The sequence below is a fragment of the Periplaneta americana genome, chromosome 13 (assembly GCF_040183065.1).
Source record: "Periplaneta americana isolate PAMFEO1 chromosome 13, P.americana_PAMFEO1_priV1, whole genome shotgun sequence".
NCBI classification, from domain to species: domain Eukaryota; kingdom Metazoa; phylum Arthropoda; class Insecta; order Blattodea; family Blattidae; genus Periplaneta; species Periplaneta americana.
This window is the reverse complement of record NC_091129.1, coordinates 84982510-85054598: the sequence shown is the minus strand read 5'-3', so window position 1 is coordinate 85054598 and position 72089 is coordinate 84982510. Positions and strand designations below refer to the sequence as shown.

General features: G+C 34.2%; 1 long non-coding RNA gene across 2 annotated transcripts; it reads right to left on the bottom strand.

Moving 5' to 3' along the window:
- Nucleotides 1-22242: 22242 nt before the first annotated feature.
- On the bottom strand, nucleotides 22243-70219 carry LOC138712070 (uncharacterized). Of its 2 annotated transcripts, XR_011335629.1 has the most exons (6): nucleotides 69518-70219; nucleotides 63924-63999; nucleotides 61079-61109; nucleotides 28349-28427; nucleotides 25547-25577; nucleotides 22243-22361 (listed from the first exon to the last, which is right to left on the bottom strand). It is a non-coding gene; the product is annotated as an uncharacterized lncRNA (long non-coding RNA). The 2 variants fall into 2 exon arrangements; XR_011335628.1 differs by lacking the exon at nucleotides 69518-70219 and having other exon boundaries at nucleotides 63924-65059.
- Between the last annotated feature and the right edge of the window lie 1870 nt (nucleotides 70220-72089).

Below are 72089 nucleotides of genomic sequence, written 5' to 3'. Positions count from 1 at the left end.
TGTGAAATACTGCTGAGAATATATAAGGAGAATAGTTTTTCACCTTCCAGATATTTAAAACTTCAATAAAAAACGAAACAGACAATAACACTTGCTCCAACTGAAAGCATGCTTGGTACTGCATAAAGAGGGATAGTCTCTACTGGCCATCACCAGGATGCGACATATTATGGATGAAATACTGTGGAGGACGAATTTAGGCAAGGGGACGAATATTGGGCACTACACCTTATTTTCTGTCTGTAGAACATATCCTACCTAATATGACATGGAAAAGTATCAGCCTTATGATATCACTATGCTAATATGATAGTGTATTACGTTTTTGTTTTACATAATTTTTCACTTCATAATTATTATATTGTTGCTGTGAATAACAAACAATATTTTCAAAATAGAATGGTTGCCTGTTGCTAGAAAACACAGCCTTGTATTTAGAGAAACTTCGTTCCACTTCTGCAGAAACAATGGGAGCATATTTGAAATATCTTACACAAGCATTGTTTATCTTAAAATCTATATCATTATTATTTATTTTTATTTATTTATTTATTTAACCTGGTAGAGATAAGGCCATCAGGCCTTCTCATCTCCTCTACCAGGGAATTACAACTACAATATTAAGAATACAATTAAAATTATAATTACAATTAATATTGAATTTACAAATACAATAAAAATCAAAGTACTAAAATAATTAACAGACTAATACACATTTCCTCATTCGAAATTAAGTAATAAATTTCTTCCCCGGCATCTCGCTATTATTCTTCTTTACAAGACGTTGAATGATGTCTCTTAGCTTACGAATAGCAGTATTCGGTCGTAATGTAATCAATCAACTAAAGTTAATTGCTGAAATCCCCCACCCCAACGCAATTACGTACCGGTACCTAAAGTCAGAGTTGCATGAAGCGCAATGTAACGGCATACAATTCTTAGCCCTCCTAAAGTCCGTACAAAACAATTGTGAGGTAAAAATAACTATCTTCTGATATAATACACTTTAAAACACATTACGGATGTGACAGTATTTGGACGACAGGTGGTATGTTAATGTACTGAAATGAGATTTCTGTGAGTCAGAATAGGACATAGTAATCTCAGATTCGTATCGATCCCCATTACTAGTAACGCTACTTAATACTTATTAGATCCCCTACTTTTTATAGTGTTCATAAATGTTCTTAACCCCCTAATAAAAGATGTAGGTCATCCCATATTATTTGCAGATGACAATTACAGCCAATAACTCCAACAAATTCCAATCTTAAACAGAGGAAATTCTCTTCAAAATATGTGACTGGTTCTCAGTCAATAAATTAGTATTAAATTGTAACAAAACTAAAATAATGCACTTTAAATCCTGTCCAAATTCAACGTCGCAAATTTCTAGCGCAATAATTTACAATAGATCCCTATTAGAAACAACAACAACGAATTTCTTGCATTAAAATTCGATAATGTGTTAAATTGGAAAAATCATATCAAAGAAATTACCCCCAAACTGAATTCAGCATGTTTTTCTATTAGATCTATGCAAAAGATAGTAAATATCAATACCTTAAAAACAATATACTTTACAAACTTTCACTGGGTAATGAGTTTTGGAATAATATTCTGGGGAAATTCCACAGATAGTAACAGTATATTCCTATTACAAGAAAGAGTAATTAGAATAATAGTAGGTGTCAAATCTAAGGAATCGTGTAGGACTATTTAAAAAAACTACAAATAATGCTCAGGGTTTGTCAGTATATCTTTTCATTAATAATCTTCCTCTTAAGTAATCGCGAAAACTTTGTAACTAATTCAACAGTTCATTTCATAAATACACATAAAAATGACTTTCATACTCCATCGGAAGGTCTATGATGCTATCAAAATGAATGCGTTATATGGCAGTAAACATTTTTAATAGCCTCCCTAGCGATATAAAAAATGAAACTCAGAACATCAGATTATTTAGGGCCAAATTAAAGAAGTACATAATTTCTCACGCCTTCTATTCTGTAGGTGAATTCATGACATTCAATAACGCTTCATGAATTTGATACTAAAACTTTGTGTTGCACTAGAGCCATTCCACGTCAAATCGCAAAACAATAAAACACAACCTTCTCGAAAATGGTCAAAGTTTTTTTTCATGAATTCCAGACATCAAGTAAGGAGACCCGTATTGTATTATTTTCACAATTATTAACTATTTGTGTAGTTATGACTATTTGAAATTACGCAAATTATGCACACACTATTACATAAACTCACTTGGAATTCTGTGTCTACATATAACTGAGATTTGCGGTTTGGCGCATTTGAAAGACTAAATACAACATTTTTATTACTTTAGGCCTGTCACAAATAAATTTAAAATTTGGCCTATTTTTTTAAACATTTCTTTTTCAAAGCAAAATTACTATATTAAATAGCCAAGTTAAAAATCTGAAAAAAAAAAAATGTACTTGTTCGCTGATGAATTATCTGTAAACTACTGCATTTATAAATATGGGATCGGCACCCATACATTTGTAACAATTTATTTTCCGGAGGCATGCACGCGCTCGCGATGCCCAGCTAATGAACTGCTTGCAGCCATAGGCTGGAAGGCTGCCCTTGGAAAGTTTTACGAAATCCCCCGTTGCATCTGATGTCACCATACTAATCATCAAATGATTAATTCCTTAAGGAACAGTAAACATCTTATCTAAAATTATTTTATTATTATCAGCTCAGCTAAGAGGGGAAGCCCTTCACAGTGCTATATGTTTATACTGTAATATAGCCAAGTGTTCGATGATAGCAAGACTAGGTAAGGCAGTAAACTTTATGGCAGTAAACAGATGGCAGGAGACAAAACATAGAAGAGAAAAATAATTAGTTTGGGTTTGAATTTCACGCAGTGACGTGACTTCTATACAACATGAGTGATGGTAAAGATCGCGTAATATATAACAAGTGTTTAAATCCATTTACCATCCTAATCACGCTTTTAAAAAGAAAAGTACACTAATACGCGTAAGTCGGGACTTATTGACAAAGCTCAATTTAAATGAGTCTGTGAATGTGGAATTATGTGATTTGTTCCGTAAAAATCAATCAATTTTCGGATAGGTCAGGTGAAATTATATGTGAGGCCGGTAGTTCTTGTGATATTAATAAAAATGAATCAAATGAAAGTGCGGACAGAGAAAGTGATTATCCCAGTTCTTCTAGCAGTTCTATGGATACAGTGCTAGAAATCACTAATATTGAGGAATTAAACAAGAGTTTGATGTCAATAGAATCCCCTATCAAGAAAAGAAAGCTACAACAAAAACGATATCCCGGTGAAAAGTTTGAAAAAGTAAAAGGCTCCCTAGCATGTAAAGTTTTTCATGTAGAAGATGCATCGTCATCCCTTCAAAAGTCAGTCATATTTTATTTTTGACGGAATGCAAAGAAATGTACACCTGAAAATTACAAAGTTATTGCAGACTTTACTGAAAATCACTCTTTTGTAATACAAGATTCAATACAAGGTGTGCATTGGAACATATGCCAAGCCACAATACAATACAATTTTAATTTTACTTCCTACATTATTTTATTTTATATTCACTTATAGGCCTATTAATATTATATCTGAACTGCGACCGAACACGAGCGCTGCTCATTCGGTCTCAAATGTTGTTAATACTACTGTATCTCCTTTTTTATATTGATTGTATTATTTTATTTATATTTCTCTTGTTTGTAATTATTTTCTTTATTATATATATTGAAATAAAATAAATAAATAAACAAATAAATAAATAAATAAATAAATAAATAAATAAATAAATAAATAAATAAATAAATAAATAAATAAATATATCCTTTCGTAGTATATTTCAGAAATTCGTTACAAAAGTATTGTCATCTCAGAAACCATGAAACATGACACCGATCCCTTTCACTTTTTTCAATCCGAAACAAACAATTTCTTAAATCAAGAATTCAACGATATGAAAAAGATCATCTACTTTTCCAGTGGATCAAGTTCACAATACAAAAAAATAAAAATAAAATAATTGCTTACATGAAGACGATTATGGAATTAGTGCTGAATGACACTTCTTTGCAACGTCGCATGGCAAAGGTCCATGTGATGGCATTGGAGATACTGTTAAAAGACTTGCCACGAGAGTTAGCCTATACAAGATCCTATAACAACACCAAAAAAAAAAAAAAAAAAAAAAACTGTTTGATTGGTCACAAAAAACATTTCTAAAGTGTCATTTATATTTTGTCCATTCAATGAGCACCAAAATCACACTGAAAATTTGCAGGCCAGATACCATAATTTAAAACTAATAACTGGTACATTAAAATTACATTCTTTCATTCCGTTGTCAAAAACTGAAGATTTAGTAAAACAATTTTTTTTTCAAGAAAGAAGGTAGGCGAATGAAAATTTAAAGTATGAATGAAAAGAAACATTTAAAAATCATAATGTACAATTATTTGAATATATCATAACAAGTAAATTAGCAGTGTTTCCTCGAGTGACTTGATCCGTACTGGGTGTAATGTTGCAACGTTCAGTCAACCATCCAGCGCCGATAAACCTCCCAGCGCGCTTTAACGCTTGCCGTCCACTGCTGCTGCGCCGACCGCTACACATTCTGTCATAAGTAATTAAATTTCCATTAAACTATTGTAGATCCCATTCTGATATTTTCTGGAATTATTAAGAATACTTCCATGCACCTAGTAGGCATTTTTTTAGATTTTTAATAGGGCTATTTCACATTGATATACAGGTTGTTTAAAAAATACAGGGCATGATTTCAGGTATGTATTTCTCACATGTAGACAATCAAAATAGTTCATTACAACATGTGTCCGGAATTGCTTTATTTCCGAGTTATGGCCTTCACAACATTGAAATTCACCGGAACGTTTTTCTTTCCGCAGGTCGTTGCCGTCAAAGGAGACATTAAGAGGGCACTCTGTCAGTTCATTCCGAGGCGAAGGTTACATTCAGTGTTGATAGATAGATAGATTTGTTGATATAGTTCACAAAAGTACAAAACTTAATAATTTAACAAAAGATCTATATATACAAATGTAGTTCTACATAATAAATATACAATTTTCTAAACTAATTAATCTATCGCAAATCTCAATAATTTATTGGTTCAAACTTGCACTTACGTCTTGGTTTAGTGCATGTTTAAACCAATCGTGATAACCCTTAAGACTTTAAACCTTATTTATTTGCTCCTTTTCAAAATCTAATTGTAATATTTAGGTCTTATTTTACATAATAATTTATTATTCCAATTAGGTGATCAGATGTCGACATACTGTAAGTCATGAACCTGAAATAGCTGAATCGGTACATTCCATATGTAGGTTAATTTTTCTTTCTTGCAATATTTTCACGTCAGCAGAAACGTTTACGTAACTTCTATGAAGTCTATCGCATACCTGCTTAAAAACAAACTTGACAAGTTGCTTACATAATCAACCTCAATTTAGTTTCATCATTGTGTCGCATGTACTCATTATCGATTCATTGCTATTATGATGACTAATAAATTTATTATAATTGCATTCTTATTGAAATTAAAATATATTAGTTAACCAATTTATAAAGTCAAATTTTCTTCTGAACTTTTACTAATTAATATAGCTTTCGGAATACATTAATAACTACCTTAATTCTCTATTTTCAATTTTTTTATTATTATTTTAAAAACCTTGACGTAATTCTATCTTATTTTCAAACCCTGTCTTCTTATCTTATTTAATTAATAATAAGTTTTTCTGATTTTAGGAAAATTTAATCTTTGTTGATGCCTATCTCTTAGTAGGTAGTTTCATTCAATATCTATAGTTTTGATTGAATCTACTTTATTTCTGTTAGAGTTTCTATTTGTCATGTTACCTCTTATTAACTGTTCGTCACCTGCTTCTACTTCATCGGTCGGTATCGCACAGCTCCTCCAAATTGTAGCACCTCTCGCGCACCCCGGACTACCATTCTTATTAATTGATCTTCACTTGCGCTGACTTTGCCGGTTGATCCACAATCTCATCTCCTTGTTGTATTTTCACTTGCGCGACTCAGACTACCCTAACTGGTCATTCTCTCAGTCTGTGCCCAAGCTCCCCAAACAGCATCTTCACTGGTTCCAGCCTCTTCTTCCATATTAGGTTTTCCTTCTTCACTCTTCTTTCTTCTAAAGGGATCTGTGAAAACAGTGCTGTCTAGTTTATTTAAGTATGCTCTAATATCATTCACTCCCGTAAGCTCATCAATTCTTCTATTTGTTATATCTGATTCCTTCTGCCCACTTGATGAGTCACTTTTCTTATCAGTCCTCTCTACGCTTCTAGACTTCCTGTTTCGTGATGCACTTCTGTTTACGTGTGGTGTCGATGATGCTCTATTTCCACAAGTCTCTATTTCGTTATTTCTGTTGTTGCAGCAACTGAATAAATCCTCAGTGAATTGATTATTTAAGGACTCTACATTAACTATGTTTCCGTTTATCTTTATTTTATCTTCTACTAAAGTTGCGCTCAATCCTTTACCTCCAGCTTCTTTTAATATTGGAATTAGTTTCTTTCTTTTCTCTCTAATTTCTTTTGCAAAGTCATTTTCTATGAATATATTTGTGCCTTTGAGTTGACGCGTATTGGCAATGATGTGCTCTTTGATAAAGTAACTGTTCAGTTTCACAATAGTTGGTCTTTTTTTTCGTTACCGACTCTATACGCGTTATTACTCGCACTTATGTCCAAGTTTAGACTGAAATACTTAGTTAATAATTCTAACACTACGAAATCAGTATCAATACCTTTTTCAGGATTGCGCTCTTCAACGTCATAAATTACAATGTTATTAATTCTACTATCATTTTTCCATTTTTTAACTATGGAATTTAACACCACCTGCTCTTGGATAACCTCCTTTAACTTCTTTTCCACTTCAGTGTATCTGTTTACAAATGTATCTATATCACTTGCTACTTTGTTTAGTAGAACAATTGCCTTTAGTCTGTCTTCTCTCGTTTCTTTCATATAGTTTATCCATTCTCTTTGAAACACTTCATCACTGTAGACTCTTCCTTCTGTATCTCCAGGACCAGGGTTTAACGCCACATTTCCAATAATCAGTAGAACTGATAAAACAGCTGCGGCCACAAATATGTTGAGTCTATCCGACATTATAGCATTTTCACCTTTTGAACATCTGCAACACTGCCCTGCATTGAAGCACCCGATTCGCGCCCTGTAAGAATTTAGGTCGTCGCCCATACTTTCTTCACACGCTAACCTACTTGTATATGCTGCTTACTACACAACCGTTCTCTACGACTGCACTTTGTGAACTCGACATTCAGTGTTGTGTAGGCGTTAGACTGTGCGACATGTATTCAAATCAAGAGCTGGCAGAGATACACTTCATGTACGGTAAGGCGGACGGCAATGCTGCGCTGGCTCGTCGTTTGTACCAGGAGAGGAACCCACAACGACAATGTCAAGATCGGAAGACATTTGTACGTCTCCATTACCGTCTGTGCTAGTATGGAAAATTTACTCTCCTGGTTTGGGAAGGGGACGACCAAGACCTACAACTTCAGAAGTACAGGAGATTCTGGAGGCTGTGAACATGACTCCTTCTATCAGCACACGAAGGGTAGCGTTGCAAGTCAATGTTCCTCACACGACTGTCTGGAGACTGTTGAAAGAGTACGTATCAATTGCATCCTTATCATTTGCAACGCGTACAGGCCCTGTCACCAGCAGATTACCCTGCACGACTTAGGATCTGTCAGTGGTTCTTGCAGCAGTGTGGTGTAAATCCGAACTTTCCTGCCTTAATATTATTTACAGATGAAGCACATTTCACACGAGATTGCATAACACATTTCCACAATCAGCATGTATGGGCGTATGAAAACCCACGTGCAACTGTTCCGTCTCATCACCAGGTGCGGTTCTCCCTCAACATGTGGGCCGGTATCATGGTGATCGATTAGTTGGACCCCATGTAATTCTAAACAGACTTACGGGGCAGGCGTACACAAACTTCCTGGAAAACACCATACCTCATGTTTTAGAAGACACTCCACTGATCAATCGTCAACACATTCACTTCTTGCATGATGGCGCTCCTGCACACTTCAGTCGTACGGCTCGCCGGTACTTGGATTATCGAAGGTTTCCTGATCGATGAATAGGTAGAGGTGGCCCAATTGCTTGGAACCCACGCTCAACTGATCTGAACCCTCTCGATTTCTACTTGTGGGGCCATTTAAAATCATTGGTTTATTCGTCTCCGGTGCCTGATTTTGAATCCCTTCGGAATCGAATTGTGACATGTTCTGAGGACATACGCAATAATCCTGGAGTTTGGGATCGTGTTCGGAGGTCAATGAGACATCGATGTGAGGTCTGTATTCAAGCAGGAGGTGGATATTTTGAACATCTTCTGTAATGATAACGACCTGCGGAAAGAAAAACGTTCCGGTGAATTTCAATGTTGTGAAGGCCATAACTCGGAAATTAAGCATTTCTGGACACGTGTTGTAATGAACTATTTTGATTGTCTACTTGTGGGATAAACATACCTGAAATTATGCCCCGTATTTTTGAAACACCCTGTATATGTTTTAAAAATTGAATTATAAAAAATATTTGTAGTAATTATATTAAAATTAGTTAATAAATATTTAATAAAAGACAGTACTTTAAGATTTTAAATGCATTTTTCAAAACATTTTAACATCAATATCGTCAGAAATATGACGCTTTGTGTGTTGCATTATGCGACATTTTTAACGAATTTTAACATGTAATATTTTAAAAAAATGGGGACTTAGGAGGAAATAAAAGTACACTTGTTGGTTTATTAGACCCATAGATTTGGTAAAAAAATATAAACGCAATCAGAAATATGAAGGTCAAAATTTGTATAATTTTGTGCGATTTGACGTGGAATGACTCAGTTAACAGACTATATTGTAAATCCCTTCTGTATATATTTCATCTAGACTGTGACTATAAATTAAGACCTTATAATATTATTAAGTTTTTTGACTTGTTCCATATTCTAGCGCTTCTGGCTGCGAAACCAGGTGGCCCGGGTTCGAATCCCGGTCGGGGCAAGTTACCTGGTTGAGGTTTTTTCCGGGGTTTTCCCTCAACCCAATGCGAGCAAATGCTGGGTAACTTTCGATGCTGGACCCCGGACTCATTTCGCAGGCATTATCACCTTCATATCATTCAAACACTAAATAACCTAGATGTTGATACAGCGTCGTAAAATAACCCAATAAAATAAATAAAAAACATATTCTAGCTGTGAAGCAATGTATGAATACCATGGAATGTTAATAAATACAATACAATACAATATAATACAATACAACGCTGCTAGGATAGAAGCAGTCCTCGTTATACCTAAACATTTTTTACACAGTTTAGCTCTTACTTTATCAATGTTTCTGCTAGATAATCTACTTCCCAAGATCTCGATATTATACATTTTTTTATTCTACTAGTGCATTTTAGATGCTAAGAAAATTCTTCACCCCATATATTCGGCCATTTATTTAAGTATTTATCTATTGCTAGAGGTGCATTTTTGTTATACAATGCCATTTTTTACGACTTCTAATTTCCCCTAAAATCTATTACCATTTCTAGGTACGTGAATCTGGGAACACAATCAATCGGAATCTTATGCACATATCATTTTTTCTTCTTTACTATGTACGTTACCTTTGTTGCAGATTAGAACTTAAAACTTTTGACTTCTTTTCGTTAATTTTCAGCGCCCAAGTTTTGCAGAAACTATTAATTAGTTCATATATATTGCATTTCAATGAGTAATTCCTCAATATTTTTGTAATTACAGCAAGTTGAACCCAGCTGTCTAAAAACTGATTCAGTACCCAACTGTGACTGCCATAATTAATTGTTTTGCATTTTTTTCAGAAGATATTAAAAAAGCTGCCTTTAAAATTGTACCAACCTAATTGCATATCCATAAAATAAAAGCATAGTTATTGTATTATGAGGTATATAACTAAATTTTCCGTGAATTTTCTATTCCAGTTTAAAGAATCAAATTACTTTTTCTCAATTGATGTCATCCAGACGTCAAGTTCCCATACTACTCAGAGTGTTACGTGAAACTCCTTTGGCTGATAAAAAAATCTGGTAGTCCAAGTATCTTTAGTTCTATATTTTGGAACAAAAATGTGATTAGCAGTTGAATGTAAAATTTATAGGTTGGCTTTTTGCAGTTGTGTGGTTGCATGTTACAAAGCTGTCATGCACTGTTTATCACACTTGCATTTCCACTTAAGTTATATATCGGATTTATGAAATATTATCGCATATCCAGTATGCAATTGTTGTGTTGTCATTCAAGTGTGCTGATATTTTTACTAACTGTAATTACATAGATACGTATAGGGTAAACATTGGTAATTTCGTGATAATTTTATGAAAATTAATTTAAAATGCAGATGTGTAAACATATCCTTATTCCGATTTTTTCATCTAAAAGACGATAATTTGCTGTACAAGTCTGGAGAAATAAAAGATTGGACACGTTCTTGAGCAGGTGCCAAAAACCTCTTTTACAACTTAAGCTGAAAGGTTGGTTATTTCGTGATAACCTTGGTAATTTCGTGAGAGGTAGAGGAATTGTGGAAAAATTCATTAAAGTCAAATGAAATTCCCATTTATTGTTACAATCTCGTAACACCATTGGTTAGTTCACGAAAGAGCAAAGAAAATGTTTCGCGAAATAACCACTGCCAGGAAATTACCAGTGTTTTACTCTAATCAGAACTCATGAATATTTTAGCAAAATTGAAAAGATTTTAGGCCGCTTTTTGAATAGAAGCATTCGACTGCACAATCTTTTGTTCTGTGAAAGGTGGTTGACCAGTAAGCTTTTCTTTTCCTTGTGACCGCTCCTGAAGAAACATTTTATATTTGAGGTAAGAATTAATATAGCGTTATAAAAATGATATATTACTGTAGAATATAGTCAGCCAAATCACTGTGTATGATTATTTAAATATTGTGAGACAATAACAATGCTACAGGAGCTTTCCCATTTTCGGATTTATTTTCATATTTCTCCTTCCTGGCTCACTCGACCAGTGATGCCAACGCTAAATTGTAACAATTTATGTCTATGAAAGAAAATAGTTCGTGGAAATAATAATAGAAATAACTTATAGAAAACATAAATTACTATTATAATAAAATAATAGAGCATATGTTTATCTTAATTAGAGCTGATGTTAGGAATACAAATAATGAGAAATAACTGTGTTAAAATTCAATTTCTTCACATTTAATTATTTATTGAATTTAACTTTCAGTTTAAATTGTTTATAATATATTAATATGTAATATGTATTTCTGTAGTTACACAAGTATTTTCTATGAAATTTGTCACTTAGGCCCTTTTTCTATGTTGTAATTCCTTGCTTAATTCATATTAAAACAATATACCGTGACTTTAATGTGTTTTACCAAATACACGTTTGTTTTCTGAGCAGTAGATGAGGATTGTTTTAGTATCACGGAATTACGATATCACTCACGGAATTAGCCAACCACTACCACGAATTCTGGATCCCTGTCACGAATTTATTGTATAACAATGAAGAATCATATATTATATATCAAACTTGTGAAACTGTTGACACTGAATGTTGTAAAAACTGTAGCTAAAGATCCAAATTAACGTCATTTAGGTGTTATTTGAAAAATTTTAGTACAAGTTTGGTATAAATATAGACTTTATTAAATATGTCATGGAATTAGGCAACCTTACACTACTGTCTACGGCACATTAGCGTATAATATGGAAAGTGAATTTAAATTTAAAAATAATCAACATCTGGATATTTAAACAAATTGTTGAAAATGATGGCCGTTCATTTCTATACGGGCTTCAGTTCTTTTGAGTGCATATTATCGAAAATGTTTTTAAGCATATCTTCTGAAATTGAATGTATGTTTCTGGAATGTAATTCTTTAATTCTTCTATTGTTGTAGGATGTTTAACAAACAACTGTTTCACAGTAACCCCAAAGCAAATAATGCAAAGCGTCAGTCGACATGGGGGGGGGTATAATCCTATGCCTCTTGAAGTAATAATTCTGTACCTACTCTACAACACAGTACCTTACGTATTGTAATCACTTCACTTCTGCCCGATTAGTACAGATAAATTTACTCAGATTGCTGTCTACTGTCCGTCCTGTATGTCCCAGGGTCGTAGAAAGGGGGAAATCACGTGAAAGTTAATTAACGAGGCTATTTTAATTAAATTATTTTAAATAGTTGTATAATATTACGTAGACTTCCAATTCCTGACAGCAAATGTTTTCAGAAAAGAGCTAAGAGAGCCCAGCCACTAGCCTTTACAGAGGGGCCAGTAGAAACGGATGTTAGAAACAGGGAAGCGACGTAACCAGACGGATACAGTACCTGTGCGAAAATATGAACAATAATGAATGCACTTTATTCGCTGGAGAATAAGACCATATTTCTGGAATGTACTATATTCACTCAATTCTGTATACTGTGACCGGACGACTTTGACTTCATATGCGGCCTTGGGTGGAAGTTCATAAGTAGAAGGAGTAGGAGTGAAGTACATTAAAAAACTGTGGTACAATAAAAATTGAAGTAAAAGTAAAATGATGTCCCTGTACTAATCAGACTTGAGATACTACTCGTATGTGCAATAATTTGTTTTTCCTCTGATCCATATCGTCACGTGAGATGTACTGCCTGATAATAGATTTATCAGTCAGAGGTGGTGCTGGCGTTGTTCTTTGGAATTTACTAAGCAAGAATAGAACTATAGGAGGCAGGTTAAAATAAATCCTTACACTGGGTTAAAAGCTTACAAGTCTTATTCCTGCCAGTTGACATGTTTCTCAATTAATTTAATACCTAGAGAAACATTAAAATTGTACTGTAAAATTAAAAAAATAATAAAAAAATTCAAAGGAGAAAATGTGGATCTGAATATCTAACGTTTAGGATAACTGATGTTCGGACAATGTGCATTTCACTGTATTTAACTGTTTTAATACCGGCATAACAATTGATCAGTACGGAGAAAATAGGATCAAGCAGTAGATAATCATATAAAAAGCTAATGAACACTTATTTATTTATTTATTTATTTATTTATTTATTATTTATTCACTGATTATTTATTAGTATAGATTTACTTGTTTCTTTATTCAATCAGTTATTTAAACTATTTATTTATTTTATTTATGTAAGTATGTATGTATTTGTAGATTTATCTATTCAACTTATATATTTATTTACTTATTTATTTTATATTTTTTTATTTCTTTACTTTTTATTTAATTATTTAGTTACTTGTTTATTTATTTATTTTTATTTAATATAATTTATTTATTTATTTTATTTATTTATTTAATTATTGTCTTATTTATTTATTTATTTACTTATTTACTTACTTAACTTACTTCACTTACTTACTTATTTATTTATTTATTTATTTACTTATTTATTTATTTATTCATTGGCGCCGTAGGTAAAATTCTGATTTAACGTTTTACAAATACAGGCAGTAGGCTACTTCAACCATATGCGACACCGTTGAAGCAACGGGAGTGCCACGAACAGTGAAGACCATTATTTCTACAGATATTTCAGGCTATCACACGCGGACGAAAAAAAAGGCCAAGAGCAACTAATTTTATAAGATCTACGACTTTGACCGCGAATTGATCAGAAAGACAGTGTATGAACTTTATTATCAGAGAGTACATACCATTTACTTTAAATGTTATTTTAACCGATCGTGCTTCATTTAATTTAGGATGTTCTCTGTTATTATCATTATTATTATTATTAATTGCATTTTTTATTAATTGTGTTTATTATTGTCTTTATTGAGTGTAATTAGTTACCACTGCCACCGGGTATATACCCATTGCAGTGTGAATAAATACATACATACTTACATACATACATACATACATACATACATACATACATACATACATACATACATACATACATACATACATACATACATACATACATACATACATCTGCATGATTTTCCCTGCATTACGAAAGGAAACAGAAGGCATAGAGTATAAATTGCCATTTCTTAAAACAGCACTTATAAGAATATTAAAATCCATGCGCTTGAAATTCAACATGTCGTAAACAAAGGAGAACTATTTCTTTGTTTTAGATGGCATCCTAGAACTTGCAACATCATTGACAATTAACTTTGAAAAGCATAATACTTCTTAAGAAGACTCAAACTCAATTTAAGTTACATCAATACTCAAGTAAAGAAAATATTGCAACCCAGCATTCATATGTTGTAACGGATTTTATTACAGTAGTTTCCCGCCAGTCTAAATGCCTCCCTACTTAACAGTCTCCTCCGGCCGATCGAGATAACTTCATCCATACTATACTGTACTGCGTTGCATAATGTCTGACAGGAAAATTAAACATTTCCAGCGGAGGAAGGCAGAATTTTCTTGAAGTTGGGCGGAGGTAACATTTGAGACCTCCCAACTTGAAGATAAGCGTGGGATGTGACCTCTGCTGTTACGTTTATATTACTTTGTTATTATCATTATCATTAATATTCTTAGTAGCATTACGTACTATTTATCATGAGGAAATTATCCTTTACCAATTCCCAATACCTCATGCTAATGTAACATTCTAATGTGCATTCTAATGTAACATGTCCTGTGTGAATGTCAAGAATGATCTGAAATAATTTAATTCAGTAACTGGCTGTTACGACTGTACGCTTAGTCGCATAATACACCATGTTGGTTATCGTGGCAGTATACGCAACACTATGAAATTTGTCGATGAGTATAATACATTTCTTGTTTTGTAGCACATGTTTAAACACTAGACCTACAGATTATGTGTCTATTGTCCGTCCCAGAAATCTGTGGAGTAGAAAGATGAAACGAGACTTCTGATGTATGTGGGAGGAATAGGGTCAATGATCTCTCTGGGGGACGGGGAGGTGTTGGTTGAATGAAGCTAGTAATCGCTTGCAGTGATTGGATCATTTCTATCTGAACTCTATTTTACCTTCTACCACGAACGTCTTACCCCTTAACGGCCTCGAACTGATGCTTACCGCAATACACTCCGACACAGCTAGACTCCACCCCCATACGCGTGAAGTTCCTCCACAGATATACCGTACTAGGGATGGATTCAGGCTGTGAGAGAGAGATTCTGAATAGCCTATTTACTTTATATCCTGGATGGACAAAGGATGAATAAATGAAGCAACGAAGAAAGATATGAAAGAATGAATGAATAAATGAATGAACGAATGAATGAATGAATGAATCAGTCTATTATTTAATCAATTAATCCATCAATGAATAGGGTTAAGAGAAGGAGGTAATCTGGAAGTAACACGAATGCAGTTCCCATATTTTTCTTCTATGATACAACATGTGCTGGTAGTTTCTCGATATTTTAATTGAGCTTAACGAATGTATGTTGTCATGAAGGGCGAGAAAACTATAACCATAGGCGTTGAAAATTCTTCGTAAAGTAACCAATAAAAAAAGAAGTAAGTAAGAACTTTTTGTAGTGTCGGCTTCAGTAAAGTAGTCGGTATAGACTGGCCTTCTATGCTCGAGGTTGCGGGTTCGATCCCGGTCCAGGTCGATGGCATTTGTGTAATTGTGTTTAAATGCGAGAGGCTTATGTCAGTAGATTTACTGGCATGTAAAAACTCCCGCGGAACAAAATTCCGGCACACCGGCGACGCTGATATAACCTCTGCAGTTGCGAGCGTTGTTAAATAAGCATTTTTTTCCTTTTGTAGTGTCATGTGATAAAGCAACTGGCCTGGGTACGGAGCGAACCTTAGTGTAGTCAGCCGTTGTGGGTTTGGGAATTCGGCTAGCTTGAGGGTTAGCGCAATAGAGCTATCGTATTACATTTAGTTTTGGCAGAGGCAGATTGAGTGATAAACTACGACGCTCTACACTTCGTAATACATTTTTCTCTCCTGTTATGTTGTTAATGGTTGTCTTTGCAAGGATTCTCAGACCTCTTACCTAACTTTTCATCCAAGATATGCAAGAGTCACAAACATCTGTTTTTGGGTATCTGACAGCTGTAAAAGCACTTTGTTGGTAAAATACTTAAGATAAGTTGAATATTTTATTTTCAGGCCATTTCTGGTCTTCTCTTTATAGTAAGCCTACCTGGAAAGACCATGCCGGATCTCTACGTTGAATTGAGCATTCTCAAAAAAGAATTTTACCCGACTCTGTAGAATGACTTTTGGTTTGAGAAGTTTTTCAGATATTCATTTTAATTATTTCCATGCACTTTCTTCTATTTCGTGTGACCTGTTATTTTGTGAATCTCATTTCCCGACAAATTAACCATGATTTTTGTTTTTCATTTGAATAACGCGTATTCTTTTCGCTCAAAATTCATACACCTTCAAAATAATAAGTTTATATACGCAAATACGTGTGTCGTTATATAACAAGAAATAATTCCGGACATGTAACCGCGGCAGTTCAGGATTCTTCGTCGCCTCACATTTACGTGCAATTTCACACCTCTTTATTTCTCTATCTTGCACAGATTTGTTTTCAGTATTTTAGAAAATTTCAAAATTTTCCCTGTGTCATGACGTACTTATTTTTAGAAAAGTTTTTCACTGAAAAAAAGTGTTTAGGAATACAGTTTATTCTTTTTCAAGGAACAAAACACCCGTTAGATGAAACATACGGTTCTCGGCTTGTCTTAAATCATTTTGATGTCCATTTCTGTTTATCTTACTGTCAACTTCTGGCCACTCTCTATCCGTCATTTTCTCCTGTAATATAAACTTAACATAGAACATCCTCCTACTCTTCATCTTTTACCGTCTCTGCAGTTCGTCTCTGGAACTCTCTACCACAGTATGTTGGAGACTGTCGGACATGATCTATTTTCAAAAATAAACTAAAATTGCACTTTCTCAATTCAGATTCTCTTCAATTATAAACCATTTTCTTTGCGACAGTTTTGTAAAAATATACATATTTCTTTTTCCTTTTTTTTTTTTTTTTTGTCCTCTTGATCACAAGAAGAATTTATTATGATACCCTTTTTATTGTAGATTTTATTTAAATATTGTATTTTTCTTATTTTTATTATTTTATTGTATTCTTCCTTACGTTTGCCTTATTTATTATTTGTACTGAGTTGTTTTTATTATATTCCAATCTATAAATCTGTATTTTACTTTCTTTTTTCCTATTATGATATTATTTTCATATTGTTTAGTGTCGATTTAGTTATGTTATAATTTTTTTGTAATATGTTAGTATTCTGTTCCTTAATTATTATTATTATTATTATTATTATTATTATTATTATTATTATTATTATTATTATTATTAAAAACTTACAGCGCACAGTTAATCCTTATGTATGGACTAAAAACTTTCTACTAATGTCGGCCTGGATAGTGTATTCGGTATAGCGCTAGCCTTCTGTGCTCGAGGTTACGGGTTCGATCCTGGATGTTGGCATTTAATTGTATTTAAGAGCGACATGCTTATGTCAGTAGATTACAGGCATGTGAAAGAACTCCTGGGGACAAAATTCCGGCACACCAGCGATGCTAATGTTATAGCCTATGCAGTTGCGAGAGTCGTTAAATAAACTATAATTTAATTTCTCTACTTATACTGGGCAGGGCTGTTAGAAGTGTGCACTGTGCAATGTAAAGTGAAGTAATCGAAAGAAACGTTTAATATAATAAAGAGTGGAGCTTTCATTACGATTTAAAGCGTTCTCTCGAAAAGGAAAGTTACACCTACGTGCCCTTCTTCCGCCAAATCCCTCGATTTTGACCATCGCATGACGTCCTGTAACGTCCGCTGAAATCTATGGTTGTCAGTGTTGTAAGCTTCATTTCTGACATTTTGTCAGAAATGAGAACGTGTCCTTCGAAGATTTATTTAGGCAGAAAGCAAAAAATCTGTAGAACCGGTGAGCTGGGAAGTTACGGATATTTGAAACAATGCCATCACTAAAAACCTCGTTATGAGCTTCATAGACATGTTCAATGTGTATCTTGTAGTACTCTTCCCTTAGGTCGATGTTGTGAAATTGTCCCACAAATTCCGTGACGATGAGGTCGTTAACCTCAGTACAGGTCATAGATTTTGTCAAGACGCGATGTGCAGTACGGGACCAACGTAAAGGGGGAAGGAGTAGAAGGGAAGGTCGAGCGTGTGTCTACCGAGTTCAAAGCAAAGGCTAACTCATTCCCGTATAATTCGTAAGTAGACTCATCCGATCTCGTGCGCAGTTGTGTAGGAAGAGTGGAGGAGTATCTTGACAAAATGCATGAGCTGTACTCATTGTCTGATCGAAGAAAGTAGAGTCAGTGAACCTTAACGCAGATACTGACTACCGAAACTGAATATTTTGAGAATGTAGTGAGAATGGTGTCTAATTCTAACCTGAACAGATGAGCAACTACTAAATGTACATACGCAAAATAGAAATGATCGGGACTGTATCCATATACAAACTGTGAGCCATTTATACCCGAACCAACACTTTCTGAAATCGAAATTGCGATAGAAATTCTGAAAAAGTACAAGTCTCCAGCTATCGATCAAATTCCAGCAGATTTCTTAAATTTAATAATTGGGATATTGGCACTGATCATGGTAAACGAATCCATGCTAAACGTTGAGTTAATAATATCTTTAATATGTTTGATGGTACTGGTTCTTTTGGATTACGTTCAACACATTTTCTTTGACTTTTAGTGTTGTGTTGTCTTTCAGTGAGCTGTTTCTGTCACTTCGTTTATGTTAGGCAATCTATGCTAATGTTGTCCATATTCACAGTGATAATATCAGTCCAGTGATTCTCAACAATTTCTTGAATCATAACGTGCTTGACCGTCTTACCTCAGGCATTTACTTTTTATTCGTGAGATTTAATCTTTGCTGGCGAATAAGATAAATCAAAATTTATTCGTAATCTCGAATATAGACATAATTTCAGCGAATGAATTGAACATTCATTCATTTGTTCATTCATTCATTCCTTAATTTATTAATTCATTTAATCATTTATTCATTTATTTATTTATTTATTTACTTATTTATTTATTTATTTGTTTGTTTGTTTTTGTTTGTTTCTTTATTTGTTTGTTTGTTTGTTTGTGTGAAGCCTTGCCCCCAATAGGGTCCTAAGCCCCACAATCGTCCAAAACCAGTTATTAGTGGAATAAGAATCTGTGATAGTTTCTCCATGGTCCGTGGACTGACAACTGTTCGACAGCGGCATCTAGAGACCTTGAATTTCTCACTGTAAATTTCTTTATCATATGGGGACATCTGTCGGCAGCTATGGCAACTACATCAGGCTGAAATTCCAAAGCCGAAGTTTGTTCCTTAAATTTCTCAAAAGAACAAATTTGGAGCTAAGATCCCTTTCGGGACAAAGCTTCATTTACATTATATATATATATATATATATATATATATATATATATATATATATATATAATATATATCATCATTCTGTACTCACGTCATTGCGGATTAGATGTAGGCCTAGTCCAGATCTTAATCCGCCTTCACCAACTATAGAATGATTACAAATTAACGAGTATGACATCTAGAAATGAACAAAACTAACTGCCGGTCTCGCTCGCGGTGTTCTTTACATTTGTCTTTCGAGTCTCGTCTCGTAACTCTCGTGTGCTTCGAGTCTTGCTCATCATTCTCGAAATAGCATTTGGTCAAAGTGGAACAATTTCGTAAGTTTGAATAACATAGAATTGAAATAAATAACATTAGATATGTTTAATTGATACAAAAAGACAAAAGAAAACAGTATCACAGTTATCAAAATGTTCTGGTTCTTCTATCAGATATTACCTATGGCTATTCAGGGTGCTTCAAAAACACCTGACGGTTTTTGCAATCCAATACAAAACATACCCTCTGAATTTCGCTGTTGTAATGGGCGTCCTTGTGTTGAGTACGTTTTGGAGATCAGTTGAGATGGAACGTTGATTTACTGAACACCGCATTGCTGCGGTAGAAGTTGTTCATCGAAACAGAGTCCGTTACTGCTACGCAGCGAGGGTTTCGACTGTAGTTTGATACACGTGATACACCCATTGCAATTGGGAAAGTCCAGGATAACAGAGGGTTTGGAATTGAAGGGGCTACATCAGCTGCTTGTGTATGCGGATGACATGAATATGTTAGAAGAAAATCCACAAACTATTAGGTGAAACACAGGAATTTTACTCGAATCAAATAAACAGATATGTTTCGAAGTAAATGCGGAAACCACAAAGTACAGAAAAATTATAGGAAATGGAAATATAAAAAGTTGAAATCTATCCTTTGAAGAGGTAGAAAAATTCAATTCTATTGGAGCAACAGTAATAAATATACATCACACTCGAGAGAAAATTAAACGCAGAAAAAAAATATAGGACATACCTGTTATTATTCTGTTCAGAATTTTTTGTCATCCATTCTACTGTCAAAAAAGCTGAAAGTTACAATTTTTAAAACAGTTATATTACCGGTTGTTCTGTATGGTTGTGAAACTTGGACTCTGACTTTGAGAGTGGAACAGAAGTTAAGGTGTTTGTGGATAAAGTGCATAGGAAAATATTTGGGGTTAAAAGGGATGACGCTACAGGAGAATGGAGAAAGTTACACAACGCAGATGTGCCCGCATTGTATTCTTCCCCTGACGTAGGAGAATTAAATCCAGACGATTAAGATCGGCAGGGTGTGTAGGACGTAAGAGGCAATCCAGAAATGCATTCATATAGAGTATTAGTTGAGAGCCAGGCGGGAAAAATACCTTTAGGAATGCCGAAAATTGGTTGGGAGGGTAATGTTAAAATGGATATGAAGGAGGTGGGATATGATTGTAGAGACTGAATTAATCTTGCTCCGGACGGGGCCCGATGGCGTGCTTAAGTGACGGTTGCAATGCACCTCCGGGTTCCTTAAAAGCCATATGAAAGTAAGTAACTCCCTGAAACTAGTGGCATTACTTACGATTCAATTTGTGTGCATACAGGGTGTTTCCGGGCTAGTGTTACAAACTTTCAGGGATGATGTGGAAGAGCACATATATCAATTTGTGATATGGAACCCAGGTCCGGAAATGACTGAGTCGAAAGTTACAATCAAAAATATCTGTGTGGAAATTAAATAATTTTATTTTTCTGCACACCTTATGTATGTATATTTATCTGTACATCTTACACATACTGTATTCATCTGACTTTGTTTACGTTGTCTACTTACAGTATTCCATTCAGTGCTCTATCTGAGAGGTGGAGACTGGAAATTACACTAAAGAAATGCAGATAGCATAATGTGTAACAGACATGGTCGGTCCTGATATGCACGTCTGTAGGCAGCAGTGTATGTGTACAATTTATAGTGTCCAGTCGATCAGTCCTAGTGAAATGGAGGAGTACACGAGACCTGATTTTCGAGTACGGATGAGCCAATGGGAACAGTAGATAAGCTCTCAGATTGTATCGGGTCAAAGTACCCTCGTAGGAGACATACGGCCCATACCATCTTTCCATGACTGTTCCAAAGGTTAAGGGAAGGAGAGCACGTGGTGCGAAATTACAATTCCATTTCCACACAACTAGTTTTTGCTTATAACTTTCGATTGAGTCATTTCCGGACAAAGGTACCTTATCGCAAATTGATACATGTACCCTTCCCCATCATCTCTGAAAGTTTGTAATACCAGCCCGGAAACATCCTGCTCCAAAACCAAATTGAGTATAAAATAAAGCATGATTGTGCAAACGCTATATTTAATGTCTAAGCTTATTATTATTATTATTATTATTATTATTATTATTATTATTATTATTATTATTATTATTATCATTATTATTATTATTATTATTATTATTAGTTATAGTAATAGTAGTAGTAGTAGCAGTAGTAATGGTAGTGATAGTCGTAGCTGTATTAGTAGTAGCAGTAGCAGCTACAGTAGTAGTAGTAGTAGTAGTAGTAGTAGTAGTAGTAGTAGTAGTAAATCTTCAAATCTAAATTCGAAATGAGAGAACTGCTTTACTTTTGTCATAAATATAAAGATGATAAAAGGTATATAATGAAAGAAAAGAGAGAAAAATCGGAATGAACTTAATCACATCACTCAGCATTATATTTTTACTATTGCACATTGATCTTCATTACAGTTCAATTGTTACAGCTAATAACATTCGTCTTCACAATTCGCGATGCATTCATCGACATCGCATGCTGAAAAAGAAACAGAAAATGGTTTATTGTATGTAGTCATAGCATATAAGATCGTCTCTAGAAGTGGGGACTTTACTGCGTTAATGACTATCCAAAAATATTAATAGATGCCTAATATCTGACTCTGCTTTTCACACTAATTATTAAAATTTCTCAGGACACTACCTATTAAAAGACCTGATATTTAATTTGCTTACTATTAGGATTAGAAATGTACCTCAGCAAATGTTTTTTCATTATTTCTCTAAGCCTATATAAAATGCAGACAATGTTTATGTTAGAATTTGTCCACTCCTGTCACGCATCAATTGTCAAACTTGAGAATTCTTCGTAAATTAAGATAATTGTTATTAAGTAATTTAAGAAACATCAGAATTTCAGCAGTCCTTTAAGTCCAGCAACACATTTGAAAGAAGTTTTGAGGCTGTTACTATGCTGTTGATGTATTCGAGTGCACAAAATTCCCTTACGTCCCTTCAAATAAAACTTCGGATTCCAGGACTTATTACAGAATCGTGTAAATTTAGCATATGAAAGTAGTGCATCAAAAGTATAGGATATTATTCCAATTCATAGGAATAGAAGTGAAATTTAGGTACTTGGAAAAGACACAAAAAAGAGGATACAGTCATTAGAAATGAATATTTTTTCTTATAAACAGTGGAATACACAATGTTTCCTCACGAGAGGAATGGAGAAATGGTAGAAGAGTTACGATTTTAATCAGCGTAAAAGAGTTAGGCCTATACAAACAGCAAATAAAGTAGTTGACTACAGTTTCAAGAATGAACGACAAAAGAGTCCCAAACCATCAGGATCTTTAAAACAGCTAATGGATCAGGTAGAAAGCTATTGGCTACAATATATTTCAGGAATGAAAGACAATAGAATCCCAACTTTAATGCTGCATAACAGAACAAGAGAAGGAAGACAACCACTAAGATCAATATAACGACTACTGGACTTTGACGAAAGCTATTAGCTAAATTTTCAAGAATGAACGAAATCGGAGTTCCAAAACGAATGTTGACTTACAGATGAAGAAGAAACAAAAAGCCAGGAAGACTTTTAAAGTATTGGGTAATGTCGAAAGCTATTGGCTGCAACATGTTTCAACAATAAACGACATCGAAGTTCCAAAATGAATGATGAATTGGAGACCCTGATGAAGCAAACGACCAGGAAGATCTTTAAAGCGAATACTGGACACTGTCTAAAGGTATTGGTGCAACAAGTTTCAAGAATAAATTATATCGGAGTTCCGAAATGAATCTTGAATTACAGACCAAAGTAAGAAAACGACCAGGAAGACTTTAAAACGAGTACTGGACAATGTCGAACGCTGTTGGCGACAACATGTTTCAAGAGTGAACGACATCAGAATTCCAAAATGAATATTGAATTACAGATGAAAAAGAAGCAAACGATCAGGAAGACTTTTGAAACGAGTACTGGGCAGTGTCGAAAGCCATTTACCACAACATGCATCAATAATGAATGAGAGTAGAATTCCATAATTAATGTTAAATAACAAATCAAGAGAGAGAGAGAGAGAGAAGATTTCAATGAAGACCTCTGAAACGACTAGTGGAGCATGTCTGCTAAGATCTTCACCAAGAAATATTTTCTACTTCTCAGGGTGGAATATCTCTCCGTGTCGACATTATGGCTATTGATAGGACGAATAATAAGGCGTCTGAGAGACCCTTCGCAAGTAACGGCACTTCTCGAAGGTTAGGTGAATATCGTAGCTTCATTCCACGTCGATAGGAGATGTCAGATTGATTGATTAATATCCCAAGTATTATTCAGGAAATTAAAGTCTCGATATGGTTTACACCGCAAAAGTTATATCGTTATCTTATCATAAGAATTCACAAATATTTCTTATTATTGTAATTTTTTATTACAGGCAATTTTCAGAGAAGTGTATATTTGTTTTTATAACGCAGTCTTTACTACTTCAAACCTTTACGACATGACAGTGGTATTCAATCAGTGCGCCGCGGAGCGTCGTGGATTTTTTTTTTTTGTAGTTAGCGGTAAAGAAGAAAGTTGTGGGAAATTTCATATTTGGTGTTGGTCAACCTTGCGTGACCTTGGAGGAATTCCACTTTAGATGTTGGCTAGCCTACGTAAATATCCATAACCTCGAAGCCGAACTGTGGCATTGTTACGCTTAGCAGCTGCAGTGATTGTTATATTTTCAACAAGTTTTTATTATATTGTGACTTTATAATAAAGTTAATAAATTATGGAAAGGTTTTTTAATTTGGCAAGTGGTAGTAAAGGGCGTGAACTTGTTGAGGACAAGGAAAGTGATAATGAGAATAGAAAATACAACGATTAGATTTCACGTGTACTTTTGTGAACAATGAAGCGCGTCCACATTGTTTGTATTTGAAAGTAATCTCTGATGAATGTATGCTATCTAGCAAATTGAAGCGCCATTTAGAAAGAATTTATAAGAATGATGGGATCAAAGCAAGAGAACATTTCTCTAGAAAACTGAGTCAAATGAAAGAACACGAATTATCATTTTCTAAGCAGACAACAATCTCTTCTAGCGTTCTACAATTAGCTTACAGAGTAGCAAAATGTGAGAAAGCATATACGATAGATGAAGATTTGTTTGAAATTGTGGACAACTTTTTCAAGTTAATGTAAATGATAGACATACGAGTAATGGAATAGAATTGACAGACATACGTTTAAGAACGCCAAAAATGTAGAGGATTCAAAAATAATGCTAAATTACATAACCAGAAAACAACGACTTATCGGACGCACTGCGGTCATATAGAATGACGAATTCTCTTCCCAGTGTGAACAGAATACTAAATAATGAAATGAATAACGCAGAGTGAAACCCATTGAAATAAGTAAAAACGAAAAATCTTTATCTTAAATACACTGCTAAAAATTAAATTCTTACAGCAAGTTTCAGTCAAGAAAAATATTCCAAAGAAAATAAAATTATAAAGACACAAACAAGTGGAGTTAATGGTGTTTGAAAAGATAAATATGCTACAAAACGAATATGTTGAAAATCCTTGAATTACCATAGTGTCACATATTAATAAAATTTGAATAAGGCTTGTGTCAATGAATGAAAAAAAGTTGAAAATGTGTCACTTTTGTCATTTTTATGCTTATCTTACCTATTTAAGATAAAGAAAACTTACCTTCTGTGTTTGAAATTTGGGCTGCAAACAACTGAAATAAGAAAAGAGCGCAAGCCACGTTAATATTTTTAATAACATTTGAATCTTACTTAAGGAAATAAAGTTACATAATCAGGATACGATTGACGATTCCTTACAATTTATTTCTGAAAGCAATAGAGAAATCTCACACATAAAAATATTTTGTTGAAACCTCTGTGTGACCTAGCTAGAAATTTTCAAGCTGAATCCCACCTGTGAAGCTGAGGGGAATTTCCAATAACGAGTATCATTATAGAATATAAAACGTACGTTTAAAAGGCTACGACGTAGCCTATCCTTCGGTAAAAATGAGAATTTATTAAAAATTCTGACTTGTCAATCGACAAACTGAATATTTGTAGATCACTGATCTGATCAGTGAATTAAATTCATTTTCAAGATGAGCCTGACTACATCCCAAAAATATTTCAATTACATTACGTGGTTAATATAAGACACCTAAGTGAATTTTTAATTGTTAAATTTCTAAAAATCTTAACTGAAAACTAAATTATTTAATGCAATCTAGGACCCAGTTTTGAAAATCTTACATTTTTTATTTTATTTATTTAATGTTTTAACTCTTTGTTAGATGCATTTCAGGACTGTCAGCCTGATATCGCACTCGGCGAAGATTCTTTTGCGAATACTGAATCAACGTTTATATTTTAAGATAGAAAGACAGTTGAAAGCATAGCAGGCTTCATGAAAGTAAAAGGTACGAGGGATGCAGTTAGACTACTATGAACAATCGCCGAACGATGCCTAGAGAAGAAGAAGAAAGAAGTGTGTATATAGTATTTGTGGACAGACATTTGACAGAGTGCCCTGGAACAAATTGGTGGACATCCTGACGAAAATATGTGTGGATTGCAAAGAGAGGAAACTGTTCAGTAATCTTTATATGAAACGAGTCAAATTCAAGATAGGAGAAGAAATGTCTGAGGGAAGTGAAATTGGGATAGGAGTACGACAAGTATCCCCTTCGTCACCAACTCTGTTCAACATCTCCTTGGAGGATTTAGTGGAGAACTGTTTTCATAACATGGAAGGGATGATAGAAAGTGGAAGTAAAACAAAGTGCATACGATTTTCTAATGGTATTGCGTTGTTAGCAGAAGATGAGACGATACTAAGGGATATGCTAATGGAGCTAAATCACAGCTATGAATAGTATTGGATTAAGATAAATGCAAGCAAGACGAAGGCCATGGTTGTCGGAAGAAAAGTAAAGAATGTAAACGTGGGAAAACTAAATGAGGAAGTAGAGCAAGTAAATAGGTCCAGACACTTGGGGTGTACTATAAGCATGAACAGCTGCCAGGAAGTCAAAAGAGGTAACCAACGGCAATAAAGCTTCTAATAGAAAAAGAAGCACCTTCTGCAGATCTCTGGAAAAAGAACTAAGGAAGATACTAGTGAAATGCTTTGAGTGGAGTAGTGCATTGTGTGGAGATGAAACATGAATATTACGAAGAAGTGAAGAGAAGCGGCTAGAAGCATTTTAAATGTGGATATGGAGAAGATTGGAGGATGTGAAATGGAGCGACAGAATAAGGAATGAAGTTGTGTTGGAAAGAATGGCAGAAGAAAGAATGATGATGAAACAGATTAGGAACAGAAAAAAATTTGGTTGGGTCACTGGCTGAGCAAGAACTGCCTACTGAAGAATGCACTGGAAGGAAAGATTGATTGATTGATTGATTGATTGATTGATTGATTTATTGATATAGTTCACAAGTACAAAACTTAATAATATAACAAAAGATCTATAAACAAATGTAGTTCTACATACTAAATATACAATTTCCTAGACTCATTATTTTAACGCAAATCTCAATAATTTATTGGTTCAAACTTGCACTTACGTCTGGTTTTAGTGCATGTTTAAACCAATAATGATAACACTGGAAGGAATGGTGAACGGGAGAAGAATTCGTTGCAGAAGAAAGTATCACATGATAGACGACATTAAGATATGCGGAGACAAAGAGGCAGGCAGAAAAAAAGGAAAGATTGGAGAATGCTTGGTTTTCGGGAAAATACCTGCCCTGGAGCAGAACGCTTAGGCCTACGTATGTATGTACAGTATATTAGGTGCATTCAGAATAAGTATTAGGTGCATTCTCCTCAATCGGACTGATATTTTCGAAGTAAATTTCATTTCAATTATGCATACCATTGATATAGTAAAATTTTGCAAGCGCATTACATTTATATTAATCAAGTTCATAAATTTTTCCTTTGGACCCCGGTTCACGGGCAGTATTTTAACTTTGAGAAATTTACAATGACTACATAACTTTCGGCATAATACATTTATGAATGTCAGATATTTATTTATACAGCTTATTTATTTACATACTAATTATTAGCTCTTTATTTCCAAGATTACGTAAGATTTCCTAACGCTAGATCTCGGGTAAAATAATCTGCATCTACAAATACGAATATTTTCATTGAGCTTTAGTGAAAACTACAAGCGCATGAAGTATTTCGAACATCTAAAAATATAGTTTCTAGAAAAAGTAAAATTTTTGAAATAGGGTGCAATACTAATTTATGGAACAGGCCTATATAAAAATCGCTTCTGGAAAGCAAATGAAACGGAGAGGCAAATCTCTTACTATCAACTTCCCAAATGCCAAAGGAATATTTTCGTGCAAAGAAACTAAAATTTGATTTTTCGATCATATTTTTGTAAAAATAAGTCCTAATATCACATAATTCGATATGAAATTGGATGTATTACAAACATATGCAATAATCTGAAGATATTACCATCATCACGAAGAAGATCCCAATGAAAAATGTGAAATACGTAATTGCCGACATTTTGCAGTGAACTCTTTTGGAATATCTGAAAAACAGGAGAAATAGTAACCTTAAGCTTTCAGCTCATTATTTTATTTAAATAGCTACACTTTTATTTCTGAAGTTTTATTAGTGTGATATTTATCTAGTCAGCGATGTATGCAATGGAGGGGGAAAAGAACTGGAAAGTAAACACCATTATCTTCTGGCCTAGTCGCCTCATGAGTGATGCCCTCTTGGTGTCACTTGTGGGGTCCAGACCTGTGTTCGGACAGGTGACTAGACAACGAAAAACAGCAACACTTCTATTTGGAACTGAAGGAAACAGAAAGTCCGAAACAATCTATTCCTATTTACTTTGGATTCCAATAGTTGCAGGCATAGTCTCTAGTGTAGACGAAATTAATAAAGGTGGAATAAAATCAGTCTGCAATAAACCAGAAAGTTCCTTTTTAATGTATTCCAAAGAAACCAAAGACAATTAAAAACCAGAATCACAGATCTTCGCTTAGAAATATTATTCGTAATGTACCAATCATCCCATCACAGAGGAATAATATGTGTATCAACTAAGAATACAATAACTGCCTAATACTGTAAGACATAGCAGTCAGGGAATCTCTGAACATTACTTCATGTGGATATATACAGAGTGTTTGAAAAATACGGGGCATAATTGCAGGTATGTTTTTCCCACATGTACACAATCAAAATAGTTCATCACAACATGTGTCCAGAAATGCTTCATTTCCGAGTTATGGCCTTCACAACATTGAAATTCACCGGAACGTTTTTCTTTCCGCAGGTCGTTGTCATAACAGAAGGTGTTCAAAATGTCCACCTCCTGCTTGAATACAGACCTCACATCGATGTCTCATTGACCTGCGAACACGATCCCAAACTCCAGGAGTATTGCGTATGTCCTCAGAACATGCCACAATTCGATTCCGAAGGGATTCCAAATCAGGCACCGGAGACGAATAAACCAATGATTTTAAATGGCCCCACAAGTAGAAATCGAGAGGGTTCAGGTCAGGTGAGCGTGGAGGCCAAGCAATTGGGCCACCTCTACCTATCCATCGATTAGGAAACCTTCGATGATTCAAGTACCGGCGAGCCGTACGACTGAAGTGTGCAGGAGCGCCATCATGCAAGAAGTGAATGTGTTGACGATTGATCAGTGGAGTGTCTCCTAAAACATGAGGTATGGTGTTTTGCAGGAAGTTTGTGTACGCCTGCCCCGTAAGTCTGTTTACAAGTACATGGGGTCAAACTAATCGATCAGCATGATACCGGCCCACATGTTGAGGGAGAACCGCAACTGATGATGAGATGGAACAGTTGCACGTGGGTTTTCATACGCCCATACATGCTGATTGCGGAAAGAAAAACGTTCGGGTGAATTTCAATGTAGTGAAGGCCATAACTCGGAAATAAAGCATTTCCGGACACATGTTTTAATGAACTATTTTGATTGTGTACATGTGGGAAATACATACCTTAAATTATGCCCCGTGTTTTAGAAACACTCTGTATACACTCTTCTTCTAATCAAATAATAGTAAATTAAATCCCACTGAAGTTTTGATTTTCTCTAGATAAATCGCAAAGGATTTTTGGAAGAAACATGCATTAGCACTAAGATCTTCCGTAATACAATAGATATAGAATACATAAAGAGAATTATTTTGGATGCATCAAATTACAAGCTCAAGATTGTTGAATGAACAGTTTTACAAGCTGTTCGATAGTTCGAGGGAATAGGATAGCAAATATTTTAAAATTATTTTCGATTGGATAAAGACGGAATCGATAATTCGTTATACTATTATTTGGGCCTACAGTAACTCATTAAGACAATAGACAGCGAATGGCTGTTTCTCCTGAAAGCTTTAACATAAATTAAGTAAGAAAAATATAATAGGCCTATGCGTCAACAAATAATATACTATATATTACAAGTAATGGTAATGTACAATTGTAATTATTAAACGGAACTGAAATTTAAAGCTATATATATATATGTTTGTGTGTGTGTATGTGTGTGTGCTATATTATGAAATATTAAACATAAAAATAATATATAACTGAAATTTAAAATATTACCGTACCTTATGAAATGATTTGTTTAAGAAAATAATAATGAATCTTACTTAAAAGAAACAAATAGAGATATATGTTGTAGTACGAAAGAAATTCTAGAAAAGCCTGATCACCAAATTAAATATGGCATAGACGTATTCCGTGCAGATTTCATAAACCAATCAACAGTTACACAATGCAGTTTTTAAACTATTACAATGTTTAATAAACTACAATCAATTTACTTTTTCCCACGCCCTAAGTATGCTGTTATTAGCTTGTTTTTAGGAAAGTAAATGCATTTTACCGTCATTATGTTGGTTCCTATATTAGTGCTTTCTCATTTTGTTCTAAATATTTCTAGTCCTATGTACTTTCTGGGATTACCTACAGATCGTTGCTTTAGAAATGTCTATTGTCAGGTTGAAATCATCTTATAGTGTACTTTGTATTAATTTTTCGGTGTTGTCCAAGAATATTTTATATAAGCTCACAAGATATAGTGTGAAATTGATACATTAAGGAAGGTTAGATGGAGGTATTTAAAACACAAGCCGTTTAATAGGACAGCAAATGTTGTATTTCTTAGATACTGAAAACCCCGATTAGAAAGCTGTAGAGGTTAAGAGACGTGGCTCGATACAACAGCAAGGAAGGACCAGAACTCGAAGTCCTCAGGAGATAAGCTAAACTTAACCCATTACCCTTCTAATGTCGGCATAAAACGGTGCACACAATAAACCAAAGAAAGGCGTGATCGATATATCGGAAAGGTTTGTGTTTAGTCCATCGTAGCTAATGGTTTCAATTTTACTCGTATTCATGTACTAGGCTATACAGAATTGAATTAGAAAATTAGTACACGCCAAAATTACAATTACCGAAACTTATTCTGTTCCAACAGTGTATTGGAGAAGAGTGAAATTCCGCTTCTGATCTATCAAGTTCTGAGAAACATATACGTCCATGATTTATTTCGGAATATGCTTGAAAATATGTCTAGGCAGGTACAGTAACAGGTTTCAACATAAAAGCGATTAAAATTAAATTTGATATTTTATGCCAGTTTTATAAATGTCTGTTAGTGTACAGCTTATGCATTTTGTCAAGACACTCGCGCTGTGCAGTACGGGAACAACGTTTCTGTGGAGGGGGTAGGAATAGAAGGGAAGGTCGGGTGTCTGTCTACCAGGTTCAAGGCAATGACAAACCCATTTCCCTATAATTTTTAAGTAGACTCATCCAATATTGTGCGCAGTGTCTGGTCATAATGCATGCGTTCTACAACCGAAATGTAACATTGTGTTTTAAGAACATATGAAGGCAAAACATGTGAACATTTGAACAAGGAAGACGATATAATTATGGTTATACAAGACTTCGTATTCGGACCCTGATGGCATTCCATAATGAATAAGTTATCATGACAAATGCTAGTTATATTTTTACCATAATTGACTATTTTTGTTCAAAGTTGTTTAAATAAAGAAACGTAGAATAACTAGATAATGAATACATACCTGAACTTTTTTTGCTTCGAAGTGACTTTGTTAGGATTCAATATTTATTTGCTTATATATATACTGTAGATCACGTGTTTTTTTTTTTCTCCTTGACGTGGTCAGAAAGGAATTTCCATTCAAATGATAATACAGCGATTTGAATTATCTTTAGGATAACACATTATCTTGCATTGTTCTCATTTCCATTGCACGAAAATTAAATGGAAATTCGCTTCGGTCAATGTTCCCGTTTTTATGTCCTTCATGGGGACTAAAGAACTTCAGGCATTATCTTCGACATATTTTTTTTCCTAATTCACAATGGCCTAATTTTCCTGTGGGATTGTCGTGGTGTTGTGAGATATAGTCGTTTTATTATGATTATACTATTTTGACTTTAGTGAAAATACCTATTTTGTTCCTTATGCATTAATACGAAAATTTTGATAAAATGTCATGAAATTTGACTTGGTGAAGTATGGGTAGAACGGAAAAAAACTCTCTCCGATAGCGGGATTCGAATCTGGGATTTTATCTCTACTTGCTGACGCTTTATCCACTAAGCCACACCGGATTCTCTTCCGATGCAGGATTTAATCCTTCTCACTTTAAGTTCTACCTCTTTGTTCCCCTTAGGTGGCCTACTCTCATGTACTGTGTCAAAATATGTGACAGTGGGACAATGTTCAATACTATGTACAGAGGTGCACTCTTTACGAGTGACTCAGTGGTTTAGTGGATAAAGCGTCAACACGTAGAGCTGGAAACCTCGACTCGATTCCCGGTGCCGGAGAGAATTTTTCTCCGTTCTACCCATTCTTCACCATATCGTATTGCATAATTCCTGCTCGGAAATATCATATGTATTACTCTACCGAGGCGAGTGGAGCCGCGGGCATAATGTGAACTACAGCGATGACGCTATACGAGCGCAGGAGCAGTACAAGTGGCGCTCCGGGCTGCAGGACTCCACTGGCCTCGGTCGAGTAATACTTCGGTACATCACTTTGTTATTCAAGACGGCGCACAGTGTGTAATTTAGCGAGTCTAGCCGGCCAAAAATCATTTCTCGAAAACTAATCGCTCAATTTTCATAAAATTTAGTATGTACGTTCAATTATTGAAGTGGATAAGTTTTTAATAATGAAAATTAAAACAGCAACCATTTTACTGAAAATAAAAATAGTAATATTGTAAAAAATAATTCGATTCGAGTGAAAAAAATGAATTAATGTACATAATGTGGAATGCACTTAAAATTGAAAGCGTAGGCGAAGGAATATTGCTACATATCTTACTCGTTCGGACGTCAGATGCATCCCCATTAGAATTTGTATCCTCGCTGCTAGTCTCTCCATTGACAGCACCGTCTAATGGAGGCTCGGAGACAACTGCAGCACTACTATTGAAATCGACCGCGATCTCCTCTTCTTAATTTCTTTAAGCTGGTGATGTAAGGGTCCAAAAAAATAAGTAGCCTGAGTAAAAGTTCGGTATTTGTGTCTTTCTTTCTTGATGTTTTTCTTGCGAAGACTTCTCTGAAAAGTCTAATATAGTATTTGTTACTCGTTTCCTGGGCTTCCTCAGATAGTTTGCCAGTAAGTATAATAGTGTCCTGTGACCTTCTGTCCATGAGCCAAGAGTTTGTGAAGGATTGTAGGCATATAATACTATTTGTGCAAGCATAAATATAATTCCCTTGTCTCCCTTGCATATATGTCAAATGCCCTTTCATCAGTATTGCAAAACCGCAAGAAAAAGGTTTCTGATATATTATGTGTAAACGACTTATTAGATTTCCATCTATTCCCGTAATATATGCGAAAGTTGAAACCTTCCTGAAAAATATTCTTGCGGTATTTGCATCGTTTTTATTGCGACTGCTTTGTTTTATCATGTCAACAACATGTCATGTCAACATGCCTGAACCTATCCTATCTTAAATGTTTCGCAACAAGTAAAACGGTGGATCTAAATTAACTGTTACAAGATTTTGTATTTCCCTTAATTCTTTATATTGATTTGAGGTCAACTGTAGATCAGTAATCAAAGCGAGATTCTTATTAGGTGGCAATTGTTGGTCGTTCCTGCAAAATCAATTTTTACAATTTTTTTTTTCCATTTTGTCGCACGTTGAAGTAATGCATGTGGAAGCTCTCCTACAATATTGGCCGCATCTCTTTTCCTAGAAGTTCTGAAATTCATATGGGCAACAGAAAGCTTTTCTTCTGGCAATCTTTCTTTAAAATGTGGACTAGGTTTTTTTTCCGTTTTGATCTTTCGCTCAGTCTCCGAAAAGTTTACGTGGACGTCCTCGAATGCTTGTACTGGCAGAATAAAATTGGAATTGTTTTGTAGTAGATGACAAAGTATTATATATTTTATTTTCAGACTTTGCATCTTGGTTGAAACATAGCGCATTATATTTTAAAACATTTTTCTCATTTCTGCGGTATTTTTCCCACCGTAATCGAATTTTCGAGTATAGCAATTTAATTCATTCTTTTTATTGACTGTAAAATGTCTTCAGAGTAATCTTTGAGATCAAAATGTTCATTTATATTTGAGAATTTCACTTTTCTCTCGCTCTTGTTCCACATCTGGAAAATAGTTCTCCGGATTACGGAGCGCATGGTGTCTGAAAATAATTAATAGCTACTCTGTCTGCACCTGTTTGCAGAAAAAAATCACTACGTCGTATTCAGAAAAGTATAATGAATATCTCTACAAAACTTTATCGGGTGATAGAGGGCTACACCTTTTAAAAGTCAACTCGAAATATATAATAAGGTAAAACTGAAACTCTTTGCACGTGTTTATCCAGACACTTATTCTAGAAAATAACATAATAATTTTTGTCACGAAAATTAGCTTATATGTAAGTATATATCTTCTTATAATATATCTACACTCTATATTAGAAAAAATACTGTATTAACTTTACCACTTTGCTCCATCCAAACACATACTTCGCGCCCGCCTCTGCAGCGTAAATGATCTTATCGGGGACATGCAACTTTCGCTCTGTTGTGAGGGTCCCCTAACAGATGTAAGCATCTTTCTACACTTGGACAGTATACTTTGGAGTGTTATAAACACGTCTACATAAGAATTTAGCATTAAAGATAGAGTGTGAAAATTGATTTTTGGCCGGCTAGCTGCTTGAAATTACACACTGTGCGGCGCCTTGTTCCGTTGGACCCCGGCCACTTAGTCACTCGTAATGAGTGCACCTCTGTACATAGTGTTGGACATTGTGCCACTCTAACACATTCTGTGACACAGTACACGAAGGTCGGCCACCAAAGGGGTCCAATCGGTATCGGAACTAGAATCTGGTGTGCCTTAGTGGATTAAGCGTGAGCACAAGGAACTGAAAATCTGGGTTCGAGTCCCGGTGCCGGAAGGAATATTGTTCTCCGTTCTATCAATTCTTCACTGTATGGTAATGGAGAATTCCTGCACTGAAATATCATATGTACTTCGGCACATCATAGTAATATGAAATTTGATAGTTTTCATCGTACCATAAAATGCCGAATTTGTATTCTTAGTGAGTGTTCCGTGATTTCAATGCCTATAAATATATTTTCGTAACTATTAAAATGTTTAATCTTTAAACATTTTTAATATAACAAGAATATTATATTATTATTATTATTATTATTATTATTATTATTATTATTATTATTATTATTATTTCTTGTATTAGCTCAATGAGAGCTCTGTAGTGTTCTTTTGACCCTGTTGACCCTCTATAGGGCTTTATAATATTTTGTATTATTTTCATCAATGTTTGTATTTCTTTTTTGTTTTTATATGTGCTGTCTGGTAAGATGGAAGAGAAGGCCTTGTGGTCTTAATCCTGTCAGATTAAATCAATAAAGAAATAAACAAATAAATAAATTAGTAAATGAATAAATAAACGAATGAATATATAATTAAATTAATAAATAAATAAGTAAATAAATACATAAATGAATGAATAAATAAATGGATAAATGAATACATAATAAACAAGTAAATAAATAAATAACAAATTCAATAAATGAATAAATAAGGAAATAAATAAGTAGATAATTAAGGTAATAAGTAAGTAAATAAATAATTAAATACATAAATAAGTAAATAAATGAATAAGCAAATAAATAAGTAAGCAAATAAATAAATAAGCAAATAAATACATAAGCAAATAAATATTTATGTAAGTAAATAAATATGTAAATAAATAAATAAGTAAATAATAGTCTTAAACATTACAACGTACAGCCTACCACATCTATGCTAGCTGCCGGTTTTAACGATAAATAATATTTTTAATTACGAACAACTCTTTCATACATCCTCACATTCTAACATACTTGTACTGTCAGTTTGTTATTCGAGTAATGCCAGTGGGCTAGTAGTTGAAGGAAAATTGAATATTGTCAATGCTGAGACGTGTGAATCGAGCCGTAACAGGGGAAAATGAAGATCTCTAAGAATAAATTGAAACCACAATTTTAGTACAGTTATTTATGTAACAAGTTGCGAAATGATATCGTCTTAAGCACGAGAACTGAAGATTGTTCACCGAGCCCAAGGTTCGGTGGACAATACGTCGAGACCTTAAAACTCTAGTTTCGCACGTGTTTCATACAAGGTTTTTTAGACAGTGACAGTAATGTATTTATATTTTAAAGAGTATAAAATTGTTGATTCGTTCACTCGCAATGGCAGACTTCTGACGTTAAAGGCGAAAGAATATTACATTCTAATTGAAAGAGAAAGATTTTAACGGTCTTCGGATATGTAGTAGATTATGGTGATTGTTTTGGATAAATAGTTGAAATTTATGTTTTCAGTATTTATAATTCGCGTGCTATAAAGTACTTTTAGGCACGGAAATTTGCTTTTAAGCACGCTAATTTATGCATGCGGAAATCAATTACTTTTCGATACTAAAAATGAGAATCGAAAAATCATCATGAAACAACTGTCTAGACAGTAATTTTAGTCATACCACACTGTTCTCTTTGTAATGCGTTCTTTCACAGCTTACACAATTTTATTTTATTGGCGGACGAAAGATGACTTTTGATATTAATCAATTCCGAGTATGTTACTATAATATATTCAAATCAATTTATGAAAGGAAGTTTTTTTTTATTCTTAAGGGGAGAGGATGGTGTTTTTTTAACCTTTTTCCTATTTGGTGTAAAATATTAATTTTTTGTATGTGGAGAGCTCATAGCTGTAGCAACTCAACCAAATACATCTATTTAGAAAAAAAAAAAAGATTGTGGGCACAGATTTGAAAAAAAAAAATATATATATACCCAATGTTGGATTTTACTGAAACCGATATATCTAAACCATTTTTAAAGATAGATTCAAACAGTTTCTTGCAATGTACTTGCAAAAACATGCTCTAAATTCTGTCTGTAACAGAATTTGATATTAGTCCCTTACTTACTTACTTACTTACTTACAAATGGCTTTTAAGGAACCCGAAGTTTCATTGCCGCCCTCACATAAGCCCGCCATCGGTCCCTATCCTGTGCAAGATTAATCCAGTCTCTATCATCTTATCCCACCTCTCTCAAATCCAGTTTAATATTATCCTCCCATCTACGTCTCGGCCTCCCCAAAGGTCTTTTTCCTTCCGGTCTCCCAACTAACACTCTATATGCATTTCTGGATTCGCCCATACGAGCTACATGCCCTGCCCATCTCAAACGTCTGGATTTAATATTTCTAATCATGTCAGGTGAAGAATACAATGCGTGCAGTTGTGCGTTGTGTAACTTTCTCCATTCTCCTGTAACTTCACTCCGCTTAGCTCCAAATATTTTCCTAAGCACCTTATTCTCAAACACCCTTAACTTATGTTCCTTTCTCAGAGTGACAGTCCAAGTTTAACAACCATACAGAAGAACCGGTAATATAACTGTTTTATAAATTCTAACTTTCTGATTTTTTGACAGGAGACTAGATGATAAAAGCTTCTCAACCGAATAATAACACGCATTTTCCATATTTATTCTGCGTTTAATTTCCTCCCGAGTGTCATTTATATTTGTTACTGTTGCTCCAATATATTTGAATTTTTCCACCCCTTCGAAGGGTAAATCTCCAATTTTTATGTTTCCATTTCTACAATATTCTGGTCACGAGATATAATCATATACTTTGTCTTTTCGGGATGATATTAGTCCCTACGTTTATAAAATAAACAATTAAAATTTAATAACACTTTTTTGATTTCCTTTTTTGCAAACAAACGGACGTATTTTTAAAATGAAATCAATTATCAAAATTCTGTTACAGAGAAACGTTTCCTAATAGTCTAGAGAATGTGTGTTCTAAATTTCATGCGTGTATCTTTAATAGTTCAGAAATTATATCCATTTTTGTCTGGCAATGTAGCAAAAAAATCAAGTTAATGGAAACAACGATAAAAGGTTTCGTGTGATTTAAAAATCCATAGCGCAGGAAGTTTAAAATTTGCGTCTCAACTTCAGATAAGGGCACAAATACCCACAAAATATTATGTAATGCATTCCACACATATCAAAGATTATTATAAAAAAAATTTTCTTTTAAATTTAATTTACTGGAAAAAACAATAAAAGAGGACAATTTATTTCAAAATCCATAGCACAGGAAGTTTAAAAATGACGTCTCAACACCCGATAAGGGCACAGATACCCACAAAATGTTATGCAATGCATTCCACACATATAAAAGACTATTTTAAAGATCTTTTTTTAAATTTATTCATTTTTCACCAAAATATGCCATTCTCTCCCCTTAAGTTGTGTTCGTGGGCTATTTTGTTATTTTAATCTGAAATAAATGTTTTCATATTATGATTTTTTTGTATCAGTTATTTAAATCCAGACCATATGTTCCTGAATAGAAGTAACAAAATTTAGAGCGTTTGAATCATGCGATATCCTTTTTCTACTGAGAAAGTGTCTTCTACTTAAACGTATAATAACCTGTTTGTCACCTGTATAAAACCAATCTTGTAACTGATCTGAAATGATCTGTGTGCGATAATTAACATAACAATAGGTGCGCCAAATTATTTAATAATGTAAACTTTATTGGTAATATTAATTTATAATGTATTTTGCAAATGACAAATTCATGATAAATTCCCATATTGACATTGATTATTATAAAGCTGCACACGAAATAGCCGGTGATGATAATATGTTTGGTTTAGGGACTGTGAATTTTATTAATTTTATTCAACAAAGGGACTAAATAAATTGAGTTCCGTAAATAAGTTAAAATATTAAGTTATGAACTGGAATTGATCTCGGCTACTTTTCAATCTGTCTTAGGACTAAGGTAACATTTAATACAGTCTTTAAGTTATAAGCTATTTAATACTACGATGGCTTTGACATATTTTTTTGTTCTTAAATATTTGAGTTCCTTAAGTAAATATCTATAACAGGTATATAAACAAAATTAAGATACCGAGGCATAAGTTGATAAAATTAGGATTTCGTCTACCTAAGCTTTTACATCTACTGTAACAACGATGAACAACTTACCGGTGACCCCGTCATTCCATCAGCGAAAATATTAAACAATTCGGAGAAAATATTAGCATAGATCCACATAACACGGAAGAAAATTCTCAAATTTTAGACTTGATGAAAGCTTAGAATAACCTACTGTGGGAATAAATAATCAACTATAGCTATCGACTACAGTTGTAGATATTACAGTAAAACCCCTAAAATCAAAAACAAATATTTGAAGAGACTAAGAATCTTAAAACCGTAGAAGTGAGTAAAGTGAATCAGTGGGTGTAAAATCCATCATTTACGATTTTTATTGAAAATTATATATTTTCTCAGTTACTTGTTAAAGTTTTGTTATGCTGACTTCATTGTCTTACATTGCAAATGTAAGCGAGCGGGACAACAAAAAGCCTGCGAATGCCAACAGTGGAAACACTGTGTAATTACCATTGAGGTGAAAATTGTTATTTTCAACATTTTCTCTTAAATGAAAACAAAGTCTTACAAACTCTAAATTATAGTCAGCAGTGAAAGGAGACAGGAAGTATACGTAAGTACTTTTGTTGAGATTGTATCCTGAAATAATAGTTTTGCAGTTTGTGTAAATGTTAGTATTGAAACTTATTATTTTAAGAAAACTTGTACCTTAGTAGAGTTAAGTCGATCATGCCACCGACCTACTCGAAACAAATAGGACCAGCACAAGAATAAATTGTTCACCGAAATACCTCCCACTAACACTTATAAACAGAAAAGTGTCATAGTATAGCTTATATTGATGGGATAGTGGGGAAAGAGGAAGACGAAATTATGGTGAATTTCTTGCGTAACAGAAGCACTGCCAAAGGAACATATTTTATACACCCCTCTGTACCTATGGGAACAACGTTGTTTCTGAAGTGACATGAGGAGGGGAAGATTTCAAATAACTTCTGATATAAATCTAAGCAATGTTGAATTGCATTTTAGATTATAATTGAAGGGTCGTATTTCAATGTAAATTTTGAATTCTTAAATCTTTGTTTGTCGGTATGTGAAGTATTAAATTGTGTTTTTATGTTTTGTAAGTTAGCAATCATAGTCACGATTGTACAGTGGAGACCTATAGGCCTAATTGTATCGAATAGTATGATCATAGTAACAAAAGATACTCTATAATGCTATAATCATATATTGAAGATTATTATTGTTTTTACACCCCTTATAACAAATAAAATATAGGCTAAACTAGGGTCTGTTGGACAGTCGGACATGTTGAACACTCCGTACTTTAACGTGTTACCACGCCATTTGCGGGCACCACATTCAGCTAGAAGTCAATGACGGAAGTAGCCACGACTTCCGTCATTGACTTCTAGCTGAATGTGGTGCCCGCAAATGGCGTGGTAACACGTTAAAGTACGGAGTGTCCAACATGTCCGACTGTCCAACAGATCCTAGTTTAACCTATTTAATACACTTAATTTGCTTTTTAAAACATAAACAGTGATCGACTTTACTCTGCAATATTTTAAAATCGATCTTAAACTAAAAATTCAATGGTGATGGACTTTACCCTATTTAAACAGGTAACTTCGATCACAAGTCAAATAAAAAAACAGTTTTTTATAGATTGTAATTCAATTCTTGTAACGTGCCTTCATAAGTGAAGGATATGACGACAAAATGCTATTTTCTGAAGAACTTCGCTCCATTGCATAACCTCAATATCAAAAATTGCAAAATTTTGATCGACTTTACCCTCTTCTACGGTACTGATAGTGGAATAAAAGTTGTCCCACAAGTGTCGTGGTGAATTATAGCGACTTGTTTAAAATGTTACTTTTCTGAAGCTATTGTTGAAATTGTTCAATCTAAAATAATTTATTAGTTCCGTATTCGTCCATGTAATTATAAACATTGAACATTTAGACAGTGCATTGGATCCTACTCTATGGACTACAGAGATTTTGTTTCCTAGATTTTTTTTTGGCAAGTAGCGTTCTCTCGAAATAAAAGCCTAAGCAAACCGCAAAAATAAAAAAATTACTTGAACATTCTGGTTTGCCTGTGTTCTGGTATATATGAGTGTTCTGAGTTTAATTCAAAATGTGCATGAAGTCGTATTTCTTATTACGAATTAAAAACAAACATAAATTTTATTTTTCTGAATACTGAGTAATTGAAAATGAGAATTTTATAAGTTATAGGCCTACTAATGATGAAGTTAATTTTTTCACGTTCTTCTTCTTAGTTATGTAAATTCTGATTTTAGGAAGAGAAATTTGAACATTAAATAATATAGTTCTCATCTTCGAAACTTAAACAGTAAGTATTATTAAATGATTAATTTAAAAGCAAATAATCTTGAAGAACAAGAGAATTATACGAGTATTTCAAGTGAAATGTGAACCATTAAAAGTAAGAGATAAAAATTCTCTAAGTCAAAATATCTTATAGTGTAAAATAAATATTTATGAACAGAAGTCGGATGTCAGGTAAAATGCCTTATATTTTCTGATAATTATTGATTTTTAACTATCGAGTCGTAATTGTTTTCGCGTTCGCGATATGTTAAGGCTGTTTTTATTTTACTTTTCTGTCTATTTTTGTTGTTATAGTTCTTCACTCAATTACATTTTTCGTCGTATTGTAGTATTATTTAAACTAATTTTGCTTTCTCCTCTACGAAACCTCACTCTTTCAATTTTGTAGTTTAGTAAATTTTCTCAGTATTAAGAGAGAATTAGAAAACAACTTTGCAACAGCAAGAGATAAGTAAGATACAAATAATTGAAACTTATTATTATTAATGAAAAACTTGTGACTTTTTAAATATATAATGCTACAAAATTATATGTTTCACTGTTTATTAATGAGAAACTTGTGAGTTCTTTTTAATCTTCTTGACGCAAACATTCAAAGTTTTCTTGAGTTTTTTTTCTGTATTATTTTCCTAGGTGGTAGAAAAATATCAAAGTGTAAACATGTCGTTGCAAATAGAGAGCTGCCCTTCTTACATTCTATGATTGTCATTTATTCTTTAATCTACTAAGATTAAAATTTCTGCTGTGAAACCGAAGGTTACTTCAATAAACCATTATCTTCAATGATCTACCAATCCATGACATTTAAAATATTTTAGTATTGGTTATGCGAATTTACTGTCCCACTTAAAGTATGAAAGATATGTGATAGAAGTGTAATAATTTAATTTGTACAAGAGATAATCAAAACCAAGCAACAATACTTGTTCTTTCTTTATATCCACACATTTTGTGTTTTAAATTACGTAAATTTAACAACAACGAAAAACATTTTTTTTTTAATTTACTTAATGAGTCCAAATTGCTCACTCACTCATCATGAAATGAAATATACTACATAATATATTGCGATGGTTGTATTCAATTTTATTTAATAACTCATAGCTATGTTTTATAAAAAACAAATGACAATAAAAACAATTTCAATATTCACGTGTGGGAAATACAAATTAAACTGAGGTATTGAACACAATAGCTCTCTTTCCAAAATAAGCTCTAAAGTGAGTAGTAGTAGCGGTAGTGGTGGTGGTGATGATGGTAAGAACGGTAGTGGTGGGAGTAGTAATATTAATAGTAGTAGTTGTAGTAGTAATAGTATTTGCAGTAGTAGTAGTAGTTCTATTGGTATCTGCAGTTGTAGTAATAGTAATCATATTGTCGACGTAAACAAAGCTCTCTCATTATTGGTCCTAATTGCGTCTTTCTGAAATTGATGCCGAAAAATGATCTATTTATTAACAACGTATTCCTTCCCATTCTGAAAAATGTCACATCTCTGAATGGAAAGTAATCGGACTTCTTTTCATTTTTTATAGAATATCCATTGGTTTACGGCTCTACTCAAATATATTGGTTTATCCATAACTGGTATCTTAACTGGTCTTTATTTCTTCCTCCTTCGCAACCTAATCAGTATCTTTAATCACAGTACTGAATTAATAGTATATTATATAATGACGTGCAAAAGTTAGGCTTTATTACCGAGTGGGTCACGTTAGATCACGACCGGAGACTGTGATCTAAGACCCACGAGTTAATGAAGCTACTTATGTACAAGTAGTATACAATTATTTATCTGCGGTTTTTCGTTTTCTGCCGAATATTAGAAGAAAATAAATCTATAAATTCAATTAGGTCTATTAAATCAGTTATATCAGTCAAGAATTTTATTCTGTATCATTCATAACGTCTGCTGTATAGTTACTATGGTAATATTCGTTATAAATTGCTTCATAACTCGTTGCTAAGTAGAGTAAACATTGGTAATTTCGTGATAATTTCATAAAAATTTATTTAAAATGCAAATGTGTAAATATATCCCTATTCCGATTTTTTCACTTAAAAAGACGATAATTTGCTGTAAAAATCTGGAGACATAAAAGATTGGACACGTTCTTGAACAAGTGCCAAAAACCACTTTTACAACATAAGCTAAAAGGTTGCTTATTTCGTGATAACCTTGGTAATTTCGTGATATTACATTGCTAATTTCGTGAGAAGTAGAAGCATTGTTGAAAAATTCATTAAAGTCAAATGAAATTCTCATTTATTCTTACAAAACTTCAAGCATAGCAATTCCGTCTAATATTCATAGCAAGGAAACAGAAATACATATCAACACATACTGAGAATGAAATCAAAGTAAAAATTGAAATTGAAAACGGATCATCTTTGCCTTGAAAGGGTGAACACTTTTATTACGGACTTCACTATAGCCTATATTACTTAGGTAACTCCAAAAGTAATGCATAACATTTGTTTAAAAACTATAATCTTATCCTACAACTTTGTTATTTTCACAGAATGTAGATACATCCTTTAGGAACAAAATGCCACTTTTCCACATAATCCCCGTCCCTTTCAACTGCCTTACGTAACCTAGGAACGAGGGCCTGTAGACCAGCTCTGTAAAAGTCTGGACCAATACGTCTGAGCCACTCTTTAGCAGAGTGCACAAGAGAGTCATCTTCTAACCTCGTTCCGCGAAGAGATAGTAATCGAACGGTGCCAGTTCAGGACTGTAAGAGGGATTTGACTATAATTATTTATTTACTGTGCCACCTTTGCTTATCTTAAAAGTTAATAATTCACATTAACGTTTTCGATACAGTTGTATCATCTTCAGATGTAGAGTATTAAATGAACATTTATGTTGAAAAACCCTGCCTTATGGTATGGAACTTTTTGTGATGGTTTTCGGATCATGTTAGTGAGAATTGTTCTAACTTAACTTAGGTTGGTCTATGATACACTTGTTATATTAAGTTAAGATCACTTGCAGTGCATGTAGTACAATTAAAAGATTAAAAATATTTAAAAGTTATATAAAACTATAAATGTGATCAGAGAAATGTGAAACATTATAAAAACACTTTTAAAAACACTGTAAACATTTGTTAGCCAGTTTTTGACTTCGTTAGATGGAACTACTTAGTTGTTCTTGATATTTAACAACGATCTAAAACACAGTATCAATTTTATCACTAACATGTCCATATTATTAAATGTATATTGTTAAAGCATTTCATTAGGTGTGGTCGATAAATGTGAAAATCGTAGATATATGCTACTGGTACAAGATGGCACTCTGAGAGAGGAACATAGGTTAAGGGTGTTTGAGAATAAGGTGCTTAGGAAAATATTTGGGGCTAAGCGGGATGAAGTTACAGGAGAATGGAGAAAGTTACACAACACAGAACTGCACGCATTGTATTCTTCACCTGACATAATTAGGAACTTGAAATCCAGACGTTTGAGATGGGCAGGGCATGTAGCACGTATGGGCGAATCCAGAAATGCATATAGAGTGTTAGTTGGGAGACCGGAGGGAAAAAGACCTTTAGGGAGGCCGAGACGTAGATGGGAGGATAATATTAAAATGGATTTGAGGGAGGTGGGGTATGATGATAGAGACTGGATTAATCTTGCACAGGATAGGGACCGCTGGCGGGCTTATGTGAGGGCGGCAATGAACCTTCGGGTTCCTTAAAAGCCATTTGTAAGTAAGTAAGGTACAAGATGGATGTTGTCGAGTCCATGAGTTTAATACAGCAAAGCAAAGGTGGCACAGTAAATAAATAATTATAGTCAAATATTAACAGCTTATCGGCATATTACAACATGAAATTGTAAGAGGGATGTTTCAGTGTTGTCTATCCGAATTTTCTGATCTGGTCTGTGGTCTTGTGACTGACATATTAAGCCTGTGCTTTGTCGTGCAATAGCAAAACATACTGCTTCTCCCGATATCGTCGTACACGACTCAGTCGAGTTTGAATTTTCTTGAGAATTGCCACATCCGCGTCAGAATTAATGGTGGTTCCGTGTTGCATGATCTCCACAAGCAAGAGTCCTTCTGAATCGAAACACACGGTAGCCATAACTTTTCCTGCCGAAGGTGCACTTTTGAATTTATATTTCTTTGGTGAATTTGCATGATGCCACTCCATTGTCTGCCTCCCTCTCCGATCCAAAATGGTGGAGCCATGTTTCATCTTCTATCACAATTCTTGCAAGTAAGTCATCTAGCACTTATCATTAGCACTTAGCATGATAACAAATCAAACAGACGCTACACTGAACCCATTGCGTCCACTTTTTCTTTTTTGTTATCACATCTTATCTTCAGATGTCTAAAATTCGTATTGTAATACAATTTTTAAAGTAGTATAAAATGTATCGCTTAATGCTCAACAAAATTTCGCCTCAAACAGCTAAGATTTCTATCAGTAAAGCTAAGCCTATATGTCGACTACAGCCGTATCTAAAATTCCAAAAAAACATTTCCTAAAATTTCATCAAGATATATTAAATCATTGTACCAAATATCATATTCTTACATTAAGTAATAAGCCTGTAATGTAATTACAAACATCCACAAAATTTATACTCCTGAGAAATCGACGCTAACTTGTTCTCTCCAAACATAAAAGATCACTGAAGCAGCTGCAATAGTCACACGAAACATAACTGTATGTTTCTGGAAACCGGACTACATATGCAATCCCTTGGCGGAAATTTAAACCTCTTAACATCATTGGTTAGTTCGCGAAAGATCAAAGAGAAAGTATCACGAAATAACCACTGCCACGAAATTATCAATGTTTACCCTAGTAGTTCTTTATGCAACAAATGAATAATCTTCATGATTATGGCATGAGAGAATGTTTGTCGCACGAACGATAGTGAGTGTCATAATAGGATTATCCACGAGTTGGATACAACACTTTATGGCATCTTAACATTATAAATTATAGGAAATAAATTATGAAATAGGGATTCATAATCGACAATATCTTATATCGATTAGTTAGGTCTGGAATTGATACTGAATAAAGAGAAATGTATGATGTTCCAGGTTATCTTACAAATGATCCTTTATTTCGTTAATATAGTTTCTCTGAACCACAGAACTGTTTTATGTGGTGTTACAAAAGTGATACAAAATTGTTAAAGTTTGGAAATAAATTATACTTTACCTTCTCTTCTGTCCTGCATTTCATTTCTTCTTGCGTCGCGCGTACAAGCGGTAAGCAAGATAACAAGCGTTCCTGTATTGCGTCATAGCGAATACGTCATTACTTTTATTGGCACGCGTGCTATAACAAGGAGATTTTGCGCGAAATCGGATGTAGTAACAATTTCATTATAATACTAGGATGGCATTAAGTAACATAGCAACGTGTTTTTTATTTTATCTAATTATAAAGGCAAACTTTTGTAGTAAGAAAGTGTCATATAATGGCCTACATTTCCAAACTTAGTAGATAAAATATGTATTGTGGTTTAACAATTTCTTTCTTCAGAGATGTTGTACCAGTAGATTTCTGCAGTTTTAGAGATTAAAGACTAGAAATCTTGAATTATAACAATAATTTTTGTACAAGACTGCTCTTAATTTGTAATTATAACGGTCTTACTCTTTTTTTATTAATCATTTAAGGCCTATAAACTTTCTCAGAATTCTCTGTTAATTAGTTAGGTAATAAATTTATCATGACTTGATTGTAAAGTCTGTCGATGAGGTATTAATTTTATTTTCTTTCTTGTAGCCATAAATGGATGTTTCATGAAGTATGTCGTTGAGACATTAATTATATTTTCTTTCTTGTAGCCATAAAAGTAGTATTATTAATTTCGGGGGTTTTGCTTTGAGATATTTCAAACAAGGAAGATTAAGACAATTTTCCTCGCTTTTGCTTCCCTTTTTAGATCAAAATTGTTTTATATAAAATATTCATAGACTATTTTCTGAACGCCATTAATTTAATTCCCAATATGCTCAGTCAATTTTGGAGAGCAGTGTATTATGATAATAAATGTTCCCAAGAATTTTAGTTTTGTTATTCAAGTTTGGACAGATTTCAGCGGAACAAAAGTTTTCGTTATACAAAGGAACTTTACAATGTGATATTTCCACGAATCAAATTTCTGTACATTTAAAGGACAAAACTCAAATTCTTTCAATCAATATTGTTGTTATATACTGCTTTCTTAATGTGACTGAAAATATTGCGAATTAAATCAATGGCTTTCCCAAAACACGCTATGTAATGTTTAATATAAAACAATATTTGTCTCGAGAAGGAAACAAAAACGAGCAAAATTGATTTAAAATTTTTCGTTTGAGATATCTGGACAGTAACCCCCTGAAACGGTTAAGGGAGAAGTTCTATATGGCGTCCTTATTGAATTTAGTATTCCCAAGAAACTAGTTCGATTCATTATAATGTGTCTCAGTGAAATCAACAAGTGACACTGTATAATTATGTAGCCTAAATTTCAATTGGATGCTTTTCCAATTCGCTGCGGGCTAAAGCAAGGAAATGCACTATTATCTTTACTTTGTAATTTTGCTGCAGAATATGCAATTAGGAAAGTTCATGATAAATGAGAGGGTTTTGAATTGAACGGGTTGCATCAGCTGCTTGTCTATGCGGATGACGTGAATTTGTTAGGAGAAAATCCACACACTATTAGGAAAAACATGAAAATTTTACTTGAATTTGTTAAAAAGATAGGTTCGGATGTAAATGCGGGAGAGCCAAAGTATATGCAATTTATAGGAAATAGAAATATAAAAATATGAAATCTATCTTTTGAAGAGGTGGAAAAATTCAAATATTTTGGAGTAAAGATAAAAAGTATAAATGACACTCGGGAGAAAATTAAAGTGGAATAAATTTGAGAAATTCGTGTTGAATCTTTCGTACACTACTTTTAACATTTGAATACAAATAGTTGATTAAATGGCGATCTTACTCGTGTCAATTGTGCAAGCATGTGCGGCTTACCCAATTAACACGAGTAAGAACGCCATTTAATCAATTATGGAGAAATTCGGTTGAGAAGCTTTTGTCATCCAGTGTACTATCAAAAAAGCTGAAAGTTAGAATTTATAAAACAGTTATATTACCGGTTGTTGTGTATAGTTGTGAAACTTGGACTCTCACTTTGAGAGAGGAACAAATGTTAAGGATGTTTGAGGATAAAGTGCATAGGAAAATGTTTGGGGTTGAGAAGGATGAAACTACAGGAGAATGGAGAAAGTTACACAACGCAGATATGCACGCATTACATTCTTCCTATGACATTATTAGGAAAATTAAATCCAGACTTTTAAGATGGACAGGGCATGTAGCACGTATGAGCGAATCCAGAAATGCAAACATATAGAGAATTATTTGGGAGGCCGGAGGGAAAAATAATTTTAGGCAGGCCGAGACGTAGTTGGGAGGATAATATTAAAATGGATATGAAGACGGTGGGATATAATTTTAGAGGCTGGATTTGTCTTGCTCAGAATAGGGGCCGATGGCGGGCTTAAGTGAGGATGATAATGAATCTCCGGGTACCCTAAAAGCCATAAAAAAGTAACTGCCTCAAATAAGTGGCGTTACTTACGATTCAATTTGTGTGTGTGCGTGTGCGTCCGCCCGTGCGTGGGTGTATGTGTGGTACCTGGGGGTATTAATACCCAGCATGTTCTAAGACCCATACCTAGTCTTGCCATTAGTTATACACTTTTGCAAAAGTGAGCAACAGCTCTTAAGAACCATTTCTTCTTACATTTGAGTGAGGTATAAAAAATTAGATTCTCGTTCTTGTTTGTAGCTGACTGGTGGTAACAAGTTATGTGCGATTATTTCTGTTTTCATTATAAAATTTTGCAAAATTTAAGTTGATATTTAATCGTTTCACTGTGTGTTATTAATATAATATTAAATGCACGATATTGTGTAAACATTAGCAAGTTTGGGGCGACCGTGAAACTTTCGCTAATGAGCATATGAGCAATCCAGAAATTAAAATTGGCGCGTAGTAACAGAGCAGGTAAGAAGGCCCATGAAATAAATACGTGGAAACGACCACAAGTTCATAGAAGTCTCTGAACTATAAAGTTCAAATTCTGAAGCACAATCTTTTTTGCAAGAAATGAAACAAACGAAAGATTGACAATTCCTAATACAAGAATGAGCATTGGATGAAACATCAACTTCAGGATTTGTAAACATCCAGGGGACGCGGATGTGTTCTGTCTGCGAAGGCAATTGTTGTAGATATACATGTGAGTATCTCTTGTGAATGTTGGGTGCACAATGAATGTGTAGGTTTCACCGAGGAAAAAACTTAAGACTTTGTATGCCCAAATTTTGTTCAATACATATATATTTTTTTGTGGGCCTTATTATCTGTCACAGCAGGATATAAGGCACAGTGACGTGATGTTAGTTTTCATTGCTCACAGCATTTATGTGTCTGTTTGAATATTTATTTGAAGTAAAATATTATAGGATAACTATATATGTATGCTATTTCATTATTTAAAAATTGCTAAACGTCTCCATTTCAAAGAAAGAACGTTTTATTCCTTAGGTGGGCCTTATTACCCCCGGTTAACATATATATATATATATATATATATATATATATATATATATATATATATTTTTTTTTTCATGCATGATCTGCAAATTGGTGGGTAAGTGTGTGCATGTGTAATACTTTGGATTGTAAAGGTTAAGGGTTGACGTACTCGAAGAAGTTCTTCTTATTCAAATTGAATATAGACCTAAATTAAAACAAGATTGCGAAAACACTCAATTTAATTTCTAATTCTGTTATTATGATTATTATTATGATTATTATTAGTAGTAGTAGTAGTAGTAGTAGTAGTAGTAGTAGTAGTAGTAGTAGTACTAGTAGTAGTAGTAGTAGTAGTAGTAGTACTAGTAGTAGTAGTAGTAGTACTAGTAGTAGTAGTAGTAGTAGTAGTAGTAGTAGTAGTACTAGTAGTAGTAGTAGTAGTACTAGTAGTAGTAGTAGTAGTAGTAGTACTAGTAGTAGTAGTAGTAGTACTAGTAGTAGTAGTAGTAGTAGTAGTACTAGTAGTAGTAGTAGTAGTAGTAGTAGTAGTAGTAGTAGTAGTAGTACTAGTAGTAGTAGTAGTAGTACTAGTAGTAGTAGTACTAGTAGTAGTAGTAGTAGTAGTAGTAGTACTAGTAGTAGTAGTAGTAGTAGTAGTACTAGTAGTAGTAGTAGTAGTACTAGTAGTAGTAGTAGTAGTAGTAGTACTAGTAGTAGTAGTAGTAGTACTAGTAGTAGTAGTAGTAGTAGTAGTAGTAGTAGTAGTAGTAGTACTAGTAGTACTAGTAGTAGTAGTAGTACTAGTAGTAGTAGTAGTAGTAGTAGTAGTAGTAGTACTAGTAGTAGTAGTAGTAGTAGTAGTACTAGTAGTAGTAGTAGTAGTAGTACTAGTAGTAGTAGTACTAGTAGTAGTAGTACTAGTAGTAGTAGTAGTAGTAGTAGTAGTAGTAGTAGTAGTACTAGTAGTAGTAGTACTAGTAGTAGTACTAGTAGTAGTAGTAGTAGTAGTACTAGTAGTAGTACTAGTAGTAGTAGTAGTAGTAGTAGTAGTAGTACTAGTAGTAGTAGTACTAGTAGTAGTAGTAGTAGTAGTAGTAGTAGTAGTAGTAGTACTAGTAGTAGTACTAGTAGTAGTAGTAGTACTAGTAGTAGTACTAGTAGTAGTAGTAGTAGTAGTAGTACTAGTAGTAGTAGTAGTAGTAGTACTAGTAGTAGTAGTAGTAGTAGTAGTAGTAGTAGTACTAGTAGTAGTAGTAGTACTAGTAGTAGTAGTAGTAGTAGTAGTAGTAGTAGTAGTACTAGTAGTAGTAGTAGTAGTACTAGTAGTAGTAGTAGTAGTAGTAGTACTAGTAGTAGTAGTAGTAGTAGTAGTACTAGTAGTAGTAGTAGTAGTAGTAATCTTAGTAATATTATTAGTAGCAGCAGCAGCAGCTGCTGCAGCAGTTCGAAACTTCAAATCTAAATTCTAAATGAGACAATTACTTTTCTTTTGACTAATGAAGAAGGATTTGGGTGCTAAACGGTGTATAATGAAGGAAAGGAGAGAAAAATCGGAATGAAATGTACCACATTACTCAGCGTTATGTCTTTACCATTGAACATTCATCTTTATTATAGTTCAACGCTTAAACGTATAACATTTACATTTGTCTTCGTAACAATATGCCATTTGGCCGGCTTTACATCGAGCTTCGCATACATCCATATCGCATGCTGAAACAGGAAAAGAATATGGTTTATTTTATGCATAGTATGTAAGATCGTCGCTAATAATGGGAACTTTACTGTATTAATGACTATCCAGAAATAACAATAGATGCCTAGTCTTCTCTCTCTTCTTCACACAAATTATTATAATTTCTTAGAAAACTACCTACTAAAAGACCTGATACTTAATTTGTCTAATATTTGACTCAGAAGCGAACCTTAGCAAATGCTTCGCATTTTCCATTATTTCTGTAAGCCTTTATAAAATGGACAAGATTTTTATCTTAGAATTTGTCCATTCGTCTCATGCATCAGTTGTCAAACTTGAGAATTGTTCGTAATTTAAGAAACATTTCATTAACTTAGAAAGCATGATGGCATATTCAGATTGTCAATTTCTATAAATGAATACAATATAATATTTTATTACTAAATGACAAATCAATGTAAAATAATGACTTATTTTATAGTCATTAAGTTTATATACATGAATTACAAAATTGCGAACGTTTTCGCCTATTCAGGCATCCTCAGGCAGAGTTATACAATATCTCAATGTCATATACGTAGCTATTGGTGGTGAGTACTATTTGAATTAATGATGTACAAGTCATCTCCATTAATAGAATGTAATATTACAGGTAGTAAACTTAATAATGTTAAAAATGTTAAAACCATTTAGTAATTAAACTTCATAATATGTGGAAATCTTGTTCAGTTCAATGAGTGGTGAATATCTGAAATGTATAAAAAAATATAATAGAAATGGGATTATCAAATGTAAATTGTAATCGAATTGGATATTTCAAAGTACTCACGTCGATTTAAAATGTGACATAGTTAGCAACTGTATCGATTACTATAACATCCTGTGTTTAATGTAAATTATCTGTAATGAAATATTAATTAATATAAATTCTAGTAAAATTTTGAAAAATTAATTGGAGGGTTAAATTATGGAGATACTTACGTAATGGTGAGACGACCTGCTGCTATTAGGACTGTAACTGGTATGACGTGGGGGAAGTGTATATTCGTGTAAACAACTACGCGGAAGGATACTGCGTGGTGACGGGGTTAGAGGTTGTACAGGGGATTTCGGTTTTTGGTTAAATTTTCATTAAGAATGCTGTTCTCTATTTGAATCTGTTTAGCAATGTAATATTCTTCTGCAGAATTTATCAATTTAGTTTCTATTCCTGATTTTAATATTTGTAAGGTTTCATTTGCTGGGCCTAATTCATGTCCAGTATCTATTAGATGAGATGCATATGTAGATTTCTTACGATTATGTTTGAAGTCAGAAATGTGCTCATTGTATCTAATTTTGAAATTTCTTTTGGTTTGTCCTATATATTTTTCTTTACATGTAAAACATTCCAATCTGTAAATACCATTATTGTGGTATTTCATTAAGCAATTTGAGAAACATCTGAATTTCAGCAACTCTTTAAGGGAGTTTTGATGCTATTACTTTGTCGTTGATGTATTACAATGCACAAAATTCCCTTACGTCCCTCCAAATAAAATTTCGGGTTTCAGCACTTGTTAGGGAACCGTATAGATTTAGCATAGGCATCAAAAGTGTAGAATATTATTCCAATTCACAGGAATAGAAGTGAAATTTATGCACTGTGAAAAGGTCACAAGAGTATACAGGCACTGGAAATTAACGTATTTTCTATAAACAGTGAAATATGTAAATTTTCCTCATGAGAGAATGGAGAAATTCTAGAATAATTAACTTTTTAATCCGCCTAAACAAATTAGGCCTATGCAAACATATAAAAATAGGACACTACAACATATTTCAAGAATTAAAGGCAAAACAATCCAAATCCACGAGGATATTTAAAATAACTAATGGACCATGTAGAAAGCTATTGCCTGCAGCATATTTCAAGACTGAAAGACAATTTAAGCCAAACTGTAATGTAGAGTAACAGCAAGGGAAGGAAGACAACCAATAAGATCTTTGTAATGAGTACTGGACTTTGACGAAAGATATTAACTACATTTTCACGAATGAATGACATCGAGTTCCGAAACCAACGTTAAATTACAGATGAAGAACAAACCAGGAACAATTTTTAAACGAGTACTGGGAAATGTCGAATGCTGTTGGCTACAACATGTTTCAACAATGAACGACATGGGAGTTCCAAAATGAATGTGGAATTACAGACCAAGAAGAAGCAAAAGACCAAGAAGACCTTTAAAACATTAGAGGATAATGTCCAAAGCTATTGGCCGGAACATGGTTCAAGAATAAATTATATCGGAGTTCCAAAATGAATGTTGAATTACAGCTGAAGAGGAAGCAAACGACCAGAAAGACCTTTAAAACGACTACTGGAAAATGTCGAACGCTGTTGGCTGCAACATGTTTCAAGAGTGAACGACATTAGAATTCCAAAATGAATGTTGAGTTACAGATGAAGAAGAAGCAAACGATCAGGAAGACTTTTAAAACAAGTAGGGCCTACTGGGCAATGTCGAAATCTTTTTACTACAAAATGTATCAAGAATGAATGACAATAGAATCCCACAATTAATGTTGAATAACAGACAAAGAGGAAGAAGATTGCAATGAAGACCTTTGAAACGGCTAGTGGAGAATGTCTGCTAAGATCTTCACCAAGAAATATTTTGTACTGCCCAGGGTGAAATCTTTCGCCGTGTCGACATTATCGCCATTGAATAATAAGGTGTCTGAGAGACCCTTCGCAAGTAACGGCACTTCACGAAGGTTAGGTGAATATCGTAGCTTCATTCCACACCGATACTGAGATGTCAGATTGATTGATTTAAATCCCAGTTTATTCGGGAAGTTATTGTCTCGGAATTGTTCACGTTGCAAATGTTATGTCGTTATCTTGTCATAAGAATTCACAAATAGTTCTGATTACTATAATGTTTTATTATAGGGAATTTTCAGAGTAAATTATATTTGTTTTATAACGCGATCCTTACTACCTGATATCTTTACGACAGTGGTATTTAGTCAGCGCTCCGCGGCGCCTCGAACAACCACGATGGATCGGTTGGAGCGGCGTGGATTTTTTTTTTCGTAGTTAGTGGTAAAGATGATGGTTGTGGGTAATTTCATTTTTGGTGTTGGTCAACCTGCGTGACCTAGGAGGAATTCCACTTTAGATGTTGGTCAGCCTACTTAAGTATCCATAACCTCGAAGCCGAACTATCGCATTGTTACGCTTAGCAGTTGGAGTGATTGTTATATTTTCAACAAGTTCTATTATATTGTGACTTTGTTATGAAGTTAATAATTTATGGAGAAGTTTTCAAATTTGAAAGTGGTAGTAAAAGATGTGAGGAGTGTAGCTGCGAGTATATTGAATAAGCAGTCGTGGACAGCCGATAAGGCGTGGTCCTCCAGCTTGGGGGTTGGGCGAAGGGCTAACAACCCATCACCGTAAAAAACAGCTTGTTACGAATCCCTACAATAAGCCTCAGAATAGGACTGATTCTCTGGCACGACCACAGCAAAGGAATAAGGTTTTGAGATTTGGCACTTGGAACGTAACTAGTCTTTATAAACAGGAGGGGTAACATTAGTAGCAAAAGAACTAGCTAGATATAGAATAGACTTTGTGGGAGTACAAGAGGTTAGGTTAGATGGGAATGGCATGTCACAAATAGGAGATTACTTGTTGTATTATGGGGAAGGAAACAATAATCACCTATTAGGAACAGGATTCTTTGTTCATAAAAGAATAAAATCAGCAGTAAAAAAGGTCGAATTTATCAGTGACAGGTTATCATATTTAGTACTTAAGGGTAGATGGTGCGACATCATAGTTATAAATGCTCACGCCCCTACAGAAGAGAAAGACGACCATATAAAGGACAGCTTTTATGAGGAATTGGAACATACTTTTGATCAGTTCCCTAGATATCACATGAAAATTTTATTGGGGGATTTCAACGGTAAAGTAGGACGGGAGGATATTTTTAGACCAACTATTAGAAAAGAGAGCCTACACGCAATTAGTAGCGACAATGGATTTAGATTAGTCAACTTTGCCACATCGAAAAATTTAATTGTCAAAAGTACAACATTCCCCATAAGGATATACATAAATATACTTGGACTTCTCCAGATGGATTGACACACAACCAAATAGATCACATTTGATAGATAAACGGAGACATACTAGTTTAGTAGTTATTCGAACTTTCAGGGGTGCAGACTGTAATTCTGACCATTATTTGGTGATTGGAGAATTAAGAGAAAGATTATCAGTAGCCAAGCGAGTAGAGCAACAAGTTAATATTACTAAATTCAATATTTTGAAATTAAAGGACGAGGCAGCTAAACAGAATTATCAGGTCGAAATTTCGAATAGGTTTGCCACTTTAGAAAGTTCCGACGAAGTTGAGAAAGAATTAGATGTTAATAGCGTGTGGGAAAATATCAGAGATAGTATCAAAATTGCAGCTGAGCAGAGCATAGGTTATTATGAAACTAAGAAAAAGAAACCGTGGTTTGATGAAGATTGTTGCATGGTAGTAGAAAGAAGGAAACAGGCAAAATTGAAATTCTTACAGGATCCAATTGAGGAGAAGAGAGATAATTATTTCAATGAAAGACGGGAAGCAAGTCGTACACTTAGGAATAAAAAGAGAGATTACTTGAAGGAAAAACTGAATGAGGTAGAAACAAATAGTAAGAATAAAAACATTCGAGATTTATATAAGGGTATAAAGGATTTAAGAACGGATATCAGCCAAGGGTAAACGTGATTAAGGATGAGAATGGTGACTTGCTTGCAGACTCTCCATCAATCCTAAACAGATGGAAAAACTATTTTGCGCAACTACTAAATGTACATAGGCCAAATAGAAATGATCGGGACGAATTTGAAATACAAACTGCTGAGCCATTTATACCCGAACCCACACTTTATGAAGTCGAAGTTGCGATAGAAAATCTGAAAAAGTACAAGTCTCCAGGTATCGATCAAATTACAGCAGAATTAATACAAGAGGGTGGAAGTGCATTATATAGCGAAATTTATAAACTTGTACTTTCTATTTGGGAAAAGGAAATTGTACCAGAACAATGGAAGGAGTCCATAATTGTACCTATTTTTAAAAAGGGGGACAAAACCAACTGTGGTAACTTTCGAGGAATATCACTTTTGTTGACGTCGTACAAAATTTTGTCCAATATTCTTTTGAGAAGATTAACTCCGTACGTAGATGAAATTATTGGGGATCATCAGTGCGGTTTTCGGCGTAATAGATCGACTATTGATCAGATTTTTTGTATTCGACAGATAATGGAGAAAAAATGGGAGTATAAAAGTACAGTACATCAGTTATTCATAGATTTCGAAAAGGCATATGACTCGGTTAAGAGGGAAGTATTATATGATATTCTTATTGAATTTGGTATTCCCAAGAAACTAGTTCGATTAATTAAAATGTGTCTCAGTGAAACATACAGCAGAGTCCGTATAGGTCAGTTTCTATCTGATCCTTTTCCAATTCACTGCGGGCTAAAGCAGGGAGTTGCACTATCACCTTTAAGTTCAGGATAACAGGCAGGGTTTGGAATTGAACGGGTTACATCAGCTTCTTGTCTATGCAGATGACGTGAATATGTTAGGAGAAAATACACAAACGATTAGGGAAAACACGGAAATTTTACTTGAAGCAAGTAAAGCGATCGGTTTGGAAGTAAATCCCGAAAAGACAAAGTATATTATTATGTCTCGTGACCAGAATATTGTACGAAATGGAAATATAAAAATTGGAGATTTATCCTTCAAAGAGGTGGAAAAATTCAAATATCTTGGAGCAACAGTAACAAATATAAATGACACTCGGGATGAAATTAAACGCAGAATAAATATGGGAAATGCGTGTTATTATTCGGTTGAGAAGTTCTTATCATCCAGTCTGCTGTCCCAAAATCTGAAAGTTACAATTTATAAAACAGTTATATTACCAGTTGTTCTTTATGGTTGTGAAACTTGGACTCTCACTCTCAGAGAGCAACATAGGTTAAGGGTGTTTGAGAATAAGGTGCTTAGGAAAATATTTGGGGCTAAGCAGGATGAAGTTACAGGAGAATGGAGAAAGTTACACAACACAGAACTGCACGCATTGTATTCTTCACCTGACATAATTAGGAACTTAAAATCCAGACGTTTGAGATGGGCAGGGCATGTAGCACGTATGGGCGAATCCAGAAAAGCATATAGAGTGTTAGTTGGGGAAAAAGACCTTTGGGGAGGCCTAGACGTAGATGGGAGGATAATATTAAAATGGATTAGAGGTAGTTGGGGTATGATGATAGAGACTGGATTAATCTTGCACAGAACAGGGACCGATGGCGGGCTTATGTGAGGGCGGCAATGAACCTTCGGGTTCCTTAAAAGCCATTTGTAAGTAAGTAAGTAAAAGATGTGAAATTTTTCAGCACAAGTAAAGCGATAATGACAATAGAAAATACTACGATCAGATTTCACGTGTACTTTTGTGAACAATGAAGCGTGTCCATATTGTTTGTATTAGAAAGTAGACTTTGTATGTTATCTAGCAAATTGAAGCGCCATTTAGAAAGTGTTTATAATAATTACATGATCAAAGTGAGAGTATATTTCTCCAGAAAACTGAGTCAAATGAAAGAACACGAAATAGCATCTTCTAAGCAGATAACAGAATCATGCTCTTTTAGCTTTCTAGAATTAGCTTACGGTGTAGCAAAATGTAAGGAAGCTCATACGAATGCAGAAGACCTAATTCTACCGTGTGCCATAGACATGGTGTCCACTATGCTTGGAGATTCCATGGCGAAACAGCTTTTACCCATTTCTTTGTCCAGCACTAGAATCAGTAGTCGAATTCAAGATTTAGAAGAAGAAGTTGTATAAAAAATGAGAAGTGATTTTGGTTTGCAGCTTGATGGTGCCAACAGAGATGCTTATTTAATTTGTTATGTGCGATATGTTAATGAAAAATGTAAAGAAATAGTGGAAGATCTTTTTTTAAAGAAATAAATCCATATACGACAGACAAAAATTTGTTTGAAATTATGGACAATTTCATGACAGAAAATAAAGTGGACTGAGCTGATTGTGTTGGTGCATGCCCCGATGGTGGCTTTGCACGTCGGAACGTTATAGTTGCATGCAAGCACTTATCTGAGGAAAAGCTCCTGATGCTCTTTGGACCCATTATTTTGTTATGTACTATATGTGTTATTTTAATTTTTCACAGATTATTCAATATTATTAAATTATCTTCAAAATTGCATTTTAAAAAGCCTTTCCAAACTTCCCTTAGAAAACGTCGCTAGTTGTTACAAGATCTCCTAGAGGGGAGCCGTGGAAGCTATATTGTTCGTCATGGAAGTCACGGACTCAAAATGGTTGAAAACCACTGCCTTATATCATTACCGTGAAACGTCAATTGCTAATAACGTTTTTCAGTACTGTCTCTCTATGTGTATGTTTCATGCAGTTAAATCATTGCATGATTTGTTAATACACGGGGCAACGTCGTATCACAGCTGTGAGGGGATGGTTTCCTGATGCGAGTTTACGCTTGCGCGTTGATTCGAATCCTTTTCGTTCTAATTATGTGGTCGGCCTTATGGGAGATATTACGCAAAGGTAATGTGGAAATCAGGTACTGTAACATGAATATTCGGTCCTATCTCGTCAAAATATCATGATGCTATCACCAATTCTGTCTGTGCTATGTAAAGTTGAAGATAATGTAGACATTAAACAACCAACTTAAGAATATATCTTATACGAAATAATTTTATTTAGGGGACTTGCCTCCAGAGCATAAATGAAGTACTTGACAAAAATTAAAATGAAACAACTTCAAGATCCTTTACTTAAATTTGTTTAAATTAAATCTTATGTATTATGAAGTTTTATTCATGTTAGTAATTATTTTTTCATATTTCAATTTATATTATATTTCGTAAATACTTAATATTGCTTGAAATTTGGTGTTGCTCATAAACAGTGTTTTGTCCACACCTGTGGAGTAACGGTCAGCGCGTCTGGTCGCGAAACCAGGTGGCCCGGGTTCGAATCCCGGTCGGGGCAAGTTACCTGCTTGAGGTTTTTTCCGGGGTTTTGCCTCAACCCAATACGAGCAAATGCTGGGTAACTTTCAGTGCTGGGTACCCGGACTCATTTCACCGGCATTATCACCTTCATATCATTCAGACGCTAAATAACCTAAATGTTGATACAGCGTCGTAAAATAACCCAATAAAAAATAAAATAAACGGTGTTTTCTGAGAATTTTTCATTATTCATCCGAGAATCCAAACGTGCACGTTTATATATGAATTAACGTTTGAAATGAAACCGGCAACGGAAAATGTAAACAAGTAAAAATATATTTGTGTTAGTTTTCGGGATACGAAACAACTATCGGTACAAATGGAGACGAACTTTTTCAAGTGAATGTAAATGATATACATACGATTATTGAAATAGAATGGACAGGCATACGTTAGGAAAGCAATGGGAGACCTGTCAAAATAATACCGAATTACATAACCAGGAGACAACGATATATCGGACGCTCTGCGATCACAACGAATGATGAATTCTCTCCTGATGATACCAAATAGAAGAAATGAAAAACACAGTGAACCCTGTGAAACTAAGTAAAAACAAAAAACTATATCTTAAAGACATTACTAAAAAGTTAAATCCTTGGAGTAAGATTTAGCTAAGAAGAACATTCGAAAGAAATCAAAATTATAAAGGCACAAACAAGTGGAGTTAATGGTGTTTGAAAAGATAAATTTCCTACAAAAGCAATACCTTGAAAATCCTTGAATGCCATAAAGGCACACATAAATGAGCTTTAAATAAGGCTTATGTCAATATATGTAAAGTCTAACACGGAGGAAATTTAAAAATGTGTTAGTATTTTTTTTTATTTTTATGCTTATCTTTCCTATTTAACATAAATAGACTGAAAACTTACCTTCCGTGACTGAAATTTGGGCTGCAAACAACTGAAACAAGAAAAGAGCGTAAGCCTGGTTAATATTTATTAACATATGAATCCTACTTAAGGAACTAAAGTTACATAATCAGGAAACGATTGACGATTCCTTACAATTTATTTCTGAAAGCAATTGAGAAATCTCACACTTAAAATATTTTGTTGTAAGCTCTGTGTGATGTAGCTAGACATTTTCAAAATGAATCCCATCCTGTGAAGCTGAGCGGAATTTGAAATGACGGGTATCGTAATAGAACATAACATAACAAACTTACGGTTAAATGCCTAAGAGGTAGGCTATTGTTTCGTAAAAATAGGAAATTATTGAATAGGTAGTTGTGGCTTGTCAATCGACAAACTGAATATTGCTAGATCACTGATCTGATCATTGAATTAAATACATTTTCAAGATGAGCCTGACTACATCCCAACAATATTCAATTACCTTACGTGGTTAAATATAAAAGACACTTAATTGAATTTTTTATTATTAAACTTCTGAGATATTGTAACTGAAAACTGAATATTCAAGGGAATCTAGGACCAAGTTTTGAAACTCTTACAATTTTAATTTTATTTATTTAATGTTTTTAACTCTTTGTTAGATGCATTTCAGGACTGTCAACCTGATATCGCACTCGGCGAAAATTCTATTGCGAATACTGAATCGACGTTTATATTCTAAGATGGAAAGGCAGTTGGAAGAAGAGCAGTTTGGCTTCAGGAAAGGAAAAGTACGAGGGATACAATTGGACTACAACAAACAATCGGCGAAATATGTCTAGAGAAGGAGAAAGAGTCCGCACCTATGGAGTAGCGGTTAGCGCGTCTGGCCGCCACATCAGGTGGCACGTGTTCGAATCCCGGTCGGTACAAGATACCTGGTTGAGGTTTTATATGTGGTTTTCCCTCATCCCAATATGAGCAAATGCTAGGTAACTGTCAGTGCTGCACACCACACTCATTTCACCGGCATTATCACGTTCATTTCATTCGGACGCTAAATAACCTGAGATATTGATACAGCGTCGTAAAATAACCTACCCAAAAAAGAAAAGAAAGAAGTGGGGACCTCGGAAAGGCTTTCGACAGAGTGGATTGGAACAAACTGATGGACATCCTGCCCAAAATATGTATGGATTGCAAAGACAGGAGACTGTTATGTAATCTTTATATGAAACAACGAGTCAAAGTCAGGATAGGAGAAGATATATCTCAAGGAAGTGAAACAAACAGAGGAGTCCTTTATCACCAACTCTGTTCAATATCTATGCCTACTTGAAAGATTTGGTGAAGAACTGTTGTCAGAAATGGAAGGGATGATAGAAGGTGGAAGAAGAACAAAGTGCATATGATTTTTCTATGATATGGTGTTGTTAGCAGAAGAGGACCTGATACTAAGGGATACGCTACTGGAGCTAAATCACAGCTATGAGCAGTATGGGATGAAGATAAATGCAAACAAGAAGAAGACTATTGTTGTCGGCAGAAAGCTAAAGAATGTAAACATGCGAATTCTAAATGAGGCAGTAGAGCAAGTGAACAGCTTCAAATACTTGGGGTGTACTATAAACAGTAACATGAGCTGCTGCCAGGAAGTCAAAAGGAAGTAACCAAATGCAAAAAAAAGCTTTTAATGGAACACGAAGCATCTTCCGCGGATCTCTGGAAAAAGAACTAAGAAAGATACTAGTGAAGTTCTTCGTGTGGAGTATGGCATTGTATGGAGATGAAACATGGATATTACGACGAAGTGAATAGAAGCCACTAGAAGCATTTTAAATGTGGATATGAAGAAAAATGGAGGATGTCAAATGGTAATACAGAATAAGAAATGAAGTTGTGTTGAAAAGAATGGGAGAAGAAAGAATGACGCTGAAATAGATCAGGAACAGAAAAATACATTGGTTGGGTCACTGACTGAGAAGAAACTACCCACTGAAGAATGCATTGAAAAGAATGATGAACGGGAGAAGAGTTCGGTGCAGAAGAAGATACCAGATAATAGACGACACTAAGATATGCGGACACAATGAGGAAGGCAGAAAATAGGAAAGCATGGAAAATGGTCGGTTTCGGTGAGAGACGTGCCCGTGAGCAGAACACTTCCGTATGTATGTACAGTGTGTTAGGGGACTTAAGTTTAAGCTGTGTACAAATTTTCTGCTCAATCGGACTGCTAGTTTCGAAGTTAATTTTATTCTAATAATGCAAATCACAGATTATAATAAAATATTCCACTCGCATTACATTTATTTTAATCAAGTTCATAAATTCTTCCTAAGGACCTTGGTTCACTGGTGGTATTTCAATGTTGAGAAATTCACGATATTTAGATAACTTTTGGCATAATACATTTATGAATGTCAGACATTTATTTATTCAACTTTTTTATTTACATACTATTTATTAGCTCTTTATTTTCAAGATACGTACGATATCCCAACGCTAGATTTCAGGTAATATGCAAGGACAAGTACGAATATTTTCATTGAATTTTGGTAGAGAGTACAAATTCATGGAGTATTTTGAAGATCTATAAGTATAGTTTCTATAAAAAAGCAACATTTGTGAAATAGGATGCAATGCTAACTTATGGAACAGACCTATATGAAAATCGCTTCAGCAACGCAAAAGGAAACGGAGACATAATAAATTTCTTACTGTCAACTTCCAAAGTGCCAAAGGAATATTTTCGTCCAAAAAAAAAAAAAAACCTTGATTTCCGATCATATTTTTGTAAAAACTAAGTCCTAGTATGTCTTAATTCGAAATGAAATTTGGGTGTTTTTGCGAGGAATATACGATAATCTAAAGTTATTACCATCATCACGAAGATCCCGATGAAAAAAGTGAAATACGTAGTCACCGACATTTTGGAGTGATCTCTTCAGGTGTTTCTGAAAAAGAGGACAAAGAGTTCCCTTAATATTTTAACTCATTACTTTATATACATACATACAGTTTTATTTCTGAAGTCTGATTAGTGTAATATGTATCTAGTCATCGATGTATGCAATGGAGGGAGAAATGAACTGGCCTATCTACCCCATTATTTTCTGGCCTAGTTGCCTCATAATTAATGTGTTGTTCGTGTCATTTTTGGGTTCTAAACCTGTGTTCGGACATATAACTAAACAACAAACAACAACACTTTTATTTAGAACTCAAAGAACAGAAAGTTCAATACAATCTATTCCTATTTATTTTGAATTTCTAAAGCTGCAGGCATAGTCTCTAGTGAAGGAGAAATTTACAATGCTGGAATAAAATCAGCCTAAATTAAACCAAAAAGTTTCTTTTTAATATATTCCAAAGAAAACCTAAGAAAATTACAACAAGAATCAAAGATTTTAGCTTAGTAAATGTCGTCGTAACGTGCCAATCATACCATCACAGAGGAATATGGGTATCAGCTATTTCGCAAAGAGCAAGTCTTGAATGCAATAACTGCCTAACGGTGTAAGACATAGCAGACAGAGAATCTCAGAACATTATTTCATGTGAATATCTTCTACGTATGCAAATATATGTATTAATATCAGAAACACGAACTCGTTTTGGCTAAAAATGTGTTTCTTCGGTTTCTGAAATATTCTATTGATTTTTGAGAAAAATTAAATATTTGGTTTAATATTTATTTAATACATTCGTTTCGTGTGTTTCTTCTTAAATCATTGTTATGTTCTTTCTATTGTTTGATTAATTTTTATGCTACATTAGACTTAGCGCGCACTATCGACTCCAAATTGCATTGACTGTTACACTTTTACTACGTCATATTTACTTTTGACGAAGTAAAACTGTACAAAAGGGCGTGTTTCAACCAATCATGTTTGTTTATCGCTACAATTTTATCACTTCTCTAGCATTTGTTTCTTTTTATCACTTTCCTAGTATTTGGTTCTTTTTTTGCCAACATTTAAAAATGCAAATTCATTACGGTACTAGAGAACATGCTTTGTGGATAATCAACTGAAAATGACGGCTCCATTCAAACGTTTTGGTGAAGGTAATATGAGTGAAATAGAATTTTAGTAACTCAATTTTTTATTACATTAGAATACTTTATTTCTTCTACTCTTTATATAGGCTACTTTCTTCTAATCATAGAATAGTAAATTGAATCCCAATCGAGTTTTGATTTTCTCTAGATAAATCAAAACTTCTAATGAAATTACAGTTGATAAAAATAATGCAATTGAAATGGCGCACACTTGGTATTATTAAAAGCAAATCACAAAGGATTTTGTAGAAGAAGCATGCAATATCACTATGATCTTTCGTAATAGATAAAGACTACTTAAAAAGAATTATTTTTTATGCATCAAATTACAAGCTCGAGATTTTTGAATGAACATTTTTATAAGCTGTTCAATAGTTCGAGGGAAAAGGATAGTACATATTTTAATTATTTTCGAGTGGATAAAGACGGGTTCGATAATAGGTTATCTTATTATTTGGGCGTACAGTAACTCATTAAGACACTAGATAGGGATTGGCCGTTTCTCCTGAAGGAAGTTAGGTATAACACTGAGGCAAGGAAGAAAAATATAATATGCGTAATCAAATAATATACTATTTACTACAAATAATGACAATATGCAATTGAAAATGTTAACGGAGAAGGAATTTAGAGCCTATATATGTATATATGTGTGGTAAATTATGAAATTAAAAAAAAAAATTGTAAAAGCTATTTAAACTAGAATAACTCTTCTCGGATTCTCACCTGGCTGAGAACCCGAGAAGAGTTATTCTATATCCCTTCGTCACTGAAGAAGATGGCAGAGCTAGCCTCCAACTCACCTGGCTGAGAACCCGAGAAGAGTTATTCTATATCAAACGCCGGGAAAGCCTCAAGTCATACAATTTAAGAGTACCATTCTTATGAAATGATTTGTTTAAGAAAATAATAATGAATCCTGCATAAAGAAACAAATAGTTATATAGGGGAGACTGTTGTACTTTCAGCATAGTGTGCCTTTGAACAATTTTTTTTTTTTTTAATTTTTGCTGCTACCTAGAGGACTCAAACGTAAGTAGATTATAGAGAAATCTGCTTAGTAGCTCTGGTCGTATTTTCGGTTTGATTTATTGCAAGGTGCGAATTCTGTGGACGAAACAATTTTTTTATTACCAAATCTAAATATTTCGTTCATTGATGTTTTCATTTGTGTCGATCAATCAAGTACAGTGTGTTTCCTATCATCTACTGAGTAATATCATACTTTAATTTCAATTTTTATTCGATTCTCTAGTTTTGGTAGCCATATTTGTTTAAACGTGCACCCTCTTGTACCTTCGAACATGGTTCGAAGTTACACGACACTATCGGTTTTTGTTTTTCTTTTATTTGAAGATCATGTCACGAAGTAAGTCTGGAGTTAAGAGGCCCCCAATTGATTCGGATGGCTTGAAAAAAGCTGTTGAAGCAGTTATTGCTTCTCCAGGAAACAATATCTCAATCAGAGAAGCCTGCTCTGGTTTCTGATGGCAGATACATTTTAAATAAGTTTGTCAGTTTTTACAGATATACTTCCACTTATATTCCATCTGTTGTATCTTCGAACACATTACATATCCCTTCATTTATTTCTTTTTTATCCTTAATAGAGCTGTTAAACACGAACATATGTACAGGAATTTGTAAAGGAATTTTCAATAATTACTTCAATCATTCTTTTATTTAAAAATTTAATTTCCCAAAATTAAAAAAAGAAATAAAGATGAATGTGTTTCAAGGTGCAACAGTCTCCCCTATGGTCTATTACGAAACAAATTCTTTACAAGTCTGATCACCAAATTAAAAACGGCATATTGATATCTACTATCCTCTGCAGGTTTCATATACCAATCAACAATTATACAATTCAGTTTTTAAACTGCTACAATGTTTAATAAACTACAGTAAATTTACTTTAGGGAAGTACATGCATTTTACCGTCATGATGTTGGTTGCTATATTAGTGCTTTCTCATTTTGTTCTAAAAATTCCTAGTCCTGTGTACTTTCTGCGACTACCTTATATAATTGCTACAGCGATGTCTATACGCAGGTTAATTACGTCTTTCAGTGTATATTTTATTAATTTTTTGGCGTCATCCAAGAATTTGTTATGCAAGTTCAGAAGGGATGGTGTGAAATTGATACTTTAAGGAAGGTCAGATGGAAGTATTTAAAACACAAGCTGTTTAATAGGAAAGCGAATGTTGAATTTCTTACATACTGAAAACCCCGATTAGCAAGCCGAAGCGTTTAAGAGACGTGGCCCGATAGAACAGCAAGGGAGGACCAGAACTCAAAGTCCTCAGGAGATAAGCTAAACTTAACCCATTACCAGTCTAAAAGGCGTGATCGTTATGTCGGAAAGGTTTGTGTTTAGTCCAGCGTCGCTAATGGTTTCAATTTTACTCGTATTTGTATATTAGGCTATACGGAATTGAATGAGGAAATTAGTACATGCCTAACGTACAATTACTGAATCTTATTCTGTTCCAACAGTGTATTGGAGAAGAATGAAATTCCGCTTCTGATCTATCAAGCTCTGAGAAACATATGAGTTCATAATTTATTTTGGAATAGAGTAATGTTGATCCCCAGTGCTTTAAAATATGTCTAATCAGGTACAGTAACAGATTTCAATCATGAAAGGGAGTAAAGTTAACATTAATATTTTATGCCAATTTTATAAATGTCTGTTAATGCACAACCGAAATGTAACATTGTATTTATGAAGACAAAACATGTTAAAAAGGAAGATAATATTATTATGGTTATAAAATACTCCAAATTCGGACCCTGATGGCATTCGATAATGAAGTGTAATTTATCATGACATTACTTACTTATAGACTATTGTTCTATCATAATTGACTAATTTTGTTCAAAGCGGTTGAAATAAAGAAACGCAGAATAACTGTATAATGAATACATACCTGAACTTTGTTCGCTTCGTAGTCGATGGGTGACTTTGTTAGAATTCAATATTCATTTGCTTATATATACTATAACTCACGTGTTTTTCTCTCCATGACATGTGTTCAGAAAAACAAATCCGTTCAAATGATATACATCGTTTTGAATTATCGTTAGGATGACACATTATCTTCCATTGTTCTTATTTCCACTGTATGGAAAGTAAGTGCTAATTAAATTTAGTTAATGATCACGTTGCTATATTCTTCATGGAGATAAAGAACTGCAGCCATTATCTTCTAATTAATTTTTTTCTATTACACAATGACTAATTTCCCTGTAGGATTGTTCGTGGTATTGAGAGATATAGTCTTTTTTTATTATGATTATAATAATTTGACTTCAGTGAGAATACCTATTTTGTTCCTTATGCATTAATACGAAAATTGTGATAAAATATCATGCAATTTGATATGTTGAAGGATGGGTAGAACGGAGAAAAATTTTCTCCGGCAGCGAGAGTCGAACACGGGTTTTTAGCTTTACGGGCTGACGCTTTGTCCACTAAGCCACACCGGATTCTAGTTTCGATGCCGGATTGAATCCTTCTCAGTTTCAGTTCTATCTCTCTGTTCCCCTTTGGCGACCTACCCTCATGTACTGTGTCACAGAATATGTGACAGTGGCAAAATGTTCAACACTATGTACAGAGGTGCACTCATTACGAGTGATTAAGTCACTTAGTGGATAAAGTTTCAGCAAGTAGAATAAATTTATTAATAGAGGAGAAAAATTTTCTCCAGTGCCGGGGAACGAACAGGGGTCCTTGGTTCTACGTACCAAGTGCTCTAACCACTGAACTACATCCAAGTTCAATTCCCAGCACCGGATCGAATCCTTCTCCTCTAGTGTTTTCCCTTTGTGGCCTGACTCCAAGCTCGACAAATATTAACTCAACTGGTCATAATAGAAGGACCACACTCAACTGAATGTCTAGGTGGTCGGGATTCCACAGTAATATGCACTGTTGGGCGAAGAATCTACGTAAAGTTTAATTTTTGGTCCTACAGAATATAATATCTGTTATACATATTTACAATGATTATTAGAGGAGAAAAATTCTGAAATTTTAGTCCTTAAGTAAACGTTATCGAGGACAGAAGTATGCGTTAAAGATGTAGTAAATGGATCATGCCAGGCCCTGAAAATGTTAACAAAATAAAACTTGTACCAAAATATTATACATTCATGAATTTAAAACATATTTGGCATGTGGCTTATGTACACTCTATTGACTGTATTTGCACTGTACTTATATCTTATTCATAGGCGTATTTTTTTTGTACTCGTCTAGCTTCATTTAAAACATATATAAATGATTACAAAATTATATATTTGGATGTTTATTAATGAAAAACTTGTGAGTTTTTTAATTTATAAAATATTACAAAATTATATGTTTCAGTGTTTATTAATTAAAAACTTGTAACTTTTTTTAACCTTCTTGGCGCAAACACTGAAAGTTTTCTTGAGTTTTTATTCTGCATTATTTTCCTACGTGATATAACAACATCAAAGTGTAAACGTGTCGTTACTAATAGAAAGCTGGCGGGTGCACACAGAATCAGACGCGGCGCGGCGCGACGCAACATTTTGTCTCGTGGTACTTGTCTCCCTTTGATTTCTTATGATGTGGTGCACACAGAATCAGACGCGGCGCGACGGTCGCGAGCAGACACAAGGCGACACGAAGAGACGACATCGAATGACTGCTAGAAGTTCGTCGCGAGGAGACCGTCTGATAGCTGCAGTGTACTGCGCATGCGTTAGTAGTGGCTATGATTGCACGCTTTCATTATCTACAAAAAAATACTATTGTTGTGTAGGGCACATTATTCATAATGGAGCTCGATGCGGATAAATTAGTTGATTTAGTACAGGAAAGATACATTCTGTACAATCTTTGAAACAATATCACGAGAATAATGTGGTTTCTGAAAACATGTGAAAAATTGCAAATGAGATGAAAGCACCAGGTGAATAATAATTTATAATAATAACACTGCGTAATAAATGTTAACTTTTTTTGCGCTAGGCACGTGATGTATGTTTTCTATATAATTTGAGCCTCCTGAATACGAATATGACAATAAAAACAGTTGTTGGTTACGGTTTTTGAGAAATTTTGGAATTTATATCTATTAAAAATATTGTTTTATAAAATGACAATAAGGCGAAATATTCACTGTTCAGAAGATTACAGCTTTCTTTTTCTGCATTTTCTTTTACACTGGGTATCAGGTACATCACGAGCTAAAGTCCAACAATAGTCTGCTAGCATATTGGTACTCCATTGTCCTTGGTATCTTTTTTCCATAGTTGAAATTTCTTGATAGAAGCGCTCATCATGCTCATCACTGAAATCGCACAATTCTAGGGGAATAAAAAGTCAAGATGTGAGTGAAGGAATGAATTTTCAGGGAAATTTTACAACCCCTAGTTTAATACGCCAACAGTAAATTTTTCACTAGTTCTTCATAGTTCTCACTTCTACAGTTATTCAGAAAATTAATTCAACCTCCTTGAATGCAATCCAGACGGCTGTCTCTTTTCCTTCCAGCAAAGATTCGAAGTGATTGTCCATTATTTCTCTAATTTGTGGTCCATTGACAACTCCCTCTTTTATTTTTTAATCACTAATAGCAGGAAACGTTAAGGAATGAGCGCTGGTCCGAGTCCTCATGGGGGAAGAAATTTTCTCATGAAATTTCGGCCAGTGTATGGGACCGGTGCCCACCTAGCATCGTGATGCACTTGGGGAACTACGATAGGTAGCGAAAGCCGGTTGCGAAAGCCAGATATAACGACTGGGGAGATCATCGTACTAACCACACAATACCTCCATTCTAATTGGATGAACGTCCACCTCTGTTTTGGCATGTGGACGTGAGGCCAGCAGCCGGCTGGTCGGTCTGGGCTCTTCACGGGGTGTAGCGCCACGGATTGTTAACAGCAGGAAATTTTCCTGGATATTTTAAAATGCTTCAGTTTTATAATTTATTCCTTTAACAAAATTCTTCATTAACCCTAATTTATTGTGTAAAAGGGGTAAAATTACTTCGCTTTGAGGTACGAGGGGTTGATGTATAACATTTTTCTTCTTTGGCTCTAGTGATTGTCGTTTTATTTTATAATGTTTATCTCGAGCGCGAGTCCACACCTGTGGAGTAACGGTCAGCGCGTCTGGCCGCGAAACCAGGTGGCCCGGGTTTGAATCCCGGTTGGGGCAAGTTACCTGGTTGAGGTGTTTTCCTGGGTTTTCCCTCAACCCAATACGAGAAAATGCTGGGTAACTTTCGGTGCTGGACTCCGGACTCATTTCACCGGCATTATCACCTTCATATCATTCAGACGCTAAATAACCTAGATGGTGAAAAAGCGTCGTAAAATAACCCAATAAAATAAAATAAAAATAAAATATCTGGAGCGCGACTGTCCAATTCGTACAGAAAGCAGTAAAATTTTGTGTAACCTAATTGCATTCCAAAAAGCAATGCTACAACCTTCAAATTCGCACATATAAACCATTCGTACTTCGAATATTATCATTAAAGCACACTTTAAAGAAATAGCCTACACGTCCTACACAGAATACTAACACCACAGAAATATCCTGGTAAACTGAAGCGTTTTCATACAGCGAACCTGTTTCTTCCCCTCCAAATGGAACCGAAAAGGCCAATAAAACAATTTACGCTTCTAGAAGTGGTTTTGACATGGTGATATATTGCAAAATATAAACTACAGTAATGTAATTAAGCTCACCGTGAAAGAAATGCACATCTCAAGTAAAATCAGGTAAACTCAAGTGAATTTATGCCGCGAACCTGTTTCACTCCCTCGAAATAGACTCGTAGAAGGGCAATAAAATAATTTCCCTTTCTACAAGTGCTTCTAACATGGTGCCCTAGTTATACTAATATTGTTTTCACATAATGGGTCTTCACATTTGTAAAACAAAATAGTTACACACGAAATACGGTGACTTTTAAATAAAATGCATAGAAAATTA